This window comes from Clupea harengus, chromosome 3 (genome assembly GCF_900700415.2).
Source record: "Clupea harengus chromosome 3, Ch_v2.0.2, whole genome shotgun sequence".
NCBI classification, from domain to species: domain Eukaryota; kingdom Metazoa; phylum Chordata; class Actinopteri; order Clupeiformes; family Clupeidae; genus Clupea; species Clupea harengus.
Window position 1 is genome coordinate 5,457,086 of NC_045154.1, and position 57,713 is coordinate 5,514,798.

The 57,713-nt window shown below is 44.3% G+C and overlaps 2 protein-coding genes across 5 annotated transcripts; one reads left to right on the top strand and one right to left on the bottom strand.

The window, feature by feature from the left end:
• Positions 1-9,035: 9,035 nt before the first annotated feature.
• Positions 9,036-10,424, bottom strand: LOC122132796 (E3 SUMO-protein ligase ZBED1). Its single transcript, XM_042707413.1, has 2 exons — positions 9,601-10,424; positions 9,036-9,488 (listed from the first exon to the last, which is right to left on the bottom strand). Exons 1-2 carry the CDS (start codon positions 10,078-10,080, stop codon positions 9,036-9,038), a joined length of 933 nt encoding a protein of 310 aa, XP_042563347.1. The 5' UTR covers positions 10,081-10,424.
• Positions 10,425-15,061: 4,637 nt separating this feature from the next.
• On the top strand, positions 15,062-52,831 carry osbpl5 (oxysterol binding protein-like 5). 4 transcript variants are annotated; one of them, XM_031564348.2, is made up of 22 exons: positions 15,062-15,729; positions 37,533-37,689; positions 38,230-38,306; positions 39,821-39,901; positions 40,230-40,331; positions 41,014-41,217; positions 41,579-41,663; positions 42,193-42,355; positions 45,178-45,388; positions 45,717-45,901; positions 46,189-46,270; positions 47,292-47,390; positions 47,658-47,754; positions 47,871-47,969; positions 48,305-48,402; positions 48,528-48,617; positions 48,961-49,097; positions 49,726-49,905; positions 50,686-50,818; positions 50,925-51,039; positions 51,502-51,604; positions 52,037-52,831. In XM_031564348.2, exons 2-22 carry the CDS (start codon positions 37,554-37,556, stop codon positions 52,170-52,172), a joined length of 2,613 nt encoding a protein of 870 aa, XP_031420208.1. In that variant the 5' UTR covers positions 15,062-15,729; positions 37,533-37,553; the 3' UTR covers positions 52,173-52,831. The 4 variants fall into 4 exon arrangements, with proteins under 4 accessions (XP_031420208.1, XP_031420210.1, XP_031420209.1 ...); XM_031564350.2 differs by lacking the exon at positions 15,062-15,729 and adding an exon at positions 26,090-26,261; XM_031564349.2 differs by lacking the exon at positions 15,062-15,729 and adding an exon at positions 34,406-34,504.
• The last annotated feature ends 4,882 nt before the right edge of the window (positions 52,832-57,713 follow it).

A 57,713-nucleotide genomic window follows, 5' to 3' on the forward strand; every position in this document is an offset into this window, starting at 1 on the left:
TCAAATATGGCAGATTTATTTATATTTTCACGTCACAATTTTCATACTTGAACAGTACCAACTTGAACAACTACACTCTGGAAATGCAACTTGGCAAGCTAACGTTGGTTAACTGACTTACAGTTTAATAACATCCCTTCTAGGATTTCTAGACTAATTTATGTAAGGTTATTGCCAAATTAGCTATATAAATTCCATGCAAAAGTAAGCCATGTACAGATAGCGTGGGTTCGTGACATAACGTTTCACATACCGTCAAATGAGATCATCAACTTCGCTGGTGTCACGTAGCATGCAAGCTAACTAGCTAGTGTTGTCCAGCTAACTAGCAACTTATTAACTTCTATTAGCGTGCAGGTAATGTTGCAAAGCGTTGCACGCGGGTGGTCTGCATCTATGCATGCAACCTACGTTACGGCCAAGCTGTCGTCTCCTCTTCCATCTCCTGGAAAGTTTCCTGACAAATAGCATGTCAACATCCTCTGATACTGTGAAGTACTGCCACACAGCCGACGTGTTGAATTACGTTGTTGACGCTCATAGTAACCAAAACATTTGCTTAGCGTGCGCATAATTTGAACGTCACTTTATCGGCCAGGTACATCGGCAGAAATGTTCATATCTGCAGATGCCGATAATTAAGTTTTGAAGCTTTTATCTGCAGATACCGATGTCGTGCCGATATTATCGTGCATCCCTAGTCACGACTGTAATGATATGAACATGTAATGATTTGGCTATGTTCAGTTAAGCCTATGACCATCAGCTAGATGGCGCATGCGCAGAGCTATACTAGATGTTAACTAATGAAGACGCATGTTTCATGTTGTAAGCCTGTTGCATACTGGACGTGATATACAGTATATAAAGAACATTCTCTTCAAGCTAGTTTGGTTATTGAAGAACCCACGTACAAACAAAACATGGTGTCAGAAGTTGGACTTGGGGAGAGAGCACAACTTTGCTGAGCACGACGAGCCACGGGCTGGATGCTAGCATAGTGAGAAGCAAGTGAGCGAATTAACGTCAACTCTGCCAGAGGACATCGTTAGCCTGCTTTCCGAGGGAGGAAAAGGACTAAACGAAGTGAATATGCAAGCGTTACAACCGCCACCCAATCTACAGCTGACAGGTAATGTGGCTGAGAATTGGAGAAGATTTAAGCAAAGGTTTCAGTTGTATTTATCAGCAATTGGTGCTGACGAGAAGAATGCTAAAATGAAAGCATCAGTATTCTTACACGTTGTGGGTGAGGAAGCACTCGAAGTGTATAATAACTTTCAGTTCACTGAGGAAGCAGACAAAATGAAGTTGGATAAAATACTGGAAAAGTTTGAGGCTTACTGTATTCCAAAAACAAATGTCACGTTTGAGAGACACAGATTTTTCACATGTGTTCAGAAAACGGAAGAAACAATTGATCAATATGTGACTGAACTGAGAAACCGAAGTAAGACGTGCGAATTCGGAGGGCTAACTGACTCGCTGATAAAGGACATACTCGTGTGCGGGATTCCGGATAATAGTGTAAGGGAAAGGCTATTGAGAGAACAAGATTTGAACCTGGAAAAAGCGATTAGAATGTGCAGAGCAGCGGAGACTGTGAAAACGCAAGCTAAGGAACTTTTCAGTGAGAGCTGCAACGTGGATGCAGTCAAGCGAGATGCACACAGAGCGTTCAAGAAGAGGAGCGGCCCCGATGCAAAAAATGAAACTAAACAGGTGCAAAGAGACGAACAGGGAAAGAAATGTGGACGATGTGGCACGCAACATCCTCCCACAAGATGTCCAGCATATAAAGTAAAGTATGTCACAACTGCAATAAAAAGAACCATTATGCACGAAATTGTAACAATCAAGCAGAGCATAGCAAAGTCCATACAGTGGATGAGAGTGACTCAGAGGAAGTCTATGTGGATGTAGTAACAGAGCAGAATGGAGATAAAAAAAAACTGGATACTGACATTAAAAGTGAATGATACAAACATTGCAATGAAATTGGACACTGGAGCTCAAGCAAATGTAATTTCAGAGACTGTGTTCAACAAAATTAGACCAAGACCTAAATTGCATGCAACAAACGTGAGAGTAAGTGGATACTCAGGAGCAGCAATACCTGTAAAAGGAAAATGCATTGTTAAAGTGACACACAAGTACAGAGAACATACACTGGCATTCATTGTGGTACCAAAGGATGTACAGACCATTTTAGGATTATCTGCTTGTGAGAGACTGAACCTTGTCAAGAGAGTGCTGGTAGTAGACAGTGACAGAGAAATGGATTATGATGAACTCATGAGAGAGTACAGTGACCTGTTCAAGGGCTTAGGATGCCTACCTGGTGAGCACACAATCAGAGTGGCCAAGAACGTGCCGCCAGTAATCAACCCATGTCGGAAAGTGCCATTTGCTCTTCAAAAGCCACTGAAAGAGGAGTTGGATAGAATGGAAGGACTTCATATGATTGAAAAAATTGACGAGCCGACTGACTGGGTGAGTTCGCTTGTCATAGTGAATAAAAAGAACGGAAAACCAAGAGTTTGCATGGACCCAAGGAATTTGAACAGAGCAATTAAGAGAGAACATTTTAAACTTTCCACCAGAGAGGAAATTATGTCACAGTTTGCAAACGCCAAATACTTCAGCAAGTTGGATGCGTCTTCCGGATTTTGGCAGATGAAGCTGGACACTGCAAGTTCAAAGCTGTGCACATTCAACAGTCCGTTTGGCAGATATCGATTCCTTAGATTACCTTTTGGTATAGCATCAGCACCTGAGGTGTATCACAAGACGATTCACATGATTTATGAGCATCTGGACGGAGTGGACACATCGATGGACGATATCATTGTATGGGAAAGTATCAAAGCTGAACATGAGAGACTGAGAAATGTGCTGGAGGCAACAAGAAAAGCAAATCTTAGGTTGAACAAAGAGAAATGCCAGCTTGGGGTGAGTGAACTGACATTTGTTGGGGACATTCTGAGTAGCAAAGGAATTAGACCAGATCCCAGAAAAGTGTCAGCCATTGAGAACATGCCAAGGCCGCAATGTAAGAAGGATGTACAGAGATTTAAAGCAGCATTAAGGAGTTTTTCCCTTGGAGCTCCCCCTTAAGGTTTGGAGGTATTTAACGTTTACTTCAGTGTCGTAAATACCCAGTTACGATAGATGCAGCCTCGCATACACTTGTATTGATGACCAGACGAAGTCAGAAACCAACAAATTATGTCAACCGATAAGGTAAGAATATTCAAAGATTTTACATAAATATGACTGCATAGTTTTATTCATTGTGATATCGGAGATGAATGCTAACACAACCAAATGAATGACAACATTTAGTTTAGATGAAATACCGATCGCGTTTTCAGCCTATACATTGTGTGATCGAATACAATATTATTGACAATACCAAAACGCTACATATTCATCATTTACATTGGAACGTGTAATTCATTACAAGCTAGCGAAGTTAGGTTTCCAAGGTTGCAAACTTCTAAGGCTTACCTTGCGTGTGATTGACTTAGACTAACGTGTGAAATCCTTGGCGTGTGAGACACTGATTTGCATGCTAGTCTGAGACGGTCGATGACTTTTGGCATCTACTAAAATAGGGTGACCAGACGTGCTCTCTTACCCGGACAGGTCCTCTTTCGAGACCTAAAAAATGCGTCCAGCAGGGATTCCAAAAACGTCCGGGATTTTGCCTTGTCGGATATCTGTGTGTATCTGGGTCTTTCACAAACTAGTTATTACGCCCTTACAAGGTTTGGAAAGGGTATTTCCCTTACGTTCTACCTTCTTGCGCGAGCTCTGACTGTAGAGAGAACTGTCAATGGTCGATAGCCTTGTCAGTGCTGGCAGATGTACGATAATTATCCTCTAAATACGATCATTCTGAGCCTTTGGTAAATTTCGTCGCGGGGGAGGGCTATACACTACCCCTCCCCCGCAACGAAGTGTCCTCTTTTTCACAAACTAAAATCTGGTCACCCTAACTAAATCTCCGTGAGACAGGGATGACACTGATAAGGCTACAGCCTATTCTTTCATTAATTACATAGGCAGGGATGTACATCACAATACATCCATTTTCGTTGTTTTATCGACATAGGACAGATCACAATAGCTAACGTCAAAGACAGTAGAAACAGTTTATTATAACACTGTATTAGCTAAATTCGAAAGGATAATTCGTACATGGCTAATGGTGTATGAGGTTTGGATGTCAACAAGTTTTTTTCTATGGTTTTATTGCAGGAATTGACGTCATTGTCAACATCTGCCTCTTCTGAGGTAGAGACAGGTAGGGACCTTTACATTGGTGCACCTGCAGTAATTGCAGGGAGATGACAACAGACCAAGAAAGGCTCTGCTGCCGCAGGGCCCCTGAAAACTCCGTCAGCAGCATGGCACATATGCAGTTATATGTTCTTGACCCGGGCGTTTTACGGCTGGCATGGGCTGCATGGAACGATGTGTTTGCTGTTGATGACGAACAGGAACCAGGGGTGGAGCAGCGACAGTACAGATATGCGGCATACCGCCAATTTGTACTGTGGCAGCATGGCCGCTTGGGTGAAGGCAATAGGGTTATTATTCCGAGCTGCTGCGTTTGGAAGATAAGAACTGCATTTCCTGACCCCTTGGGTCAATATGTTGGCTTCAGGGTGCGCCGTTTGGTGTAAATATGTAAATAGTTTTGTTATTTATGTTCAATGTCAAAACATGTACAGTTTGATGTTCATTGTTTTTTATTTACATATAAATAAAAAAATATTTCTTTTACGACTCTTGAATTATTTGCAAATTATTTACATACACAGCTATGAAAGAATGGAATAGTTTAGAATTCACTTTGGGCACCACCCTCTCCCCGTGAAACCTGAGCCGTGACAAGTTCAAATGTGGATGGAGGCTGCGTTGCGGCAAGCAAACCCAAGCGCCTGGGATCATCAGGCCTTAGACCCTGTATTCTTGGAAGGCCCATTCCACTTCCCAGCCTCTCAGCAAGGATGGCCTTCTGCAGGTCTGGAATGTAATGGTAGCCTTTGCTCTCCTTCCAGTGCTCGGACTTCTTGTTGAAGTACTGTCTGTACCTAGTAAAGTAAAGTAATTGCACAATTCCACAACTGTTTAGGTAAGAACTAATGAATTATTTTTGGTAGTACACTACTGTTATAGCAAAGCTTACATTCGGTGTCCATCCTTGCCACGTGCAGGAATGCGGTGGTTGTGATAGTTGTAATCGATTGCTGCAAGCAATGTCTGGGTTTTGTAAACGGGGGCTGTAGGCAAACCGCTTTCCTGCATACATGAGTATGTGGTTTTGGAAATTCTCCAAATCTGAAGTTGTCCTGAAAAACACATACATAACCCGAAAGGCCCAGTCAGTGACACACTTCTCACCACTAGATGCTACTCCAGGAAAAGTATCAGATGAGGCTTCATTTCAATTTCAATTATAATGTGCTTAGCAGTCAGGCCTAAGCAGCTGATTTTGCACACAAAACAAACATGGAAAATCACCCAGAGTTATACAATTATTGTATTGGTAATGGTTCTACAAGACAGACAAAAAAAGTTCAGAAATATGATCATAAGTGCTTGTGTGTATGTGCAAATGTATGACAAATACTAGCATTTGCATAACTATAGGGGCATACCTGAAACTTTTTGTTGTTCTGGAGTTTCTTGTATGTCCTCACCTGGAGGATTGGGTGTTGCCACATCAAGCACGGCTTTATCCATGCTTATCTCCAGGAGTTGGTTGATGTCATGTCATAGCTGGGGCACTGCAAAGCAGCAAGATATGTACATAGAATCAATTTGAAGGAACAACTGCATCATGTTCTCCTAAAACGTTGTCTTCTCCTGAAAGACCAAAATATTTGTGATGCACCCTTCAACATAGCAGTAGTTCAACCTGAAATGCAACTAGAAACTGAAACATACCGTAGATGAAGAAAAGGACTATAGTCTTCATCAGAGCTGTCCCAATCTTCTTCCAAGCCCTTCTGATTAGGATCCTCCCAGCAATCATCCATGTCAATACTGTAAATAAAAATGATTTACAAAACACACACACCCACAACACCATAAACTTGAAGCACAAAAGAACACGAACTAAGATGGTTTCATGTGCAAGACTTACATGCTATTCCTCATATAATTCGCCTCCTCCTCATCCAGAGAGTCATGCTGCTGCTCTTCAGCAATGCTCAAGGAGTGCATGCTGTGAATATAAAACGAATCTAAATAAATATATTCATCAACAAAACAATGCATTACGGTCGCAGTTGTAAGACGAACTCACCTAGATTCTAGCACACCAATCGCTTCGGTTTCTTTGCCCAACGGTTGAACACCTTGCATAGCGAATTCTTTGTCCTGATTCAAAAGATAAATAAGTCAGTCACAACTTGCAATGTCCTGCATGGCTGGTTTAGAAACGCAGTTCTAAGATACATACCCATCTCGGTCGGACTCTTCTGAAATACTAGATACAGGCGGCGGTGGTGGCTGTGCATGTCCCTTGCTGGGAGTAGACATTCCCTACCGCTTTGATAGAAAGAACCAATTCAGTATGTTTGCCGCTACATCTTTATATATGTTTTCACAAATCACGGCATTCAAGTCAGGTAACACACAAGTAGCATACTAAGCTAACGAAACATGAACCACAGACCAACTGGCTGTAAGGGAATGCTAACAGACAAAGTCAACTATCGCTAAATTCCTTGGAAATATCTGGAATATCCTGAGACTAGTGGAGCTTGGGTGGCAAGTTAGCCAGATAGCGATCATAATAACATTACAAAGAAGTGTATACGACGTTATTACTAGCTACTCGATTATTACTAGCATCATTGTCCAAGCGTGTTATAACAAGATGGCTGATATCGCTAACGAGCTGTCTTGATAGCGGCTAAGCTAGGGTGACCAGACGTCCTATTTTACCCGGGCGGACAAGTCCTCTTTTACCTGGACAAAAAAGAGGACGTAAACCTAGCATCAATGTCCAAAAGTGTAATAATAGGGTGACCATATTTGAGTTTGTGAAAAAGAGGACACTTCGTCGCAGGGGAGAAGGCAGGGTAGGCTAGTGTTTAGCATGCTGGACCCCGCACCCTCCCCCAGCGACGAAGTCCTCTTTTTTAGAAAACTAAAATCTGGTCACCCTAAAGCCTAGCAAAACCTATTGAAATGTGCTTTCCTCGAGTATGACAAACTAGCGAGTCAACAACTTTGATAACACAGTCAAACAAATCAAGCAAGAGACAGTACAAACTACTTACTAATCCAGCAGAAAGATGCCTAGCTGTGAATCGAACTTGTATCCAAATGTGTCTTTCAGCTCTCTCCAACGAGTAAAAGCGGTTCCGATTGTGACCCTAGTCCGATCTCTTGCTCTGTCGGCCTCTCTTTTTCTCTTCTTTGCTTCATCAGACATAGTCTTCTTCTGTTTCTTTGGTGCGTTCTCCATGATGAATACTGATGAGACTTCGCTGGCTTCTCGTTTATACTGTAGCTGCGAGCGTGGACTGGCACTATATGACATTGCGTAATCACTGCCAGAAAAGCAGGTCGAAGTACATCCGCCCCCAGATCGGGCGGCCTCAGAATCCTACATAGCGGAGTTATTTCCCCACAGACCCCCGATGGCAATGGCGGAGGCGCAAATCGCCATATTAAAAGTCATTGTAGCGGCACAATTTTTTTCAAGCTGTTATTTTAAGGTACAATTGTTGCATACTGTTACTTTAATGGAATGATTAACTACATGGCAAAGTTCATACCCCACCTTTCAGAACGCATGGCACCCCTTAGACAATTAACAGAAAAGAGAACAGAATGGGAATGGGACCACGAACATGAAAAGTCATGGAGAAACTTAAAGACACAGCTCACATTGGAACCGGTGCTGAAGTTCTATGACCCAGCGAAGCCCATCAAAATCTCGTCTGATGCGTCACAGAGCGGACTAGGAGCTGTCTTGTTGCAAAGATATGAGGATTGGCAACCAGTTGCATATGCATCACGTTCAATGACGGATGCAGAGACGCGCTATGCGCAAATAGAAAAAGAGCTGCTAAGCAATCCGGCTGCAACGCTACTCATTGAATGTGATGTACACGCCCGGGAAGCTTATGTACACTGCAGACACATTGTCAAGAGCAGTAGATCCGAAAGAGCCAGCGAACAGCACTATGTCAGATGATGTGGACACTTATGTGGACATGATAACAAGCGCAATGCCTGTGGCAGACGTGAGAATGTTACAAATAAGATCAGAGACTAGCAAGGATGAAACACTGAAAAGATTGCGTCAAGTCATCATAGATGGATGGCCTAACACGAAGCAAGGTTGTTCACCTGATATAACTGAGTACTGGAACTGCAGAGCAGAGTTGTCGGTAGTGGAAGACATCGTCTACAAGGGTAGCAAGATTGTAATCCCAAAAAGTTTGAGAAAAGAGATGCTTAAGAAGATACACGCAGGGCATCTTGGGATTGAGAAATGTAGGAAAAGAGCACGTGAAGTAATGTAATGGGGTGGGCGATATGGGCTAAAATTCATATCACGATATTTTCCACTGTCCAGGCGATATCGATATGATATCACGATATATGACGGAAAAAATTCTGAATCACATTTTAGTAGCCCTTCTTGGTTAAATTATATTAGTTAAGGCAAAATATGTATTTGAACCTTATATAACCAGAAAGAGTGAGGCATTGGACCGTATGGACCTGAAAAGTTTTTATTTGTATTGTGCAAACATGCATTCCGTAAACATGGAACATGAGGTAGGTAGGCCTATATATATAAATGAAATTAAATATTATGTTAAATTAAATTAAATTAAATTAAATTAAATTAAATTAAATTAAAAAGAACACAGGAGATAAAGAAAATAAGGTAATTACAAATTCAAATATGTAAAAAACTGTAACCTTTTGAAACTAAACCTTTCAAGCCTCAACCATCAATTATCAACAATATCAACAAATCTTCACAAGAACTTTCTTTACAAGTTCTGTGCCAGGAATACCAGCATGTTGACTGTTTCTGGCTTTAGTGCTGCCCTGTGACATGTCACCACATTGCCCCCAGTGCTGAATGCCCTCTCAGAGGGGGCACTTGTGGCAGGGATGCACAAGTATTTCTTTGCCAGACGACTCACACGTGGAAAATTTGATCCGTGAAATCGCCACCACTCCAAAGGATCAGACTCACTGTCTGCTGCCATCGCCAGAATGTAGCTGTTCAGCTCTTGCTCAATGATCTGCCTCTCTGAACATGAGGCAGGTGCACTGCTGGTCTGCTTAAAGAAGCTCCCAAGGCTCTTCTTGGGCTTCTTGGCTGATTGAGGAGCAGTGGCAGCTTCTTTCTCCCTGTCAGTGTGATCTTCTACAAGAGACGATTTTCCCAGGGCTGTGTTCTCCACCAGGAGGGCTTCAGTCTCTGAGGCAGCTTTCACCTTAAAAAATGAAAATAATACAACTTTATTTGTATATCACCTTTCATACATAAAATGCAGCCCAAAGTGCTTTACATTTGAAGCAATAAAACAAGAACAAATTAATAAATACCTTAATGTCCTCCAGTTTCTCAGCGGACATGTACCTGGTCTTGAACCTTGGGTCTAGAAAGGTAGCCATGGAGAGCAGCTCATCTGTTGTAGGGTCAGTGTACTTGTCATTCAAGTAATCGAGAACCTTGATCTTGATCTCTTTGGTCAGTTCTGTATCGTCCTCGCTCAGATTCAGAACCTCTGCATTTAACAGATTGATGACAGGCTTCAAATAGGACACGCTCACATATGCTTCTCCTGACAGGGCATCTGTAAAGTCCTGGAGTGGCTTCAGTGCTGCTGTGACAGATTCCAAGACCTGGATGTCTTGCCAGGTAGGTACAAGGTGCCGTGTCTTTTTGTCCCCTTCCAGGACCTGTGTAATGGCCTTTTCCTGCTCCAGGACTCTTTCCATCATCTTCAGACGAGATCCCCACCTCGTCGGAGATTCTGTGATGAGCTTGTGCAGGGGCAGGCTTAGCTCACTCTGTGCTGTCATCAGGGCCTTCTGCTTTTTCCAGCTGTATGAGAATGTGCTGACCACCTTTTTGCAAACCCCTGTGGCCCGGGAAATCGCACACCCCTGTGGCCCGGGAGCGTTTTGGACACTCCTCTCTGGAAATTGGGAATAAGAAATCAAAATAATAGGGTAAAAATAATCGAATCACAATACAATAATAGTAATAAATAATAATAATGCATTTTTATATAGAAATCACAATACAATATAAATCACAATCTGCTATAATTATAACAATGTAATGTACAACATGGACACTGGACATTACAAATCTAATATATACAACTACCGTAGATCCTCAAATTGTGACCGGGGTCTTTTATTTACTTAGGCTGCAAAGTGCACAGGCCTGTATTAGGGGCAGGCCTTTATTTCTATCTAGTTACGCTACGGCTCTTCAGAATGTTCCAAAAAGTTCCGTTGATTTGAACGTTCGCCGGTCTGAATGGGGAAAAAAATGTCTTCAGGCTAATAGAACTTTAAAGTTCCAGGTGTTGCGTAGCAACCCATTACTTGCTGACTTCAAGTTACAATTACTTTCCGCTACGTTAAATGACCGGACTACTTGCGGAATGATATGAAAGATGTGAAGATGTGTCGTCATACAAATTTGACGCGACTCTTTTAGGCCCCAGGACGACAGTATGTCCCTCAGCCCACCTGCAATTATTTCCCCGGTGTGGTCGTCTGGGAAATAAGACGTCTGTTTCTCCACAGTTTGAATCGGTGCCATGTCCTTCGTTATGTGATTTGTAATGGCAGCTGTGATATCTATCCATTTTTTGCTCGTCTTCTCATAGCAAATACTGGCCGCAAATGATGATATAATTGATTGTTGAGTAGGAGTCTGGCTTGTCTTCGGGCGAGCTCCTGGGCTTACTGTGTCACGCATTCTGGTGCATTGTTCATACTCACGGACATGTATGTTTTTTAAGTGACTGAACAGGTTGGTCGTGTTTCCACCTTTTGCTAAGACAACACGACGACACAACTTGCATAGGGTAGTTTTTTGGTCGGGGTCGGAGATTTTAAAGCCAAACCAGTTCCAAATAACAGAGGTGCCCCCTTTCTTCTTAACCAATTCATCCTCCTGCTCTTGAGCAACATCAATTTCTGAGTTTTCGCTCATCCTGGATTGTTAATTTTTTCCCCAATAGTAAACCTGCCTCCTAGCTGCCTGCACGCTTCTTTGTTGCCAGCACTACTTGCGCGCAACAAGTGCATGCGACGTGCGCTCATAAAAATATGTCAACATATTAACATACATTCTTTTATTCGTTAGAACCAAGAAAGGTTGGATTAAAATAAAAAAGATGTAGCTACTTAGTACTATTACTCAGTTGAAATTTGGAACCAAAAAATATTGATGCAAAATTCGAATTTATGAATTATGAATAAATTGCGATATCCATGATATTGCAAAATCCATATCATGGCGCAGCACAATACCGGTTTTTACTATCAAACCGGTATATCGCCCACTCCTATAATGTACTGGCCGCGAATCAATCAAGATGTGGCAAATGAAGTGTCGAACTGCTCAACATGCCTGAAATATCAAGCAAGCAATCCTGCTGAGCCGCTACTGCCGCACCCAGTGCCTGACAGGCCATACATGAAGGTGGGCGCAGATCTTTTTGTTTGTGCTGGGAAAGACTACATTGTAGTGACTGATTACTATTCGCTGTATCCAGAGGTGTGTAGACTGAGCTCCACGACAGCAGAGGCCGTGATAACAGCCATGAAGGCAGTGTTTTCCAGACATGGTGTGCCAAGTGAAGTGTTTACAGTAGTGCTGTCAAACGATTAAAATATTTAATCGCGATTAATCGCATTTATGTCATAGTTAACTCAAAATGAATCGCGATTAATCGCAAATTTGTATCTATTCTAAATTATTTTTATTTTAATGCCCTTATCAACATGGAAAAGTGGATTGGCTTGCTTTATGCAAATGTTATATTTTATTGAAAACCAACATTGCCAAACAGGGCGGTACAAAATAAAATTATAAAGTGCACATCTCAGGTAAACATAGGACTCTGCCTATAGTGCAGTTAAACCATGGCTTAATATTTTCTTTTTTTCAAGTTTGCTGGGAACATAGCAGTCAGGCCTCTTATTTCAGAAACAATGAACCGTTAACAGTTAGGTTACCAATAAAAGGTAAGCCTACTACTTCTTTGCTTTCAGCCCAGCTGCCTGGTTGACATTTTCAGACAACAGTGAAGCTCGCTTCTTTTGCCACACACAACTTTTAAAAGTAAACTTTTCCATTCAGAAGCTTTTTATCATCCATTTCGCCGTATCGCGCTGCTCACCATTCACGCAAACCGTAACGTTAACCTACTACACAGTTTGCGAGGCCAAAAAGAACGTTAATCTAAAAAAAAAAAAAAAAAAAAAAAAAAAAAAAATTATATAAAAAAAATCGCGTTAATCTCGCGATAAAAAAATTAACGGCGTTAGAATGGGTTTGCGTTAACGCCGTTAATAACGCGTTAAACTGACAGCACTAGTTTACAGACAATGGACAGTTTTCCAATGCAAGCTTTAGACGCTTTGCAGATGACTGGAATTTTGTGCACACAACATCGAGTCCTCACTACCCACAGTCTAATGGGTTAGTGGAAAAATCTGTTCAGACGGTGAAAAGGCTACTGTACAAAGCTAAGGATGATGGGACAGACTTTTACCAGAGCTTACTAGGCTGAGATCAAACCTGCCCATTCGAGAAAGTCTGCTGAAATCAAAAGAGGGGGAGAAGGTAAAGAGGTTCAAGGAACAACAACAAGCCAAGCAGAAGTTCTATTACGACAGAGGAACACAGAACCTACCTGAGCTGCACACTGGTGACCATGTGAGACTGAAAGACAAAAGTAATACATGGACACAGAAAGCCACCATCCTTAATGAGATTCAACCAAGGTTGTATAACATACAGACAGAAGATGGCGCTGTGCTAAGAAGGAATCGCCGAGATATCATGTCACCAGCTAAAGCAGATCACAGGACTGATGATGCTGCTGATCAACTTCAACACTCAGAGAAGCCACCATCTGAAGCACCAGTTCCTGTACAGGAAACCACCTGTCACAAGACCCTCTAGGAATGTGAGCCACCTGAGAGACTGATTGAACAAATTTAGACAATCCTTGTATTAGTAGTAATTTATGAGCAATATGATCTCTATTTCAGAATTTAAGTGTTCAGAGTTTAAGCTGGATTGTATTAAGAGTGACAGTTAAAGTTAAGGTACTCATTAGTTTAGATATGGAGTGCTGTCTTGATTAAATGTATACTTTTATGTTAAGAAAGGGAGATGTAATGATATGAACATATAATGATTTGGCTATGTTCAGTTAAGCCTATGACCATCAGCTAGATGGCGCATGAGCAGAGCTATACTAGATGTTAACTAATGAAGTCGCATGTTTCATGTTGTAAGCCTGTTGCATACTGGACGTGATATACAGTATATAAAGAACATTCTCTTCAAGCTAGTTTGGTTATTGAAGAACCCACGTACAAACAAAACAACGACTTATTTATCCCACAGACTTAAGTTTGAGCAGTGCAGCATATGGTCATGGACTGGAATGAAGTTAAGAAGAAATCTATTCCCATTTGTGCCAGTTTATTCATTTTAAGCATGTGGATGTAAACTGTAGCATGTAGAGTTGTGCTTCTGTGTGTGTGTGTGTGTGTGTGCTTCTGTGTGTGTGTCTGATGTTGATTAGTTCCAGGGTGCTTTCCGAATGTTAGTGATAATGTTAATATTTAATTCTGTGTCTAATGTTCGATTTTTTTTTGACTGTACTCACATCTCCCTACTTGTGTTAATGTTAACGTATATTTCTGTTAGCATTTTTTAAGTCTGTGTGAAATGTGTAATTGCCTGTGTATAAGCGTCCACCCTTACCCACTGTGTTATGTAGTGATTAGCACTTGTGTGTTTTCCCATGCATTATCAAGTTTCGCCTGTGTTTTGTCAATAAATGGCCGAGAAGCCAAAGAGAAGCTTACATGTTGCTCACTACATTACAACACTGTAGGCTGAGGATACCCGTGTAGGCCTCATAGGCTATGTAATAACTAGGCATTGATAAAACTATGGAAAATGGGTGAAAGTTAAGAAAAATATATATATATGTATATACTGTATATATAAATGATGACAGAATTATTGCTTTAGAGTATTGAAAGTGATGTCATGCAAAGTTGATATTTCACAGACTTTTCAAACCTATTTCCTTTTCAATGCAGTTACAGTACTGTAAAAATAACAGCCATATGAACTGTTCAGTGATGGATCAATGTCAGCCATATGGCTGTTATTTTGCAACAATGGCCTTATGGCTTTATAACAAACATATAAATCAATACAGATTACCCTACTGTAGGGTAATCTGTATTGATTTATATGTTTGTTATAAAGCCATAAGGCCATTGTTGCAAGAAACCAAATACACAAGGAAACTAATTGTTCATTTGTCAGATTTCTATGAAAGTAGCTTCATTAGTTGTAATGGTGTGGACCCTAACTCTCCCTGAGCCTTTCCGACTTTTAACATGAGTACTTAATTTTAGAGTGAACATCATGCCCCATTTCCTGCTGTTTCAGCGACTGCAGAAAACAGGGATTTAGGTTACTCATGGACATATGGCCACTGGTCAATAATTAATCACCAGTTTGTTCACCACACAGGCGATAGGCCTGCATAGTAGGCTAACTAGAGCGGGTTTCTATTGAAACATGGTGGAAGCCTCTGTAGCCGGGATAAAATCCGGGATAGTATTATTTCGTGATTGTGTCTCAGTATTTCAAGATTCCACGTAAAGTACATAGCAGACAAACGCAGAGTAGCCTAGGATACTTGAAACAGCCCAGTCTGGGATTTGCTGGTCCAACTCCAAACTCCAATCCGTGTTTTCTATGTAGCCTATCTTACTCTCCTTGCGAACGTTCGGCTCTGGCATTTCCTGCCATTAGCTACTTTCATGAACAGCTGTATGGCAGTTTCTGGGATGCTGGTGTCTAAAACTGGACCGTTATTTTAATTTCATCCGTATTACAGCCGTTTCCTTTTCTCTGAATGGCGATATTTACTTGACTGAAGATGCATCATTCTAATGCTGGACTTCGCCTGCTAAGTTACAGATTTTGGACTTTCTGACTACAGCAAAACATAGCAACGGTACTTCAGCCTCCAGCAAAGAAGTGGGCAAACGTGTTTTAAACTGGCATAAACCTATTTCAGCCGTTACAGTTTGCGGGATTTGGGTAAAGCTGGTTTCTCAGTTCCACGCGTTTGTTATAAGGGCTATGTACCGTGTAAAATAAAAGATATAAAATTATATGAAATACACTTTGGATGGTAGCAATAGCCTTTGATCCGAAAAGGCGTCCATGAGTTGCTGCTGTTACACACTTCCAACGTCACCCGGTGAAAGTGTTCATTCGAATCCAGGAAAGGCAACGATAACGTGGGACAACCACAGTTGCGACAGCTATCACCAGACACTGTTTTCACCGTCATGGCCAAATACGCGAAGAAGTCATTTGGATAAGTGAGACCGAAAACGGAGTTACGTGATCGACGATATAAGCTAGCTGCTACTTCACTGGTAAGACAACAACTGGTTGATAAGTTAGCCAGCTAGCTACTACGTGGCTAGTATCTTTTGGAACCTAAACAAGGTTAACAGTTAGTTCTATCCTAGCTGATTTACTTCAGCGTCAGCTATATAGATACATTTATGCAAACCAGGTATTATTGAATGCCTATACTAGATTTTCTTTAAGCTAACTACCTCCAGATAATTCTAGTTAGATCTGTTTAGGCTATGTTTGGTAGTTAGCCAGTTAACTAACACTAGCAAGAATGGGTTTTATTATTAGGCTACAGGCATTAGTTACCACGCTAATTATGCCAATTTTGTTTTTGGTTTGCTAGTTTACAATAAGTCAATTAAGCTTAATGCTTCTAATGCATATAAACGTGGTTGCATCTTGCTAATGTGGGCTGGTTCCCATCACGTTCTTTCAAATTCCTATAGGCGTGTGATGTTGCAGCAGTAAAGGGACTTGCCATGATCGTATTTGGCAATCGTTCCATTTTCAGTAGTTGCATCTTTCAGGTTTTACCGTATTTTTGTTTTTGTTGTAGATCGCTCTCAAGGGCACACCTACTCACATCCTATATTCATTAAATAGGCTATTTTACACACCCCCGTCACGAAGGACCCTATCTGTGTTATCCATGAGCTGGCAAGTCAGTCAAACGAACGTATCCTTCTAGATTTTAGTAAACTCGTGTGTGTGAAAGAGAGTGCGTTGTGTATAAGGCAGGGAATCAGGTGTTTAAACCTGAGTCCAGAATCGGTTATTTACTGGTTTGACCTTTGGTTATCTCAGTAGCACCTGGAGGCATCAACATAGATGCACACCACCACTGTGATTTAACAGGTCGCTCCGCAACAGCTGTACCTCTTTTCACCTTCACTAAAATCTACCCCATTCTACCATCATACCTCCATTCTCTCTTCCGTCTGGTTGTCTGGCTCCAGGCTTGCGCCTGGACTGCCACAGAAATCCTCAGGGGCTCTAGTGGCTAGACAACTACTTCCTGGCAGGACTGTGTGATCCAGCAGACTCTCTGGTTTGTGTGTGGATTTTCTCAGTGTCCCGCAGGATAAAGCCTCAGGTGTCAGAGAAATAACAACACGTCTGTGTGTAGACTAAGTAGCCAATCTCCTTTACCGTGAACCCAGACTGGTTTAGGGAACTGTAATACTTAACTGGGAAGCGCTGAGCCATTGACTGCGGTGAGAGAGATGTGTTAAGGATAAGACATGAATCAGACGTGTGTGCCACTATTTGGCTTCTAGTTGTAATAATAACAGGGCTGCATTGTTCAACATGGTATCATGCATCCCCAGTGTTATCTATGGCCAGATAACATATTTGTGGCCAGAGAAATGTTGTTGTTAGTGTTTTGTTATCAGTTCTGTCCAACCAGACACAAATATCTGATGCAATCATGATTACACTTACTTTTTCCTCTTTCCTGTTTGCTAGGAGCATGGTAGGGCAGCAAACCAACTGAATGTTGGAGGTAGTCTGTGAAATGCCATGCCATGCTGTCACATGGTGACACCGTCCGTCCTCTACCGTCCCACCTCCCTAGTTGAACTCTGCAGCAAGGACAGAGTCACTGCAATGTAGGGCTGAACGATTAATTGCATTTGCGATTTAATCGCGATATGATAGAACGCGATTTTCTAACCGCAACGTTCGCGATTAAAAACATGGTCTAAAAAAAAAAAAAAAAATTTTTAAAGATGGTACATTTTGCACACAGTGTTTAAAAAGTGCATGCCTTGTGTTTATTCTTACAATGACTTTGTTTAAATTACTTAAATGCACAGTAGCAAAGCCACCTTGATTCTGTAATGAGCAGTTAAATACAAATGTAAAATGTGGGAAATAATATTTTACACTAAATGTATCTAATATTGTGTTGGTCATATTTAAATCATACATTACGATTTGTTGGGATTTTTTTTTTTTAAATCGCATATTAAATCGCAATCGCAATATTTGGAGAAAAAAATCGCAATTAGATTATTTTCCCAAATCGTTCAGCCCTACTGCAATGTCACAATCAGCAAACCACACAGGCACAGCCCAGCCCAACTATGACATAATGTTGTCATTAATGTTGTGGTGGGCAACGATCACCTCTCCAAAAGCTTAGGTGGCACAAGGACATCACTCTGCGTTTTGGCGTCAAAAGTCTGTGTGTGGTCCTCCCAGCTGTGATTGAAATAGACATTTGTGAGTGTGTGTGTGTGTGTGTGTAACCTCATTTTCATTTGTCACCAGCTGAAACAGAGGGGGGATGGGAGGGCATTCTCGTTCGTTGATAGACCACCTGCACCTCTGTCGCATTCTGCGCTCCAAATCCCCTCAGAGACAACATTCTCGCCGTTAAGCACAAGGGGAAAGGAGGGTTAAACCGTGCCTGCTAAACTCAGTCACCTCAGCCCCATGCTTTTGGGGCAGGTTCTTCCTCTTAAACTAGTCATGCTTTTAGGCTTCAAATGCATACAGGCTGAGCTGGAAGTCAGATGAGCTGGCTGTGTGTAGTTTGACTATTGATTACTTTCGCACTCCTGTCATGATGGGTATCTCACTCTTCTCCAATTACCGAAGCAGTGTATTGCCACGTTCCCTTACTCCTTTCTAAGGCCAATATTATACTTTCCACAACCACATGTATGCAAGGGTCAGCTAGGGTCCAAGTGACATAAATGTCGTCATCAGAGGGTGTGCGTGCAGCTCTGTGCGGACGTCCGTGTACCCTCCAATTTTTTGTACACGGACAGGGTTCCAGGGCACCAGCTGCACAGCTGGGGACTCAAAGCGGACTACAAAGTATAACAAGAACAACTTCTCGTCCGTGGTGCCAGCAACTGTCCATGTGAACTGTCCTCCGTGTGTACTGTCCGTGTGAACTGTCCTCCGTGTGTACTGTCCGTGTGAACTGTCCGTGTGCGCTTCTGCAAGCGAGTGTAACCAAGGCCTAGGCTGTTGTTCAGATATAGCTGTTCTCCCTTCCCTACTGTCAGCCTGAGTCATTGGGACAGAAGTGCTGTTTCACTGTCATCTCTCTTATCATAGGACACAGGGCACTGTTTGCCTTTCATATGTTTGGGATTGAATTGATCGATGGCACACACTCACACTCACACTCACACTCACACACACACGTGCACTCTTTCAACAGATGAAGGCAGCCCTCACCTGCTGGGTGGGAAGCTTATCAATCTCTCAGTGCACCACAGGAATTCTCTTTCTCTTTTCACACACACAACACACACCCACACAAACACACACACACACACACACACACACACACACACAGCAGGAGAAACAGTGATTTATAGAGCAGTGCGTGTCTGCTGAGTTCCAAGTTCAGGTCTTCTCTCCTTTCAATCACAGGATTTTACATAGACAGCACACATTACCAACTCATGGGCCACCGGGTTTCGTCATAGCAACTTAATAACCCTGTCTCAGACAGACACTACTAATCGGCTCTATGGCTGTGTGATTTGAGTTCTAGAATTAAATGGGTCAGGTTCTCTGTGTGTGTGTGTGTGTGTGTGTGTGTGAGAGAGAGAGAGTGTTTGTGTTTACTTGTGCTTGTGAGTGAGTGTGTGTATGAGAGGCAGAGGGGTTGTGTCTGCTTGTGTGTGTGAGTGTGTGTATGAGAGGCAGTTGAATTAAGAGTCAGTCTAAAGCATAGGTTACTGTTTCTATGTTGGTCAGCACATTTGGCATGGGAAAAAGAGACCTTGAAAACATGTCTAATGAGTGCTCATCATTTGGCTAGTCCCTTAACCTGACTTGGATATCAACATGTTGCTGTAAAGCACACACACATCTGGGTGCTTTCAAGATTACATCTTATGGAGATTGAACCAAACTCTCTTAAGATTGTAGACACTCTAGAGCTGCTACAGTTGAGAGGTTGAAGACACTCTGTCCTACTTCCTTGTGTGTGTGTGTGTGTTCCAGCTGCATAGCCTCATCTTGCTGGGCAAAGACTGAAGGGTGTGGCTTTGTTTGCCATGCTTCTAAACCCAACATGCATCAGTTTGAACCACACACACTGTAGAGACACACACCTTGCGTTATTAAGATGGGTGCATAATATCTTGTTTGGACTCTAGTTTGCAAAGACCCCATGTCTGTTGGAATGAATAAAAAGGAATAGATGGAAGAAAAGTGTAGTCACAAGGTAATGATGGTGGGTTTGGCTCAAACACACTTTTCGCTTTGTGTTGGCACGCAACTTGGTGACAGACTCTGTTTCACACATACCCAGAATGCTTTTAGTTGCTGGACTGTCTTGTTTTTGACTGTGCATGGTTATAGCGGTGCAGTTTTTTCATGTATTTATCTGGAGGAAGTGTGAAAGCGTATCTCATTGGCAGGTACACACTTGACATCCAGGGAAGCACCCACGTAATGGGGCTTCCAGCTACACTCCCACACAGGCCATGTGTGTGTTAGTGTGTCTCTCTGAATAACGGCGTAGAAGGTCGTACGGTCCTGTATAAGAGGTATTTACCGAAGTGGAGTTTGAAAGCAACGTGTGTAGGAGGCTTGCTGTTCCACTGCTCAGAATCTACTGCTTTATGGATAACAAAAGTAGGCCATAGCATTTCAAATGGAGATCCCTCCAACACTGTCTGTGTGTGAACTGGCATTAGGCCGGCTATACTGCCAAATTCAGGACCTGTTAGCAGTTAGGGGTGGGAATTGGCAAAAAATGTGACGATTCGATAGTATTGCGATATTTGGGCCACGATTCAATATTATTGCGATTCTTAACATATTGCGATACAGCAAGTATTGCGATTCGATTCTGCGATATATTGCGATTCGATTCTGCGATATATTGCGATTCATGTTCCCTATATTATTCAGAAGGCATTACAAAAAATGAGGAAAATAAGACTGCTCAACTCCCTTCAAATGTCACATTTAATTCTGTGTACAACATTATCTTCTACACATTAAAAACAAGTGCAAAAACAAAACATCCTGATTTCGCGGGAGCTTTTCCAAAATGTTGTGATGAAAGCTCTTGTGTTTTTTAGGTGTTTGTTGATGAAATTGCGGGAGCAAATGAAAGTTGCGATAAAAAGTTCAGAATTTCCCTCTTTGTAATTATAAATGAGTTATTTGTTGAAAAATAAGTAATTAATAAACAAACATCATTAAAGCCCAAAACCATTGTCCTCTTAATAACCTTACCAACATGCCAAACTAAATATTACCAGGACTACAAAAATGTAGCAAAATAGGCTTTACTTATCCACAACGAAGTGCACCACGGATGTGCGGTCAGGGGAGGCAGTGAAAGTAAAAAAATAAAAAATATATATGATAAAATAAATTAATATTTCTCTACTGATCTGTGCTATAAATGTAATGATTCCAATCATATAATCAAATCATTGAATTTGCGCATGTCCTGTAAAGGGAGAGAACAGTCAAGCTACGAGCAATAGAAACCTGGTGTAACAATAAATACTACTTTACATAAGAAATAGAAAAACGAAATAGAAAAGAAAAGGAAGTGCAGGAATGTAACTGCTGTAAGTTAAGCACTAGTCTAAGTGCCAGTTAGGAAGGGAGGTGCTCTCTAAAGAGTTGGGTCTTCAAAAGCTTCTTAAAGGTAGAGAGGGACGCCCCTGCTCTGGTAGTGTTAGGCAGTTCGTTCCACCAACGTGGAACTACAAATGAGAATAGTCTGGATTGCCGTACTTGCACAGACGGCAGAGCCAAACGACGCTCACTAGACGAGCGCAGCATCCTGGGTGAAACATTTGCCCAGATGGTGTGTGACCCTGTTTCATAGTAAAGATTTTGGATGTTCTATATTCGTTGAAGTAGAATCTGTCAGTTCTCAACATTGTGAAGGCACAAGGAAAAAGCTATTTTTGCAGTGCTGAGAATCATTTTGTTATTGGAGAGCCTGCTACTGTGAGCATCCCATCTCATGCCATCTGCATGTCTGTGTGTGTGTATGTGCAAAAAGGAAAGAAGCTCCACGTCATCTCTTCATATAGTGTGTGTCTGTGTGCGCAAAAAGAAAAAGCGTCACTCTGATGTCTTCTCATTTAAGTGTGTGTGTTGGAGTGTTTGAGAAGGACAGGGGGGGGTCTTTGCCCAGTTTCACAGTAGGCGGAACAGTGTTGGAAGTCAGTTTCGGTGTCAGTGTTTTCTTTTCTGATATCAAGAGAACATGTTCATTTCAACTGAGAGTTGGCTGTATGATGATGAGCTCTTTCTTGAGCAGCTAGAGGTACAAACTGAGATGAGCAGTAAGGATTCTGAAGGTCTGAGACATCTTTGACACATCATTGTGAATTATTGTTTTCATTCTGTCTTTGTCTTGCCTATCTTGTCTTTTTTTTTCTCCACTCAGTACTGTCCTAGTAGGCATCTTGGCAGGTGATTCTCTCTCACAAGAATGATGTCCAGGTAGTTGTCTGATGTCCAGGTTAGGTGTGGCTTTTCAAGTCTATTGAAAGACAGTACACAGCATTTCTTAAATGCGTTCCAGAGGTGTATTCTTCCTAAAAGACCATTGATGTCTTGAAAGATTGGTTAGGTTCAGATGAGCTATCATATTGCCAGTTTTACACATGTAGACCTATTATCCCTGGGTATGCTTAATATATTTATTAGGCCTCATACACACAGGGGGCGACAAGCAGCGATGTAGTGACCCGAGACCATGGAATGTCAGTGAAATTTGGCGACAGCAGCAATACCAGGCAAAACCAAGCAATGCACAATGAGTGAATTGCTTCATTGCTTTAGGCTTTAAAGCAGCAGAAAGGAGTTTTGGTCTAAAACTGGTGACCTATCTACCTAAAAGGCAAACACCACCAACAGCCCTGTTGGCACTTGGAAAAGCGTGCTAACTTGCCAACTGGTGTCATTTGGCGATATTAAATTAGTGAAAACTTTTCTTCCATTTTCGTGTTACGGCCCGAGACACAGAACTACATTCATATCCTGCATGGCTAGTGGGAATGACACATGTTTATATACCATCAAAATGAATTTGAAGATGATTCCAAAAAATATTTGCCAGATAAAAGCGTCCCTCAAAGAGTGGCAAATTGTTGCATAGTGTTTAAGATACTTCATTGAAGCAATAATTGGTATGTTGGTGCTACAGTAGTTAGCGTTGCCGCCCACCAGGCATGGAATCCCGTCCACCGCAGAAAGCCTATACAAGTTGCTGTGGATAAAAGCGTCTGCTAAATACTGGACCTTTTCTCTAACAGACTGAAAACTCATCCTGAGCTTGTTCAGGATGCTCTATTCAGCTCATGTCACTCATGTCTCTACGTCCCTGATGGTGTTACGATGTGCTCTGGATAGGATCCAATTGGCGAACCTGAATCTAGTAATGAGACTAGTAATTGAGATATTGTGGTGGTGGTGGCGGCTGGTGATGAGTCATCTCTCAGCTCCTTTGTCGAGAAACTGCCGTTGTTTACCGGCAGCCACACCCACTTGCTCTGTGTCTTTGGTGCTTCAGAGCAGGGCAGAGCAGAGCAAGGTGGCGAGGAGCAAAGGAGCGTCACGCAGGGTAGATCCAACATCCACTCAGAGGAAAAGCTGACTGGTTTATGATTGAAGGTCATGATTTTGGATGATGCCCAAATTATCTTGCTCCCGTTCTCTCTCTCTCTCTCTCTCTCTCTCTCTCTCTCTCTCTCTCTCTCTCAGTATCTCTCTCTTTCCCAATTCATAGTCCGTGCGTCAAGTGTCGCTCAACAAAAAAGGGCGTAAAAGAGCTAAAAATGTGTGTCATGTACTACATCTAAACATTTTGAAAGAACACAGAGAGGTTTTTGTCGCTCAGTCTGATTGGATAAGAAGAGATTTGATGAGCGTTTTGCCCTGTTGACATGAATACGTTCATCTGGCTAGTTCATGTTTTTTTTTAGCATACTAGGTAGCTAGCACTGCCAGCTGTAGAGTTCATATGTGATTAAATATTGTTTTAATTAATTGTCGGAAAGATTTAATTTCTATGTTACTGATGGGTTTACGAAGTAGCCTATAAAGAGAGAAATGTGGCGTTCATGATTGTCCTGCCCGTCTTCTGTGACCAATATGATGTGAATAAATGAACCAATTCTAGTTAGTTGAGTTGCCATAGAAATTACACGTTCTATTCTGAGCCCGCTTGTCATCAGCGACAGACTATAAAAGCCCACAGGTCCTCTTCAGTTTTGTCGAGCGGTACTTGTCGCCTGGACTATACATTGTCAGTCTCTCTCTCTTTGAAGGGCAATCTCGCAGGCCTCTTCAAGTGCATGGCGACTAACACTGGGCTTGGCTCGCTGATTAGCTCTTTTGGTTTAAGGGGCCAAACAGGAGTGCTGGTGGGGGAGCAGTTCCATTGCCCTCCTCCGTGCCCTCTAACCAGGAGCTCTAATTAAAGCTGTCGGCTTCCCCAAGTGGTAACTCTCCAGTCCGCCCCTAACACACACACACACACTCTCTATTTTGCCCTTGTTAGTCTGCCACTGAGGCCTCTATATGGGGCTGTAGGTCGGGGGTCGGGGGGGGGGGGGGGGGGGGTGCTCATTAGAGATGCGTGAATGAAAAATGAAAGAAGGTGTGTGTTAGGGAGACGGAGAGAAAAATCGTTGGGGACGGGCAGTGAGAGTGTGCACTGCACCCTGTCGTTCCCTTATTTACTGTGGCAGTAGGGTGTTGGAAGGTAAACAAACAGTGTTTGGCTGCTGGGGCGAGTGTCACCGGAGAGGCTAATAAGAGCGCAGTGAGAACTCCCTGAATGCTAGCAGGATGGAGGAAGATTCTGCAGTCTTGTCAATGTGACAAATACACACACACACACACGTTGAGGTGGTGTCTTCCACATGTGTGTTGCTTTGCCTGACTGTGATGGCTCTCTGTGTTCTGCACACACTCTCATGTCTTTCTCACACAAACACACTCATACAGTCAAATAGCGACACGCTCCTCCCACACACAGACATATTCAAATGCAAATAGCTTTTTCTTGCCATTAATGGAGTGATTGTGGTGAAAGTAGACAGACAAGTACATCCCAGTGATGCACCAACAAAGAGTAGGCCTAATGGATTTTTTAAATTCCTCAGAAGGGAAAACAAATAACAAAGAGACAACACACAGCACACACCCCCACTCTGTGTTGAGTGTGTGTGTGTGTGTGTGTGTGATGAGATCATCCCAGATGCAGCTAAATCCTTTCTGCTACAGTAGCTCAGTGGAAATGTTATGGGCTTAAGGCAGTGTGAGTGTACTGTGCAGCATCTGCCGCGCTGGGTGTGACCAGAGCATTACACATAGGACTGCACTGTGGTACGTGTGAGCTTTTCCCCAGCCTCCCCCTCGTAGAGACGGGCTGGCAGACAGAGAGACACTCCCATGTGGAGCAGTGTGGCTCGCCTCAGCCTTCCTCCACACCCTTTTTTCCTCCTTCTCTCTCAAGACGCTTCATGAGGTTGCATCTCTTGATGAGACTCTGACACACTGCCTTTCTCTCTTACTCTCTATGTTTTTTTTGTTTTTTTTTATAGATCCTCCTTCCCCCTCCCCTCCCCTCTTCCTCCTCCCTTCTCTCCTTCTTTGCGGTTGACCCAGAGAATCTCTTTCAGTTGACTTCATATTTAGGTTAGATGTGCTCAAGGGTTGCCATGCTCGTGTTGCTGTCATTGTGGAGCCATCTTAAAGGGGAAGCGATCCTCTGGCTACCCCTCCCATAGGTTTGTTCTATCCGTAGAACTCCATAGACTACTGCTGCAGCAAATTTGCCCTCCTATATCAAGACATGACATCAGGCAGGGAGTGGACTTTGCACTTCCTCTCTAAGCATTGTGTCTAAGTGTGTGTGTGTGTGTGTGAGCACATGTAGGAGTGACCAGCAGCTTTATGTTGATTGTGGGAGTAATCACTTCTTCCCAGTCTAAACATCCATTGTTGAAAGCCCTTGTGTCTGCAATAAACGCACAAAGACGTCTCTGGAGGAGAAAGTGGCGTTTGGAACGTTTGTGTAATATCTGCGTTTGCCATACTAATTTAGAACGCACACAAAAATCCCTTGGCCCGCTTCATAACCACACGATTTAGGCAAAGCCTCCGCTCTCAAATTCCAATCCGGACTCCTCTGTGTGTGTCTGTCTGTCTGTCTGTCTGTCTGTGTGTGTGTGTGTGTGTGTGTGTGTGTGTGTGTGTGTGTGTGTGTGTCCGGGTTTTGCAGTTGGCCGTGGCGTCATCAGTGTTTGTTTGAAATGTGTTCCGCTGCAGCGGGCTCTGATGGCCTCTCTGCCTCTGTTGATCATTGACTGAGCAAACATGCTCTGTTGTGGGGCAGCGATACTGACCCGGGTCCAGGTGCGTCAGGGAGGGGCGGGGAGGGCATGTCTCTGTCTGTGCAGCGGGGTGAGAGTCAGGTGAGCCAACCTCGCCCGTCACTCCTACAACAGAGAGAGAGCGAACGAACGAAACAAACGCAAAGAAAGCCACTCATCTTACCGCTCGCCGCGTCTTGTAGGACACCGCCAAGGTAAGGTAGTTTTCGGTTTTACTGGCGTGGGTTGCAGCGACTGACAGTTAGTGGCGTTACAGACGTTAGTGTTGTGTTTGTTTTACAGAGGAATAAGGGCCACACAGGGTGGTTGAGTATGAGCAGGTGTTTTTTGAGTGTATGTGTTGGGTAAGAGATGTTTTTGGAAGTGTGTGTGTATGTGTGTGTGAGTGCACACGCACGCAGTTGGTGACAAAAAGTGATTAAGTAAATGCAAACTAAGTGACACTAAGATGTTTGTACTTGTTTAAAGACGTGTTTAAAATGACCATGAATGGACTTTTTCAATCTTTCCTTTGACTGAAACCATGCATTGGGCTTCATTTTGAAAACAAATTCCCTTAAAGGTGCAATCTGCGATTCTAATCCAGTACACTTTTTGTCAAATTCAGCGAATTGCTCCATTTAGTGTTTGCATAAAAAAAAAGTGTTTGTACACAGTCCTGGCTCTATTAATGGGAAATAAACATAATGGCTAGGACCGAGCCATAACCAATCCCAGCCAGCCAATTAACACGGTGCTTCAGGAGCACAGAAGGGTGGGGTATAATTGTATTGGTTGTTGAGCTCAAATATCGCCAACCTTTCAAGAAACTGAATCGCAGACTGCGTCTTTAACACTTTCATTAATTTCTTAGTTAATGTGCAGTTTACTCAGTAGTTGTCCTTGATTCCATGAAAAAAGCTTCTGAATTCCAAAGCTTCTGAATTTTCCCTTTTCTAAAAAGTGTTGCATGCCCAAAAGAAGGAAAGAACAGGGGAGCAAAGAAGTAGAACTCCCTGTGCTGAAGTGTGTGGGTGTGTGTTTTTGTTTTTAGTAGTAGTGAGTTAGAGGGGGGGTGAGTGAATAAATCACCAGTGTGTGTGTTTACTCTCAGCTGGATCAGAGAGCCTAACAGACGCTAATAGGCGGACCCTGTGTTTACATTTCACGCTGCAATAAAAGCGCCCAGTGGCCTAGGCATAATTTGGGGAAACCTCTTCTCTGCACACACTTAATCTGAAATGGAGGAAGCCTCCTGTTGTCATCAGTGGGAGAGGCCTGATACGGAGGACAGATCAATGATGTTCCTGGTGGTAACACGAATTGTCAACTGAGAGGAAAAAAAAACATAGACTCTTAAACTTCAAGTGTGAAGGTTAAAAATGAAGTTAAGTGAAGGTTAAAAATTAAGTTAAGTGAAGGTTAAAAATGATCAAGGCTTCAAGTTTGACTGTAATGTGCTCTAAACCATTTTGTTTGAGTGTGATTTATTTTTTTCTTCTAGAAATTGTGAGCTATGGTTGCTGCTAAGTGGTTAATGGATGTAGAGATTTGCCGTGGGATCTTTCTGCTTTGTTTGCTGCTTGGCCAAGACTTGCCATGCACCTCAGAGAAGTCAGTATCATCTCGGACAATGATAATTAACCTGGACTAACCTTCAAGTCATTTATGCCATATATTTATATGTCGTGTGTTTTATATCTGCACTAGTTTCCTTCCCTATCATGGGTAATTCATCATTCATTCAGCAGAAACCATGTGTCTGAGACGCAAAGAAAACAGCGAGGCCCCTTTCGGAATCGGCCGAGGTGATCAAATCATGGTGTGTGGAAATGGAGCGGGGGAATGGAACACCAGACCCTTTGTTTGTTTATTGGAGACCAAACCTGAGAGGGAAAAGCTGTCATGGCAGCCGCATTGCTGAGCTGGTAGCTGGTAGCTGAGCTGCAGAGCGTGTGTTATTTGACAGACGTGGTGTTGAAGCATAGCCAGATTTCCACTCATTGGAATTGATTTCCATGAGAGCCCATTGATCATCCATTCCACTGATCAATAACAGGATAAGGTCACACAGGCAGCGGAATGGTTTTATTCAGGCTGTCGATGTCATGGAACGGGCCAGTCCAATGACCAGTGGAATAATGTCGTACGTACACACACACACACACACACACACATACACGCTTATGCACACACACATATTATACACACTCACAAACCAGATATAGAAATGCAAGGCGTAGGGTACCAAATGCTCATTACCATAATGTGTTCTTGACTTGGCTGAAATGGGTCACGGATCTGATAAGGGTGAGCCCAGAGGGCAGCAGAGCCAGCTGACTCCAGCATTTCTGTGCCTTGAACCAGTCTCAATCTCCAGCTCAATGTCTCTCTGTACAGGAACATGCCATGTCTGGAGGAGATGTGTGAGAAACTGCTGTTTGCTTCTTAAAACGTCAGTTTTTTTATGGAACCTCAGTGAACATCTGTCTGAAGTAAAGTTTAAGTCTTCCATTGTCTTAAAAGGATGCACCCCATAGTAAACTGTCAAGGGCCCACCAGTTTGTCCTCATAGAAGAACCTCAAAAGGATCTCTCCCATTTCAGGCCTTGAGAACTTTTTGCCAACAAACGTTTTGCCTTCTCTGTGAGCACTTGATAGCAGTATCTACCAAAAAGTCAGTAGGATTTAAGTATAGTTTAGTCGCAAAGTCCTATCAGCCCTCACCACTCTTAACATGCAGATCACCCTTGAGCAATGGCTGGGAAAGAAGGGCACACATTTCTACTCTGAGTTGCCAGCCAACATTGAAATGGGGAGTGAAAAGGTTTCATATCCTGTACTCTTGTGTTCTCTTAAAAGAAGACCTTTAAAAAAAAACAAGCACACCATCCTCCTTAAATGCCACATGTCAATATTCTTTTACAACAGGGAGCTGTCTGAAGGCAGTGGCATTTCTTCAGATGAAAGCCCCAAGGTTTTCTCACCGCAGATACTGAGTTCTTGCTTTTGTTTAAGATGGCTGAACGCTTGGAGGAAAAGAAGAAGATTTTTGTGGCACAGGATTTTTTGCCAGTATTGTCCCTGCGGGCACTACAGGGGAATTAATTTGCATACAGAGTCGCAGTGATATGCTGACAAGAGTCCCTGAATCCTGAAATCTTCCAGCTGGTCTAACTGAGCCAAAAATTGGCTGTCCTTTCCTGAAATGTCTCCAGGTCTCTGGCAGTCAGGCTGTAATTGGTCCTCCTGTGTGCTTGCCAGCAGAGAGCTGTCACTGCCACCGCTATCCAAGAGGCTCTCAGTCAGATGCTCCTTAAACGACACACACACACACATACACACACAGCATTCAGGCACCTGTTTCTGACTGGTATGGGATCAACCAAATTGGCCAGGTTCAAATCACTGAAAGGGTGAAGCAAATGTTTTTCAGGTCATATTAGAGAGCAGTCGTGCTGTTGTCAGAACTATGATGACTATGATCGACAGACTTGGCTAATGAGGAATGTAGAACTCTTTCAAACCACGCTGTCTTTGTTAGCGTGCAGTGTGATCTTTCTTTTTACACTTTTTACTGGCAAGACTATTAATAGCTTCATGGGGTCCTGAACTCCAACCCACAACCAGTATACCCCCCCCCCCCACACACACACACACACACACACACAAGCACACACAAGCTCTCGTCTTGCAGAGGTGACCGACCTACTGTGGAGTGGAAGGGTCAAAGAGCTTGGCAGCAGCAGCTGCAAGCGCACTCTGCACTCTGTCCAGTCCATCAATAGTCGTGAGTTGGCATAGTGTCTAGGCATTACGCTGGCTTTGTAATGCATTGACACAAATTTGTTGTGGTGTCCTTCTAAGGCTGTGCGTGGTCAGGATACTAAAGTGTGCTGAATATGAGATGAAGACCAAGACTTTCAAGTGGCCTCTCTGCAAGCTTGCTTCTGTTTTAGGGCTGCCGCAATTACTCGACGTTATCGATGACGTCGACGCTGAAAATGCGTCGACATCAATATTTTAAATCGACGCAAAACAAATTAAAATAAAAAATATATATATATTTTTTAAATCTACGCATCTTTTTTTATTTGAATTTACCTTTTCGATTTCTAAAACGCTTCAATTCATTATAACAAATGTGCTTTCCGCACGTTAACTGTATGAAAGACTCTCTGTTGATAGTGACGTTGCCTAGCAACTTTGCCTGCGTTCAGCTCCCTGTTTAATTTTCAGTAGGATAGTGTCGTCGCCAATTCAGTGGAAAAGTAGTTGACCATACTGTGTGCCTAATACGGTTCGAGTGCTTAAATCATCATTGTTTGACATGTATGTGAGGCATTGTGTGTATGAAAGTAAGGGTTTTCATGAAGTTACTTCTGTGATAGATGGTGTATTTGGGCTACATGCGAGCGCGCGTTGCTATTAGTAGCGATTAGCATGCTAAGCGGAGATTTAGTTATGTTCTGTTCTTATGTTGATTCGATGTAATAAGGATGGGTTCATCCTGTTAAGATTTTGACTGGATGAGATATTAATGAGATCCATGTTGCCTAGTGCAATGCGTACTATGATATGTATCTAGTAATATTAGTTGTGTAATTGTTATCGTGTAGCAATAACTCATGTTAATGTAATTCAGTGCAGTGCTGATTAGTCCCTATTCTCATTGCAGACCACACACATATGTACGATCACACGCATCTTCATGTAATGGAAATTGATGAATGCACATTAAAGGTAGATAAAGAAGACTGCTTTGGTAATCGTGGGTGTTCTAACAGACTAGAACCAACAATTACAGTCCTTAACCTCATTAACATTAACATGTCACCATGCAGAGCCTCAAATGTAAAGTAAAAGTTGACGCTATGATTGCTAACTAACATGAACACTAGCACTAGTTAGAACGTACAGTATTTGTGATTATTTTTAGCCTATGTTATGAGTTGATAGTGATGACTAGGCATGATGTTAAGTAGCAAGTGAGCAAAAAATGTTCCAAGATCTCATGTCATGCACTCCTCATTACTCCCTCTCGCACGTGTTGTCAAAATAAAATGAACTGAAATGAAATGGTCAATTCAATTTTTTGGAGGAAAATTAATCGTTTAGATTAATCGACTAATCGGTAAAATTGTCGACAGATTAATCGATAGAAAAATAGTCGTTAGTGGCAGCCCTGGTCTGTTTGTCAGGTTAAAAGAGCTGTTATTTATAGTGTCATAATTTGGGCTGTTAAACTGTGTACAGACTGAGAATTGTAAGTTTATTGCAAGCCACACTAATAAACTTGGCTACGACATCAAGTTTAATGTAGACTGTACGATGATAATGCCTACTGAATCATAGCTTACCATGCAAGTCAAAAGGGAAGTAAAGTGAAAACCCACACCCGTATTGGTTGCATTCCTGTCGGAGAGCAGTTTACATGTAAAATCCCATAGACCGGGAGCCGCAATTCCTCCGCTATTACTTTCCATGCTACGTCGTCCTTGGCACGGTCATGATGGCAGCTAGAGGACACATCATACAAACGAAGTGTCATGAGATGGTCATCCTAAACTTCTGACACTGTCAGAATTTTGTCTCAGGCTATCTTTGGCCGCGAGACCATGACGACAGCATCATTGCACCTCTCTCACAGTGCGACATAGGCACATGTACCTGCCAAAAGGCAGCAGCTGTCCGCTCTCCTTTTCCCTTTCATATTTATGCACATTCACTCATTCTCACTATCTCTTGCTTTCTCTCTCCCACTCTCTCTCACACACACACACACAAAACAAACCTGGCTCTCCTCCCAACACTGATCTCACCTGTCTAGTGACTGTGTTGGCACTCAATCTGGCATTTCTTACACACACACACACACTTACACGTGTACAGACTGCTGTTCCAAGCTGTGTTGGCCCTGCAGACAAAGTAGGCCTTTGCTGTTCAGGAGGGATAAAGGCCACAGCAGAGGGATGAAGTTCCCCCCGTGTTTAGTCTCAACTTCCCCCCAGGCTGCCCAAGGCATGTAGGTCACTGTGTGAGGCAAACCGCTCTGTGCCGAGTTCTCACTCAGAGTTCTCACTCAGAAAGGCTCTCTAGAAAGGGCACCTCAAACAAAGGCTAAACACAGAAAAAAAAATGTTTTGCTGTTGTTGGCGCTGGGCCAGTTGAATTCGGCAGAAGAGAGCTAACCTCTTCACTCAACATACTACACTGAGTTCTATGCTGAATTGTTGTGGCTGCACAGACTTTCCAGGGTCTGAAATTCATTTTTCAAAATGGGGGGTGGGGGTGTAAATGCTTCACATAGGGGAGATTTGCATGTCGCTCTCCTCCAATTTAAGGCAATCTCTGAACTGTCATTTGTTGTCTCTCTCTCATTCTCTGAAAAAACGTCCAACATCGGACCAATCACAGTTGTTGCGGTCTGCATCACCGTGACGTGTACTTCTTAGTGCACCCCAGGCTGCGGGCGAAGGCTTAGGCGTAGGGTACATGAATAAATCAATAACATTAAAAATAAAAAAATAAGACTTCAAACTGACCAATCAAAAGAGCGGAGACATCAGCCACTGTCCCCTCCACCAAAGTCTCAAAATTCAACTTTCCACTCGTGGATACAGTTCTGTGCACTCGCGGAGCAGAAATGCTGCCTCGTGAGGACGGCTTTTCTGCTTGCTGACACTGTTCTGTGCGCTTGTATCATGTTGTTTCTACATGTGCGGATTTTGAGACTAATTAAACGCCAAACGTGTAGCCTTGTAGACAGAGGGAGAGAGAGCACGCCAAGTGTGTTATTCCAGAACAGAAGTCAGTCCGTCTGATGCAGGGCTCCCGGCCAGTCATCCCACATTCTGCTCTGGTGCAAACGTTGGCTGAACATTATTAGATTATCGCTGTAAATGTGTGCGAGAATGTCCCGCATTCTAAGTTTGTGGGAATTGATGAAATTCAAGCCTTCCTTTCTCTCACCTCGTTCTCATTGCCCCCTCCCTCAGGTAGCCTGTTGTTATTGATGACCTCTATGACCTCATTGATGACCCCTTTGGACCGCAAACTGCTAAAATGACATTTTGGTGACATTTTTCCGGTGTTGGTAGCATAGTGGTTTTCTCACAAAAACCTTCTAATAGCCGCATTTCATTTATCAGCTGCCTGTTTTCTAGCGTAGTGAAAGCTTCTCAACTCAAAGGCACCACCTCTGTACAGTGAAACTCTACCAGTGATAATATTATTCAATTTTGGGCAAAACCTTGAATCTCTTTTTTTGTAGTTTGGGGTTTTGACTTGCAAAGCTGAAAAGAAGGCTATATTTTATGAATGCCTGTTAAGGTCTGGTTCCTCATCTGTGGCTTTTGACACATGTTTCATCCGTAGCATGCGTGACAGACCTGTTACCCCATTTACCATGGCTCTGTTGCCATATGTACACTTTGCATTGACAAGCTAACTGTATGTGGATGCCACCATGTGGGTAATAAATCAGCTGAAGTTGTCTGCATGTAGACTACACCATTGCCAGTTATAGTTTATGTTATCATGTGGGTGTTTACACCTTTTACCATTACTAATACATTCGTTTTCCTGTCCAAATACAAAAATGGTGAAAGTAAATTCAGTCTACAAAAACGACATGACTGTCATAGGATTGTTATGAAAAATTAAACTAAGTCTGTATCTTTTTGCTGTAATGTAATTTTGCAGAAACTCTCACAAATGCAGTGCTCTTGTTTTCTTTTATTCACGTCGCCCCATGACTCCATATTTGCTCAAACCGGATTTGGTTTATGTTTTTCTTTCGTTCTGTTTTTAAACCCACGCTTTGTTCACTGTAGCACTTGGCTTCCTGGGTAAGGCCATGTTTGCTCCTGGACACAGAGGAGGCTCATTCGCAGCTAAATACAGGGTTAGCCGGCCCACGGGATCAGCCATGTTTGAATAGGCCCTTGTGTGCTTACGGGCGCCCCCAATCAGGCCTAAATGTAGTCCAGACTGGAACCCTAATTGTAGCCTGCTAAGAGGCCAGAGAGAGGCCTTGAGATCAAAGGCTGCTGGGCATTCTGGAATGACCTTGCCAAGTTGGGGTGGCAGGCTAAAGGTGGAATACATTTGTCATCTGGGTCAGAGTGGGGAACTAAGAGGACACACACACACACACACGCACGCACTCTATTTTTGGTATTGAGTGGGCTGCAATCACTGGCTTCAGACTTTCTCCATCACGTGAGCTCCCAGAATACCTCTGTGGTCTCCACCTCACCCAGCATGAGAAAGCAGCGTCTACGTGGAGGTCACCACATGTTTCTCCCTGTAGTCTGATGTGGCTTTAAATGTCCTGACTGCTTCATCTCTCATCACGAGACCTGGTTTTAGGATGTTTGTCTATGAGATGGGAAAGTGTGTTTTGGAAAAAGATTGCAGCCCTTTTTGAAACAGGCTGCTTCATGCCCTACTTGTTGTAAGTTAGTGCTTTCTAGATCTCTGGCTGGCAGTGTGTGTGTGTGTGTGTGTGGGGGGGGGGGGGGGGGGGGGGGGGGTTGTGGTTGTGGTTGGTTAGAAAGTGACCTGCTTTTTGAAGGGGAATGGAAAATAACAGGTAAACTATCTACATTCGACTGAAACATCGTTGAGTGCCCCGCACATGACTAATGGAAAAAGAGGCTTATGATTGTGTGTTTCTTTGTGCACGTGATTGTGTTTCTGTGTGTGTGTTGCTGGGGTGCTGATGTGAAGGCGCGCACACACACACACCCTTAATAGCCAGCGCCACAACTAGGGCATCAGGTCAGTGTGTAATCCTGGTGTTGGGGAGTGGGCTTAATCCCACCACCACTCCTCCCTGCCACGGAACGGCTGGCTGGCTGGCTCTGCATCCCCCCCCCTACCCCCCCCCCCCAAACAGGGTGGAGTCTCTGGATGCTTCTAATAAGCTAGCAGAGGATTGGCTCGACACAGACTGATTTTCCCTGTCGCTCCCCAGCATTGGAATAGCTGTGTAGCTGTAGAAGTGCAGTATTGAGACCATGACCAGAGGGGCTGTTAGGCTAGTAGAAGCAAGGTTTCAGGTATTGTTGCATTTTGTCAGTTCTGTACACAACCTTGAGTTGTGGAGTGATTGTGTCGTTGTGGCCTTTTCTTCGGTCTCAGGTCAGTACTACACGTCCTCGGCACTTCCACGCGCCAGTCTAGCTGTTCTGAGATCAACTGTGGAGTCTGTCTGAGACGGCACCCTGCACCAGGCCTCGAAGCACGTCCCGTGAAAATGCAACCCTTTCATTTCTCAGTGCCTGCCAACAATCTGTTCTTGGCCCCTCTCATTAAAGTCCTCCCATCTCTCTAGTTTAAGCTGGTTCAATGCAGAAGGAAGGAATAAGTATGGCCTGTGCTCTGCTAATGGGATGGGGATCGGCAGGCAGGAGGTGGGGGGGTAGTACAGCTGGGTGTCGGGACAGGATGCTCCGTTCCGATCCAGAGCTCTGGCTCTCCTCCCTCTCAGGGCTGTCTGCGCCTCTGTCGCGCTCAGCCACGCCAGGCACAGCAAACATTCCCCCCAGCCGGCTGCACTGGCTGGTTCAGTCAGCCCAGCCAAGGGCTTGCACAAACATGAGCAACTAGACTCAACGTGGCAAACCGTGTTGTTTTCCGTTTCTCTCTCTCTCTCTCTCTCTTTCTTTCTTTCTTTCTTTCTTTCTTTCTCTCTCTGTGTGTGTGTGTGGATAAAGTATTAACACACTCATCCATAATGTAATCCAGCTGCATGTACCCAACCTTTTTGCAGATAATGGCACAGTGTAGTGCCCCCTAGGCTGTCATGATTGATCAGTTGTGTTAAAATGCCATTTCTGGGAGGGACTCACTAAAGGATGTTATTCTGTATGGGTTTTTCAGCTCTCTAGTAAGTCGATGGCATCAGCAGCAGTTGCTCAGCAGTGGGGTATGACAACCTCTGGAGACCAACAGTCTGAAGTGTGTGTGTGTGTGTGTCTATATTTGTATGCATGTTTGTTTTCCGTGTGTGCTTGTGTGGTGGAGCTCGAATGCTCTCTTACTTGTAGCCCTCACTGTTGACAGGATTATCAGCACCACACAGATTTACTGCAGCGGAATGCCACAGATGGACGTACATCATCGGCCAGTTTGGGTGTGAGGATTGAAGCAGGCAGTAGAGTGTATATTTGTGTGTGTGTGTGTGTGTGTGTGTGTGTGTGTGTGTGTGTGTGTGTGTGTGTGTGTGTGTGTGTGTGTGTGTGTGTGTGTGTGTGTGTGTGTGTGTGTGTGTGTGCGCGTCTGTGCATGCGTGCGTGTCTATGCTGCACAGATTAATAGTGATTTGGTACGGACAGAGATTGTAATATCTTGCAGTTACATCCTCTTGCATCGTTGGTTTGTCAGCTGTCAATCAGCTGTGATTTAATGGTGATGATTTGCTATGTGTGAAGTCTAGTGTGTGTGTGTGTGTGTGTGTGTGTGTGTTAATTAATGGGTTTTCATAACACACCTGACAGACATTGCTCTGCCGCACCCGACTGCCTCCCCTAGTCCTGAGCCCACACTGCAGCACTGAGGCTATTTTTAGATCCGAGAGGAGGGAGGAGAGCCTAGACTTCAGGACTTACTGACTTCAGACCCCACCACACACACACACACACACACACACACACACACACACCACACACACACACTTCACACTTCTTATATCAGTCTCTGCAGAGTCAAATCCTCCTTTCATTTCAGCCCTTTAATTTGAAGCCTTTTAATCACGCTCCCTCTGAAGGGGGGGGAACCATAGGCTTCGATGTCATACTCGTCTCCTCCAGCGCTCACAATATGTTAGCTTCCACGAGTCCGATGCTAACATTGGTGGTGCCAGCCGGCCACTGCTCTCTCTGTAGTGGGTGCGGCCATCAGGCTCTGGTACCCGTTTACTGGTACCCCAAGCTCAAAGGCTAACCTCCACAGCAGTAACACACACTTGATTTAGATATCCTTGGGTTTATTACAGTACCTCCTGAACGCTGGTTAGCTTTTATTTGCAGGGATGTAAGTATTGCATATTTAAATCATTTTCTGTGGTATTTTATATCTCAGACAAATAAGGTCGAATAAAGGTTTGAAATATTCATTAAATCACCAACTGTACCTTAAAATGACTGGTCCAGAATTGAACATGCTGCTGCATACATAGGCAATCAGGGATTCAAACAGGCATTCCAAACAGCATTTACTGCCACTGTTTATATAGACGCTTGGGTGGAGTGTCCTGGAAAGATCGTGTCTGTTCTGTGCCAGGTCTTAGAAGCAGGGAGGAACGCTGGACTCAAACAGGTCATGGCAGACTGCTTTATCTCAAAGTCTGATATCATCGGCTCTTATCAGCAGTGCTGCCTTTTCCCCCCATATCTGTTGGAAGCAAAAATATGTGTGTTCATCCAGAGAGCCATGCATGAAGAATTAATGAAGTCATCTCTCTCTCTCTCTCTCTGCAGTGACCAAGTACGGCAGGCAATATGAAAGAGGAGAACTTGTCCCGCCGGCGGTTCTCTCTCTGCCAGACGACACTCTCGCCGCCAAAGATCGACCCGCGGTCCCTGACAAGGAATCTGTCATATGCAGGGGACAACGACATTTACCCCCTCAGCCCAGGTGCACATGCCACGCTCTCCCTCTCTCTCTCTTTCTCTCTCTCTACTACTGTTTATCTCTCTCTCCACCCCTCTCATTTGCCTTAAAGTGTAACTCCACCCTAAGATGTATTTTGTGAGCTATAAACTAAATGATAGGATTGAACTGTGATAAAACACATCTATGCTGTTAATATTGACAAAATTCCCATTTTTATATAAAAAAAAAGCAGCATTTTATCGGTTGAAAATTGCTTAACACGCCATCTACTGTATGAAATCATCCTTAACCTTGCAAGGCCAATGCTGATGTAGAGTTGACCATTTGGGTCTTCACTACATCATGAAATGGGCAGCCCACCTCCCCCACCCCCTGCCCCTGCGGGGGTGAGTCTCATTTTCATTGGCTGATGGAGACTCATGGGATCCGCCCACCTTTTAGCATTTTCCAAACATTATGCACTAGGTGGAGTTACGCTCAAATGTGGGAGTGAAGTTACACTTTAATGGCAAACTGCTATCGAACGCTATAGTATGAATGACGCTGTGCATATGTTCATAGGTGGTGACTCCGTAGACCGTAATGGTTTGTCCTCTCCAAGCGACGATTTCAGTCCTGCTCAGTCTCCCAGCAGCCCAGTGAGTTTCTCCCCCTTTTTCTCCGTGTCTCTCTCTCACTCCGTCCCTTTCCGACTCCCTCTCTTTGTGTATCTGTCACTCTCCCTTCCCCTGCCCCCTACTCCCACACCATCACTCTATCTCTCACTCGCTGAGAGATGTACACTCCTCTCTTCATCCAGCTTATGGAGTCTGTAGCTCCTGCAGCCTCAGCATCATCAAGGAAATCCATTCGCAGAGAAGCGCTTATCTCTGCCATTGCTGTAGCCACTGTAGCTGCTCTGTTGCACCCGGGCCAGGCTTGTTAACACGACTGCAAAGAGCTCCAGCCCAGCCCCCTCTGTTACAGTGGAGCACTCAGACCTCCCCCTTCCCTCACTCTCTTCCCTCCCCCCTTCTCTCTCTCTCTCTCTGGCTCTCCTACTGTTCTTTTGTTGGTTTAAAACATCCCAAATCTTAGCTGTAGTCATTGTCCCATTCTACACGCAGTCCTCTCAGGTGTGTGTGTGTGTGTGTGTGTGTGTGTGTGTGTGTGTGTTTTGTTTTTGTGTTGGATGCGTGTATGTGTGTAATGATCCCATGCTTTCTTGGGAAATATGACTGCCATGTGGTCGGCGTGGCACTGCTAGCAGCCCTGTGGATGCGACGGAAAGAGGGGACACTTGTTTCCTCAGACTCTTCAACTACCTCACACACTCCTGCCGTCAAACTCAAAACTTTGAGTTTTGACATTGTTCATGTGTGCATACTTTGTTTGATTCTTTGTTAGTTTCGTATTTTTGGTTGTCTGTCGTTGCATGTCTGTAAAGAATAAGAATGTCACGGTGTGTGCTTTTGGCATAATTTTAGTAAGGAGCAGAACCTTTCGAAACAGATCACAGGCCAACCGTAATTGGACAAAGAACTCCCGCGCACTGTCTTCTTCACTGGCTGTTCTAAAGGATTTATTGGGAGCAACGTTCGGGAACACGGGCCCTCATAACCTGATGGAGGCCTGTGTTACAAAAACGTTGTTCCCAATAAATCCTGCAATTGTAGAACACAGTGTGTGTGAGTTCACTGTCCAACAGCATGATTTTAGTGAAAGTGGGTCTTTCAAACTGCTGTTTGACTCACTGTGTTAGGCAATACTACAGTCAGATCTGGGTCAAAAGTTTTGTGTGTGTGCGTATGTATGTGTGTGTGCATTTGTATGCGGAGTGTGTCCTTATTTGCACAGTGCATGGCTGACACACCCTGTTGAAAAACAGAAGTTGGGCTGAGTTTGCCTGCTGTGTAAATGTAGCTGCTAGGCTCCTGCAGGTCCACTGCAGGCACTCAATCACTTAAAACCGTAGGCACAATAGCCGTACACGAGGACTGTCAAACATAGGTACTTCTGCTAGACCATCAGCTTTAACTACTAGGTCATAGCTCTGTGAGTCTCTCTGTGTGTGTGTGTGTGTGTGTGTGTGTGTGTGTGTGTGTGTGTGTGTGTGTGTGCCTGCACGCATGTGTGTGACCCTTCTCTTTGTCCTCTCTGTGTCCCCTGTCAGTTGGACACCAGGATGTTTGGGGGTGTGGAGGGGGACAACACATCTCCCACAGAGAGGCTGGCCAGGAAGGAGTCCCTCAAGGTACTGATCGCCTGAGCCTAGAGGGCAGAGACGCACAGCATCATGGGAAAGGGAGAGAATGGCCGAAATTTCATCTAAACTCACTTAATTTTAGATTATTCTACTCTGCTTCTCTGTAATCCTACTTGGAAACCTACTTGAAAAGCCTTCCTGTTTTTAAGCCTTGCATTGTACATTAATGTGATTGAAATGCTGATAGCCTGGCAAGGTGTTGCTTTACACATTGTGTCATGTTAATCACGACAACTCCATCTGGTGGTTGGAAGTGGAACTCTCTGTGAAATCACAGCAGGCTCAGTAAGGTGTAAAATTCTGTGTTCTTCTCCAGGTCCAGAAGAAAAATTACCAACAGGAGAAAAAGAGGGCAGCCAAAGAGTTATTCAGTGCTCTCAAGGACCCCAGTGTGGTCATCATGTCCAACTGGCTGAAGGTATCAAACAGTACTTTTCTAACAGATAAACTGCCGTTCAAATGTTTGGAATCACTGAGCAATGTCCTTGTTTTTGAAAGGGTCAAATTTTTTTCCAATTCTAGTAACTTCAGATTGATGCTGTAAAGCTGCACAGTTCATGATTAATACAAATGAAGGATTCTCTGATAAAAACACATTTTCAAGAACAAAATTATTATTTCAAGCTGACATCATTACTCCTAACTTCATCAATGTCTTATTTGCACCTTATTTGATGGATAAAAACGTGTTCCGGGGGAGCTGTGACGCAAGCAGCAGCCCCGAACATGAACGGGCTTGAACGCCCACGGAGATCAGGGTTCGAATCCGACCCGCGTTCATTTCCCGATCCCACTCCCCACCTTTTCTCTCCAGCTCATTTCCTGTCAAAACCTTCACTATCCAATCTGATTAAAGGCAAAAAAGCCCAAAAATGAATCTTAAAAAAAAAAAAATAATCTGTTTTCTTTCTGGGTGATGCCAAACTTTTAAACGGTAGTGTATGTATCCTCTGTCTCTCTCCTGTAGTGACTTATTTTTGGAGTTTCATTACTGTAAAGAGCAGTATACTTATATCTTGTATTTGAATCCTCAGAATGAAATAGCAATTGTTGAATTAGATCAGTGAGACACGACCTTGGTTTTCGACCTCTGCCTGCAGATCCGCGGCTCCCTGAAGAGCTGGACCAAGCTGTGGTGCGCGCTGAAGCCGGGCGTGCTGCTCATCTACAAGAGCTCCAGCATGGAGCACTGGGTGGGCACCGTGCTGCTGGGCTCCTGCAAGCTTATCGAGAGGCCCTCCAAGAAGGACGGCTTCTGCTTCAAGCTCTACCACCCGCTGGACAAGTCCATCTGGACCATGAAGGTCAGTGTAGTGGGGACTGTGTGTGTGTGTGTGTGTGTGTGTGTGTGTGTGTGTGTGTGTGTGTGTGTGTGTGTGTGTGTGTGTGTGTGTGTGCAAGGAGTATGCTAACAGTGGGTGCTAACAGTATGCTAATACGTGGGTGGATGTATGCATTGTGAGTATGACGATGTTGGTCAGTGTGCCTAAGTCTGAGATGACGTTTGCATGAGGATTTTGTTGGAGAGAGTACACCAGCACAATAAATAGATAAGTAAGCGAATAAGCAACGTATGAGTGGGAGTGAGCTGGTGTGTTGAGGGGCAGGGTGAAACAGATTGTGTGTGGTGTAAGTGTTTTTACACAGCTGTGTGTTCCTCTGCAGGGTCCCGGAGGGGAGAATGTGGGCTCCATCACACAGCCTCTACCCAGCAGTTACCTCATCTGCAGAGCTGCATCTGATTCAGATGGTGAGGCCCTTTTGTTTGTGTGTGCGTGTGTGTGCGTGTGCGTGTGCTTGTGTGTGTGTGTTTTGTAGTTGGTGTGATAGCTGGTGTATCTGACATTTTTCCCTCAATGCATTTGTTCATGACTATTATCTGTATATTTAGATAAAAATGTAATCGATCAATCAGATTGGTGAAGTAATTGATTATTTGTATGTTCTGGTGAAGTGTTTTATCACTCATCATTATAACAGTAATTCAACTATCTGTTGTGGTCTTGTATATATATGTGGCCAGGCACTTTAAAAAAAGCTCACTGGAGCTGAATGTTGTCAGTGATTGCAAAAGACTGTGAAAGTTGAATGTGTGAAAGTTTAGAGCCCCACCACTGTGTCTGCATGCGTGTCTGTGTCTGTGTGTGTGTGCAACCTAATTTCTGACAGAATAATTTAGAATCTTATCTTTTTATCTGTGTGTGTGTGTGTGTGTGTGTGTGTGTGTGTGTGTGTGTGTGTGTGTGTGTGTGTGTGTGTGTGTGTGTGTGTGTCTGCAGGTCGTGTGTGGATGGATGCTCTGGAGTTGGCTCTCAGCTGCTCCAGCCTGTACAAGCTGACGGCCAAGAGCTGTCGGGACGGAGACCTGAGCTCCTCCTCGGACTCCTCACACATCCTGCAGCTCCTGCAGTCTCCCATCCTCACAGAGCACGCACTCCAGCAGTGAGTCTCTCTCTCTCTCTCTCTCTCTCTCTCTCTCTCTGTGTCTAACTCACTCTCACTCTCTCACTCATCCAAACTTAGACTTCGAGCAGAGAGCTCTCTGAGTGCACTCTCACACAAACACACAACCACTAGCAGTCGATTGGGCAGCCCATGAAAGGAAAGTCATTCAGCATCACTTGTTCCCTCGCGAGTGATGGACACATGGAAGAAAAAAAAGGCTACATCAATAAACCAGAGCTTGAATCACATAACACTGATATGTCTGGACTGTCTTAGGCACACGGGTAACTGCCTTGGGCATTTGTATTGCACTTGGCAGTGGGAGATCGGCCATGTTGGGAAGTATTATTATTGTTATAATCACCAGGGTTGATCCCAGAAATCCCTTACAGCAGCCTCTGGCGTGGACACAGAGAGCCATCATTCACTAACTGATGATTGGGCTCATAGCAGTTTATTGTGATTTTAGAATGAGTTATTTGTGTTATTCCAGCCGTGACCTAGTGTTGGATATAATGACAGTGATTGAGTGCGTATATCTGTCTTGTGGCTCTAAATTGGGCCATGGGATACAGAAGACTGAGAATGACTGACTGTCTGTATGAATATCTTCTCTCTTTAATTTTGGTGCGTGCGTGCGTGCGCATGTGTGTTTATCCGAGCAGGTTTTGGATGCTATTAAAAGATTACAGATAAATTCATGTTGAAATGCAAACACTGCTATGTTGCTAAAGCTCCATTTAAAGTATCCCTTTAAATTGTAGCTGTGTGTTTCATGAATCTTTCAGCTAGATGGAAGCACTAAAATACATTATTATATATGTACATGTAGAAGCTCTAATAGCACATTTAAATACAGTATAAGGTTTTATTAATTGTCATAATAATTATCAGTCGTAACCACAGGTTTGGCACATTGGCTAACACATTGGCTTCACAAGGGTAAAGTATAGCTGGAAAAAAAAACATTTTCAAACATGTTATTTTCAAATGCAATTTTGCAGAGAATATGACACACTCCACATGTCACAGATTATTTTATCAGAGACTTAGGCCTATATATGTTATATATCCATGAAGTGTGTGTGTGAGTGTTTGTGTGTGTGTGTGTGTGTGTGTGTGTGTGTGTGTGTATGTGTGTGTGTGTGTGTAGTTGTGTATATTTATGTTCCTACTTTCCCGGAGGTCAGTGATATTCTCCAGTTGGCAACTCTTGCTTAGGTCCGCCCCTTTTCCACCACTCCCAAATATCACCCTGTGCTCCACCAGTCCCCTCTCGAGCCTATGGCCCAATCAGATCAGCCCCTGGTTGTCATGTGACCGGCCAAGGAGCAGGAAGAGATGAGGAGAATGTGAACCTTACACCACCCTCAGATTGAGATGACAGCAGAGAGAGAGAGAGAACCGAGCAGCGCACACATTCACACACAAACACACACAAACACACGCTCACTCCTAGTCACATACAGCCTCGCTGTCACGCATGCGAATATGAAATAGGCCGTGTAGAAGAGTGAGGAGGCAAAAAGAAACGACTCATTGTGTTTCCTGCTCACACACGTTTGGTCAGGAAGAGGGGAAAAGACAGGAGTAGTCTGTGTGAGGTTTGTGGTTTTGCTGCTCTCCCGACATCTTGGTTTGGCTGTTGCTGTCGTGTGTAAGGTAAGAGACATATAAGGTGTGTGTGTGTGTGTGTGTGTCTGTAAAATTGTAAATGCAAGTGTGTGTGCTTGATCGTTCAGGCTTCCTCTTATTGAGGTTTCTTTTGTCCTCCTCCCTCTGCCTGCATATGGCAGAGAGAACATGACACCTGTCTGTATTTAATAGTCTGTAGTGTGAGTGAGCAGCAAATGGGTTAGCTTGCGAGTGACTGACTGACTGAGTAAGTGAGCCAGAGAGCGAGCGAGGGAAAGAGGGAGTGAATCGGTAGATTGATAAGTGGGTGGGTGGGTGCGTGAGTGTATGAGTGTGTTACAGTGAAGAGTTCCCCCTCGGTAGCAGAGAGGGCACAAAGGCTGGCTGTTAGGGCAGGATTATAAATGGGCAATGATTAGAGGCGCACTGTTAGCGGTTAGCTGTCTGCTGGTGTTATTTCATGGTGGTTTCCTCTTCTTTTTTTGCCTGTTTTTGTTTCACCACAACATTCTGTTAGGTAGGGGCACGTGGCTGATTTCTTTGCTGTTGTTCTTTAAATATCCACATTTATGTCGTCTTGGTTACGTCTTTGGTGGCGCTGACATTTAGATCAATGGAAGGTGAGGATGCATGCTGTTGCTTGGGCAACCAGGCTAGCCAAGCTTTTCTAATCCTCCGCGGGCTTCCCTGAGGTCCTAATGGCAGCCAGTCTGAAGACCCTTCACACACTCACACACACACTCACACACTCACACACACACACACACACACACACACACTCTCCTCAGGCTCTCTGGCCGCTACTGATCCAGGCCACAAGTCACGCGTCAGACCAAAACACTACCACGGGCTCATGGCATGTTCTTATGAAACTCTTGCTGTTCATTTGTTGCCTTTATGCAAATAGTAATAAACAAAAATAAATGTGGGTTAATAAACAAATCCATTGAAATACATATAGGACATTAGAAACACTGAACCATTCCTTGTACTTATGGTTCACACACACACACACACACACACACACACACACACACACACACATACACACACACAGTTGATACCAGTCTAATACATATATATTGGTGCATTTGGTCTGTCTTCCAGTCTGTATGTGTGACAGCAGGTTCCTTCTGTAGCTAGTGACTCATACAGCATATGCCTCTTATGTCTCTGGAAAAAAGGTTGAATGACTCCATGCTGGAGAACAATCACATGGAGAATGATGGCTTCTCAGACAAATCGGAGAGGGAAGCCCACGAGGACTCGGACAACGCGGCCAATGAGAACGGGGGGCGTGTGACGGAGGAGAGCGACATGGACCAATCAGACGACCTCTCCCCGTGTCTGCAGGCCACCACCTATGTTGAGCAGGGACAGGAGGAGATGGGAGAGGTGAGCTGGATGAGACCCACCTCAAGGCCTGTCCTCTTACAGAGTGACCAGCCTTGGTCTCTGCTTCTGCCCCAGCATAACTGCAGTCTGCTGTCAGTGGAGTTGGCCTAGAGAGCAAACCTGAGAGCGTAAATGCTGTCCAGTTATGGTCAGCTGTGCAACTGTTGTTACTCTGCCTTGACTAAGTGGTTTCTTATCTGCGTCTCTGTGCTGTGAAGATTATTCCTAAATTATTATCAAAATGATTCCTCCAGCCTCTAGTCGGTGGTAAACTTAGACCATTTTCACCCCCTACCCCACCCCACCTTTACCCCGTCCTCTCTCCCAGGCTGGAGAGGCGTCCCAGGTGGAGACGGTGTCCGAGGAGAACAAGGGCCTGATCTGGACCCTGCTGAAGCAGCTGCGCCCGGGCATGGACCTGTCCAAGGTGGTGCTACCCACCTTCATCCTGGAGCCCCGCTCCTTCCTGGACAAGCTGTCCGACTACTACTTCCACGCTGACCTGCTGTCCCAGTAAGCCAGTTTACCTCTGAGGGGTGTGGGTGTGTGTGTAGCTACAATTGGTAGTCTCTGGAATCTGGAAACGTACCCTTTTCAAAATGTGTGGATTACAAACTGACTCTTTTCTGCTTTTACTTGCCAGTTCAAAGAAAGTATTCAAATGTTTGTGTGTGTGTTTGTGTGTGTGGGTGTGAGTATGCGTGGGTGTGTTGGAGAGTGCATCATCTGCAGTACCTGCAGTTTGTCTACTTATTCATTTATCTCATTTATCTGTGAAATCTCTGCTTGTTTTCCCTCAGAGCGGCGGTGGAGGAGAGTGCCTACTGCAGGATGAAGCAGATCGTGCGCTGGTACCTCTCCGGTTTCTACAAGAAGCCCAAGGTAGGATCATCAGGAAATTAAACATGTCTGTTACACTCTTCTGTCAAAACAGATGTCACTCACTAATTCAGCCAATCCTGTTGACATGGAAACCGTAGCATATTTCCTCACCACACCCTGTCACCAGACAACATTCTAAAACCAAATTGACTCCTGAATCAGGATCGGATTACCTATACCCATATGCATCACCAGACATAATTGAGCCCTTTGACTAAAGCAGCACTTGTATAAAGAGACTGTGGCTGGTTTATAAAATGCTCTCAGAAATATTGCAGCCTTCTCATTACAGTCATTCTTCCCAGTTGGAATTCATTGTCAGAGTTGTGATCGTCTGAATGCTGCAAATATACAGGTTGTCAGGGAAAAGTCATATTTGACTGTGTTGGAGGAAAGCGCTGTCTGTCTGTCCAACACTGTGGTCTGGTGATAGTGCCTGTAGCAGGTATCTGTCTGTCCAACACTGTGGTCTGGTGATAGTGCCTGTAGCAGGTGTCTGTCTGTCCAACACTGTGGTCTGGTGATAGTGCCTGTAGCAGGTGTCTTACTGAAAGGTGTGTGGGTGCTGTGTGTCAGGCGGGGCTCAGTCCAAGCCTATGCACTGCTTACTGAAATGCTGACCGGTTGGACAGGTTCTTGCCCATACTGCTAGGCAAATTAACTGGCTCTGTAGTTCTGTACACACCTGTGTGTGTGTGTGTGTGTGTGTATTTGTAGGGTGTGCTTGGCACACCTTAGTTACTTACGTTATAGTTCTTATTGTTACGTTTACTTTTGTGTGTTTATAAATGAGATGGTTTACATGATTTCATATGAAGTTGGGCATTGTTGCATAACCTTACAAATACAGGTCTTGTTTGTGCTTGGTCTTACTCACGTGTGTGTGTGTGTGTGTGTGTGTGTGTGTGTGTGTGTGTGTGTGTGTGTGTGTGTGTGTGTGTGTGTGTGTGTGTGTGTGTGTGTGTGTGTGTGTGTGTGTGTGTGTGTGTGTGTGTGTGTGTGTGTGTGTGTGTGTTTGCAGGGTTTGAAGAAACCCTACAACCCCATTCTAGGGGAAACATTCCGCTGTTGCTGGCTCCACCCTGAGACGGACAGTTGTACATATTACATAGCAGAGCAGGTGAGATCCGCTTCCAGCCCTTTTCACAGCATTCCTCACCACAAACACACACACACACACACACACACACACACACACACACACACACACACCGGAACATCTTCATCATTCTGCCCTCATCCTCAGTTGCCATAGCTATTAAAACAGTGTGTGTGTTTTTTACCACAAGCAATTCTATTAAATGTAGTTTAGAATGCTAACATAACTTTCTTTCTCTCTCTATCTATCTATCTCTCTATCTCTCTCATAACCTTCTCTGTTCCCCAGGTTTCTCACCATCCACCCATTTCTGCATTTTATGTGTCCAACAAAAAAGATGGTTTCTGCATTAGCGGGAGCATCCTTGCCAAGTCCAAGTTCTATGGTAAGATGATCCATCTGTATGATCCATCTGTTTCTCCGTTGCACTCGCCTCCTTCTTGTCGCTGTGTATTAGGACCTGTTCAAATGTGTCTCCTTGTGTGGATGGAATCTCTGCAGGTAACTCTTTATCTGCGATACTGGACGGCAAGGCCAGGTTACTGCTCTTGTCCCGTGATGAGGAGTATGTCATAACCATGCCCTATGCCCACTGCAAAGGTACAGACCACACCGCAGCACCTGCCACACCATGCTCATTTAGGCTAGGTTTATTTTAGCATTTACATTTGAAACTTACCGAAGCACAGTAAATCTCTGCCATCATAGTGTCATACAGAACCTATCCCTCTGCCCCTAGTGATGTTTTGTCAGGCTACACAACCACAGTTAATGGAGGTCACATGACACATGATGGAACAACAGATAGGCTTTCCATTGATTTGCACAGCCCCAATGTACTGGACAGACACATATGCTTCTGTAATGTAATAAGTGGTTTGGGAGCAGGGTCACAGTGGTGGCTGATGATGCAAATCAATGCTGGCTTTTGGCAGGCATCCTGTATGGCACCATGACCCTGGAGCTGGGGGGAAAGATCACCATCGATTGTGACAAAACCAAATGCTCTGCAGAGCTGGAATTCAAACTCAAGGTAGGAGAACCCCCCCCCCCCCCCCGCACCCCTCTTTTTGTTTTCATTCCCCTCTTTGCTCTGGAAGAGAGAACTATGACGTGTAGCGCTAACGCTCGCCGTTCCGGTCCCTGTCATTCCCACAGCCTTTCCTTGGCAGCGCCTGCCATGTGAATCAGATTTCTGGAAAGATCCGCTTGGGAGATGACGTAATGGCCACAGTGGAAGGCCACTGGGTAAGTCTCACTCCTATCACTTTGAAGTCCATAAAAGTTCATGAGAATCTCCTAATGTAAACTAATGTAATATAAACTAATGTAAACTTCAATTTGCTTTAGTTTTCCTACAGAGCATACAATGGCCCTGTGTGTTAAAGGGGCCCTTATTTAAAGAAAGACTTCTAAATCTGTTGCCTTATGGTTGCCTTAGTTATGCCTGACTAAGTACCCAAGTCTACTTAGTATTCCCTAGTTTCTGTGATAAATACCAGTTTCAGAACATCTATTCCTAGCTGTCTGTCATCATGCTTCCCTGTGCTGGCCTCATATACATGGGTGTGTGTGTATGTTTGGTGGGCAGGATGGCGAGGTATTTATGCAGGAGAAGAGGTCTGGCCAGCAGGAGGTGCTGTGGAGCCCCACCCCAGAGGTGCGCAGCCAAAGGCTCAAGAGACAAGTGGTTCAGCCAGACCAGCAGGGAGCGTTTGAGTCCGAGAGGTACCACACTCACCAGCCACACTCACCAGCCACACTCACCAGCCACACTCACCACAAACACTCACCACAAACACTCACCAGCCACACTCACCAGCCACACTCACCAGCCACACTCACCAGCCACACTTACCAGCCACACTCACCACACTCACCAGCAACACTCACCACACTCACCAGCCACACTCACCAGCCACACTCACCACAAACACTCACCACAAACACTCACCAGCCACACTCACCAGCCACACTCACCAGCCACACTCACCAGCCACACTTACCAGCCACACTCACCACACTTACCAGCCACGTTCACCACACTCACCAGCCACACTCACCACACTTACCAGCAACACTCACCAGCCACACTCACCACACTCACCGCACTCACCAGCCACACTGCTCTTAAAACAGAAAGCTGTTCTGTTGGTGCATTAAGGAGCATGAGCAAGTTTGGATTGTGGATAAATGTCAGGTGGACCCACCAGTTTCACGTAGTGTCATGAATGTATGAAAAGAAAGTCATATAAATGATGTAAGAGATAACAACATCATATGCATTCTTACTTGTGTGTGTGTGTGTGTGTGTGTGTGTGTGTGCGCGCGTGTGTGTTTGTTTTTCACCTGGAAGGCTCTGGCAGCAGGTGACCAGCGCGATCCAGGATCGGGACCAGAACCGGGCCACGCAGGAGAAGTTTGTCCTGGAGGAGGCCCAGCGGTGCGAGGCCCGGGAGCGAGGGGAAGGACCCTGGAGCCCACACCTCTTCGCCCTCAACCCAGACACTAGCGAGTGGCAGTACAAACATGTCGAGTATGTTTCTCTCACACACACACACACACACACACACACAAACACACACACACACACACACACACACAAACTTACAGTCAGAGACATTTACATTTACATTTAGTCATTTAGCAGACGCTTTTGTCCAAAGCGACGTACAAGGGAGAGAATATTCAAGCTACGAGCAATAGAACCTGGTGTAACAATAAATAAATACTACTTTACATAAGAAATATAACAAAATGAAATAAAAAAGAAAGAAAGAAGTGCAGAAATGTAACTGCTGTAATTGCAAGTTACGCACTAGTCGAAGTGCCAGTTAGGACGGGAAGTGCTCTCTGAAGAGTTGGGTTTTCAAGAGCTTCTTAAAGGTAGAGAGGGACGCCCCTGCTCTGGTAGTGCTGGGTAGTTCATTCCACCAACGTGGAACTACAAATGAGAATAGTCTGGACTGCCGTACTTGCACAGACGGCAGTGCCAAACGACGCTCCCTAGAAGAGCGCAGCATCCTGGGTGTAACATTTGCCCTTACAAGAGCATTTAGGTAGGTGGGAGCAGAACCATCAAGCACTCTGTAGGCAAGCATAAGTGACTTGAACTTAATGCGAGCAGCTACAGGCAGCCAGTGGAGGTCAATAAGAAGCGGGGTGACGTGTGCCCTCTTCGGTTGGTTGAACACCAGAGCTCACAGTCTGACACCTTTACACATTATGATTGTGCTTTTCTGTATTCTGAGTGAGTTCTGGTTAAATGTGCTTTAATGCCCTAATTGGACTCTTTGTAAATGCCTCTGCTGTGCAGCACTAAGCCCTGGGATGCAGACACATGCCTGCTGCAGTTTGAGAAGGACAGCATCATTCAGACCAAGCAGAGGCAACAGCGGCGTCGGCACAACGGCTACTCCTATAGCCGCAGCTGGGCCACCCAGCAGAAGGTGAAAAACTCTAACCACCTGTGTGGGCCAGCCTGTTGCAGATGTTGCTTTGAATGGTCAAATAATGTTATTGTTGTTTTTGTGTGTGTGTGTGTGTGTGCGACAGGCCCAGGTAAATGGCAAGCACAGGAAGTCGAGTAGCCAGCCGTCGAGCTGCAGCCAGAACACTGAGAGCAGCAGCTCCACGCCAGAGCCCCCGCACGGGTCATCAGACAATGAGGGTGAGGACAGACACACACACACACACACCAGTAGCACACACAGGACATGGAGGAACGCGGGGTAGAACAGAGAGATGGGGTGAAGGCAGGTGGCAGGACACTGACTACGCTACATCAGAATACGGTTTCCAAGGAGGTTTAACACTACTCCCACTGAGTCACTGCTATGAGTGTGATTGCTTGGAAAAGGGAGAGTTATCTCAGATCTTTGCACCGTGTGAAAATGTAGGCAACACCGTTGGCACGGTCATCATGTGCTAAGGATGTACCTACTTTATACAGTTCCCAAACGTCATATCATGATGGGATGGAAACAGGCAGAAACCACCATCAGTGGGGCAGATGCATTAGGGGGCCAGGGGCTTCTCTAAATCTAAAGCACTCTCTCTCCCTCTCTCTCCCTCTCTCTCTCTCCCTTGCTCTTTCCCTCTCTCTCCCCCTCTCCCTCCCTCCATCTCCCAGGGTACCTGACTCAGTGTGCTCGCTGCAGCCAGCAAGGAAAGGACATTGCCCAGATCGAGTCCTCCATAGCGACCATCCAGAAGACGCAGCAGGACATTCAGAAGTAAGCACGTTCACACTTCCCACTCTTCCACGCCATCGTAAGGGCTCCACTGAATGGTCCCCTGCCCTGTCCTCTCCTACACGTGTGGAGGAGCCCTTCTGCTGTGCTGCAGTTGTGTCCTCAGTCGTCAATGTATCGGTACTCTATGGAGCTACGGTCTTAGCTATAAGCTTGGGCTATATATTTGGAAGCTATGAATAATATTTATACCATAGTGCCCATAGGTACTCTTACAGTAGTTAAAAAAATGATGTAATGTTTAACTAATATATATATATACGTTAGTTTAAACTAATGTGTACCTAATGTGTATACATTCATGTGTATACATTAGTTGAAATGAATGTGTAACTAACGTGTTTCCATTAAAGACTGAAATGGTGGTGATGTAAGGCAATAGCAGTGCTCTGATCTCCTGTCTGCCTCCCTCAGGAACCTGTACTCCCTGAGTCGTCAGCTGTCCCAGCGGCAGGCGGCGGAGGAGAGCGTGGCGGTGACGGGCCGCCACTGGCTCATCCTCTGCATGCTGCTGCTCTTCCAGCTGCTCATCAACTACGTCTACACCTGAGCTGTTCACTCACCACCCTCGGGGGCCAGAGGTCAGGGGTCGCAGGTCACGCAGCCAAGCCGGTGCCTAGCAATAAACACAGCCAACACCTCCCCACACACAGCCACACCACCACTCCACACATCAAAGCAGCTGCAGAACGGCCACCTTCACTGCCACCACTGTCATCCACTCACCTTCCCCCCCTTTTCAGAGGAGCTCGTCGCCATGGCAATAAGCACTTCAGAGGAAGATGACTCTTTGTGTTAAGCTATGTGTTAAGGATGAGGTCAAAGAGCTGAAAGACCTCAACATGATAATCATTTTTAACTAAGCGCATAGGTGTGAGAGGACTCTCATGTCTCTGTGCGAGTGTATTAAATGGTTCATTTTTATTTTAATATTATTTTTTAAATCCTGTGTGTAGATAGATGTGAAACCCTTCTGTTCTCCCGTCCTCCTGAATTCTGGCCTTATTGCTGAAACCAAATGGAAGTACACATACATTTGTGGAAATCAGCAACAACAAGAAAAAGAAAGAAAAGTAGTGCAATTCAGTGTCTTTTTCTGTACAAGTACAGTCACTCAAAATGCCACAAAGTACCAAAATAGTGTAAAGTGTTATTTCTAAATGAAAAAGAGTACATGTTTACAACTTCATTTTTTTTTTTTTTTTTTTTACATAAAACACAAAGACATTTGGAGACAGTGAGCAAGGAAGAGAGATGTTTGCCTTTTCTGTCACCTCTCAGATGATCTCGGATGAAGAGAGATGAAAGGTGTTGAAGTGGGGGTGAAGTCCGTAGTGAGATCCTCTTCAGAGGAATGTAAACTGAGCCCCCCCAACCCCTCCACCCCAAACCCTGAGTCTAAGAACTTAGAAAGGGCGGATCAGGTGTAAAACTGATTCAGCTTTTGGTGAAGCCAACTCACCGAGGGGGGTCGCTGATGGAAGTATTGTACCTCAGCCACTAAGTGCCATCAAGCTTTAAAGGATGTTTTGGGGTTATGAAGACAGTGGCTGCACTCACTAATGAGTTGAAGCCTGTTGTCCAAGGAGGTAGGTTAAGTCAACAGGTTGTAAAAATAATAAAGATAATCAAATATGTATATACTTGTCCAAATGTCCACATGGTATGTTTCACTTGACAAAGAAATCAAGAATGTATTTATTGATTTTCCTAATCACACTGTGTTTTAGAGAATTGATGTGTATGTGAAGCGTAATGCCCACACACACTTACAATGAGCAATATGTGTAGAGGAAGAAAAGTGGGAAAGGACAAACAGGTGGGGGTCGTTCATCAACCCTACCTGTCCAGAAGGGCACAGCAGAGAAGAGAAGAGACATTAAGACTGAATGATGCCAACTCAATTGTACTTATTTTATGAATTTCCTTGGTTTTTATTTTCTTCACTGATTTTTTTTTTTACCTCAAACTGTCCAAAAACACTTGTAACAACACCAAATCAGAAATGAGCTCACTGTTCTGATATGTATCACATCCCACAGCACTACAGTAAAATTTTACATTTTGATTCACATATCTGTCCTGTCGTCTCTTGTCATGAAGTACTTTGCCTTCCTAGTGTAAGTTAACGCTGATCAAAAATGGAGGAAGAGCACTTATTTCAATGTGTGTGTGAGACAGATGTGGAAAGGAGAACGTTTAATTTGGAATAGTGTAAAATACAAAGATGACAACCAGAATTGAATGATTCGATTGGTAATTTTGACGCTTAAATGTGTGTGACTGTGCCCCTTTCTCTCCACCAGAGTGCACTAGTGAGCAGAAAACCATTAAACAGTCTCTGACAGCCATGACAGGTAGCTGCCCCCTCAGGCTCTGGTGAAGGCAGTCTGCTACTCATTAACACATGGGCTCAAGGCTGTGAGTCAAAGTCTGGCCGCTTTCAGAGCACAATATAAAGTTCTGTAGATGTAACTCTGGTTTGAGTTTGGTTTCACCCCTTCGGCACTGGTGAGGCTGGGTTAGAACATGTCTGTGTGAGGGGGCATGTTGGTGGCATGGGGATTAGTTTGGCAGCTGAGGCGGTGTGAGGGGCTGCTGTTCGAGTGACAATCCCTTACGCTAGGGTGGGTAAAGCCAGGGTGAGCCTGTGCCACACTGGCAGCGCGTGGGCACCACGGGTCCTCTGAGACCAGCCCCGCCGTCAGGCATGACCGGGCAACTGGGAGTGGGGCCTGCCAAGGAATGCCAGAGGAATGAGCGCAGACTACTTTCCTCCCTCCATTTCTGTATGGTGTGTGTCTCAGTTTTGTCAAGGCAATGGTTTCTATGGAAACGTAACAGGCCTTATCAAAGAAATCTGAGTCACTACTCATCCATTCTTATCAAGAGAAGATAATAACCCATAAGGGTATTTTACACTGTAAATAACAATGGAGCATTTCCATGGCGAAATGATAAAGAATGACTGATGCACTGGCCTATGAAAACAGAATGCGGAATCATTTTTTATTATTATTTTAATTTTCTAACAATATTGTGAAAACCTTCAATCCTGCATATTTGTTTCTTGTCATTTTTGTGACAATTATTTATTACTTATTAATTCCCCTACTTTTTACACACAATCCAAGCAGGAGATTTGTCTAGGGTTAATATTTCTACCAGCAAAGTCATTTCACCCTTTTCCTTTCTTGCCACCTGAAACAAAGGCACTTGTCTTCCTGCTTCTCCTTTTACACAATCAGAAGAGCGCTTCAGGAATTTCTCTGTGAATAGCTGACCTGTGAACCTGTCATCACCTCTGACAGAGGTGGAATATCTGAAATGGCTTCACCTCTGTGCCCTGTGCTTCTTCTCAGGGCCTGAGGAAAACTGTCTCCAGTTTAAACAAGATGTCTGATTCTGGCTGCTAGGGTTCACTGGTCTCTGGGTTAAACTGAACTTGTATAAATTCATATTATGTGTTGTTTATTGTCAAATCATGCAGAGAGACAGGGTTCCATTGTTTACTTACAACTTCAGCCTGAAGTTGTGATTGTACTTAATAATACATCATTTTGTTATAATGGCAAATAGTATCTTGTCACGTTGAACTCCTTTTAACTGTTCATTCAAACCTATCGTCCCATTGGCTTTAATAAAACACAAGTAGCTTAAGTCTCATTCTCAAGCATGATCAAGTGCACATCACCGGGTCTTGTCTCTCACACATGCTGTGGCATTTGAGAACTGTAGAGAGTTTTCAGAGGGTGATGACGTGATGGCAGAACTCTCACAGGAGGAGCCGGTCTGGGGTGGAGGCTGGCTGAGTCTTGGAGGATTGGGCCCCAGCTTGGTGACTCTGGGCCACGGCTCTCCCAGAGTGTGAGCGCGCACACTGGACCTTTGTGCTTGTGTGTGTGTGTGTGTGTGTGTGTGTGTGCCTGCGCCGGATGCACTCTGAAACCACAGGACCAAATTAGGTCATGTGGTCACCAGTCATGTCCGCCAGAAGGCATTCCAAAGGCCCACTTGTGTGCTTGTCTGAAAGCCACTGCGGCTCTTATCTCTGCCTGGGCCACGGCCATTTCTGAAAGGGCAGCCCTCTGGATTTGGTTCTTCTGCTGGTTCCTTCAAGGCTTTTTGTGTGGCCTTTCATTTGAAGGTGGCTTAATGTGATTTCCCTGTGGCAATAACATAAGCCCCTTTCCCATTATGGACATCAAATAGACCTGAGGAAGTATTGGATTTCAGTGTATTACCACCCGCCTTGTTTAACAAAGGTGCCTCTCTCTCTCTCTCTTTCTCTCTCTCCCTCTCTCTCTCTCTCTGAGGGAAATATATACAATTGATTGGCAGTCAAGTCTTGAGTGGGTGTTTTGAGGAGACACCATCTAACCCTTCTTAACCTCAACATATGGCCCCTTCTCCTGGTTCCTGTCTGTCTAGGGATCAGGGGTGTGGGATTTTCTCTGTGTGTGTGTGTGTGTGTGTGTGTGTGTGTGTGTGTGTGTGTGTGTGTGTGTGTGTGTGTGTGTGTGAGAGAGAGAAAGAGAGAGAGAGAGTGTGTGAGAGAAAAAGAGAGAGCGTGTATGTGTGTGTGTGTTGATGGAGTGGCCTCTCTGCATCGCTCTGTGTAATGGCAACATCCTATGTGAAAATTCTCCAGAAGATCTGAGCTCACCCAGTAGCTCAGGGACATTCCTGCAGGCTGAAGAGAGCCATTGTCTCCCCGCAATTTCCATCACACACACACACACACACACACACGCACACACACACACACACCCCTCCCTAATGAGGCTCGGATCAGGCCTTAGGCATGCAACTCTCCACTGGATGATTGGGGTGTTGATGCAATATGGATCCTGCAGGAAAATGAGGGGACATTTTCTAATCTGACATAACTTCTTCTCCATACAAACACTTCTAGGTTCAGCTTGGTCTCTTCTGCAGGTGTCTGTCTTTGTGATTTTAGGATAAACTGATCAACTTTATCTTTTCGTGATTGACTGCGTTCAGAAAGCCACAGTTGACTTCTCCTATTTGTCTGTGGTTGGTAATGTTGTGATTTCAGTGGTATAGTCACTTCCGCATCCTTTTCACCATTTGAGATCGCTATTTGGTCACCACTTCCTTAACACTGTATGTAGCCGAGTCTGATCAATACAGTTCTGATCAATACGCTCCGGATCAATACGCTTCAACTTGCCAGAGCAACAGTCTCAGTCATCACAAAAATTCTAAATTTAAAAAATGGTAAATTCTTAGACAGTGATAGTGAAAGTCAGTGGCAAGTATGACTCATCGCACCCAGTTTACAGAGAACAATGAAAGGACAGCACCTGAGCAGGTGACTAAGAGAGGTGTACTCTGCACTCCCTCACCCCTGGGGCGTGTCGGCTAGAGACAACCTCTCTCCTCCAGAGATTTGCTTTGTAGTCGTGAGAAGGATTCGAACACTTCCTGAGCATTCACAAAAAAAGACAAAGCGAGCGACTAGTCCAGGCATGTCCCACTGGCTGAATGAGACGAGTGCTAGGTCCGACCAGACCACCGCTGTCTCCTTTTTGTTTATGTCTGCTTTTATGAAGCTAGTCTGTGGTTGTGTGTGTGTGTGTGTGTGTGTGTGTGAGAGTGTGTGTGTGTGTGTGTGTGTGTGTGTGTGTGTGTGTGTGTGTGTGTGTGTGTGTGAGTCAGGAAGTCTGAGGGTGTGATTCAGTTTGTGCCATTTGAATATAGGAGCTGACAGGCTGTAGATCACTGTTGTAATGAAATATAATGAATAGTGTTGAATGAGAGTTGAGCCATGACGCTTAGAAACAAATCCATACTCCCACTGAATCCCTTATGGCGACACCTGCATTCATATGATCCTATATGATGGTGAACTCTGTCTTGAACCAAAAAAAAAATTAGGAATACTCATAGTCACCTGTAGTTTTCTATTGTGACTGTATTTGGGTTTGTATTTGTGATTGTTGATTAGTCTAAATTATCTGAAATAAATAGTTCAATCACAAACAGTTGGTAACACTATGATCATTACTTTTTATATGTAGTCTGAAGGCCTAGGTGGTGCATGGTCTATTGTGTGGGCATGATATAT

Excerpts from the sequence above, each read along its gene's own strand:
- LOC122132796 (XM_042707413.1), bottom strand. The coding sequence starts at position 10,080 with ATGACAGCACAGAGTGAGCTAAGCCTGCCCCTGCACAAGCTCATCACA. Across the intron at positions 9,489-9,600 it reads AGAAACTGGAGGACATTAAG|GTGAAAGCTGCCTCAGAGAC; the intron begins GTATTTATTAAT and ends TCATTTTTTAAG.
- osbpl5 (XM_031564348.2), top strand. The coding sequence starts at position 37,554 with ATGAAAGAGGAGAACTTGTCCCGCCGGCGGTTCTCTCTCTGCCAGACG. Across the intron at positions 37,690-38,229 it reads CATTTACCCCCTCAGCCCAG|GTGGTGACTCCGTAGACCGT; the intron begins GTGCACATGCCA and ends ATATGTTCATAG. Across the intron at positions 47,391-47,657 it reads CATATTACATAGCAGAGCAG|GTTTCTCACCATCCACCCAT; the intron begins GTGAGATCCGCT and ends TCTGTTCCCCAG.